This window comes from Electrona antarctica (assembly GCF_951216825.1).
Source record: "Electrona antarctica genome assembly, chromosome: 14".
NCBI lineage: Eukaryota > Metazoa > Chordata > Actinopteri > Myctophiformes > Myctophidae > Electrona > Electrona antarctica.
Genome location: NC_136795.1, coordinates 33212520 through 33283462, shown reverse-complemented (window position 1 = coordinate 33283462; position 70943 = coordinate 33212520). Strand labels below are relative to the sequence as shown.

The 70943-nt window shown below is 43.1% G+C and overlaps 6 protein-coding genes across 7 annotated transcripts in view; 4 read left to right on the top strand and 2 right to left on the bottom strand.

Annotated features, from left to right (window-relative positions):
• aclya (ATP citrate lyase a) overlaps nt 1-9618 on the top strand; it is a 28872-nt gene extending 19254 nt beyond the window's left edge. The window contains exons 14-28 of the mRNA XM_079519404.1: nt 214-355; nt 979-1147; nt 1254-1358; nt 1653-1849; nt 1992-2073; nt 2607-2717; nt 3216-3343; nt 3906-3999; nt 4262-4416; nt 4787-4937; nt 5932-6075; nt 6185-6298; nt 7486-7568; nt 8169-8245; nt 8348-9618. Of these exons, the coding sequence (XP_079375530.1) occupies nt 214-355; nt 979-1147; nt 1254-1358; nt 1653-1849; nt 1992-2073; nt 2607-2717; nt 3216-3343; nt 3906-3999; nt 4262-4416; nt 4787-4937; nt 5932-6075; nt 6185-6298; nt 7486-7568; nt 8169-8245; nt 8348-8442 (1847 nt within the window). The 3' untranslated portion in view covers nt 8443-9618. The remainder of the gene's footprint in view (nt 1-213; nt 356-978; nt 1148-1253; nt 1359-1652; nt 1850-1991; nt 2074-2606; nt 2718-3215; nt 3344-3905; nt 4000-4261; nt 4417-4786; nt 4938-5931; nt 6076-6184; nt 6299-7485; nt 7569-8168; nt 8246-8347) is intronic.
• A 733-nt stretch (nt 9619-10351) lies between these two features.
• Nucleotides 10352-16766, top strand: klhl11 (kelch-like family member 11). Of its 2 annotated transcripts, XR_013791500.1 has the most exons (3): nt 10352-10909; nt 12293-16054; nt 16092-16766. XR_013791500.1 is itself a non-coding variant. In XM_079520024.1 (2 exons), the coding sequence occupies exons 1-2, from the start codon at nt 10452-10454 to the stop codon at nt 13875-13877; spliced, it is 2043 nt and encodes a 680-aa protein (XP_079376150.1). In that variant the 5' UTR covers nt 10352-10451; the 3' UTR covers nt 13878-16766. The 2 variants fall into 2 exon arrangements, 1 of the variants encoding a protein (XP_079376150.1); XM_079520024.1 differs by having other exon boundaries at nt 12293-16766.
• Nucleotides 16767-16921: 155 nt separating this feature from the next.
• LOC306936060 (cytosolic 5'-nucleotidase 3-like) lies at nt 16922-25090 on the top strand. The gene is made up of 9 exons (XM_079519486.1): nt 16922-17110; nt 19371-19469; nt 19935-20004; nt 20137-20183; nt 21698-21783; nt 21887-21976; nt 22851-23013; nt 23104-23304; nt 24154-25090. Exons 1-9 carry the CDS (start codon nt 17108-17110, stop codon nt 24262-24264), a joined length of 870 nt encoding a protein of 289 aa, XP_079375612.1. The 5' UTR covers nt 16922-17107; the 3' UTR covers nt 24265-25090.
• Nucleotides 25091-25852: 762 nt separating this feature from the next.
• LOC306937717 (peptidyl-prolyl cis-trans isomerase FKBP10-like) lies at nt 25853-33026 on the bottom strand. Its single transcript, XM_079521629.1, has 10 exons — nt 32666-33026; nt 32068-32216; nt 31128-31317; nt 30461-30606; nt 30135-30324; nt 29881-30026; nt 29514-29703; nt 28514-28656; nt 27305-27468; nt 25853-26557 (listed from the first exon to the last, which is right to left on the bottom strand). The coding sequence occupies exons 1-10, from the start codon at nt 32860-32862 to the stop codon at nt 26378-26380; spliced, it is 1695 nt and encodes a 564-aa protein (XP_079377755.1). The 5' UTR covers nt 32863-33026; the 3' UTR covers nt 25853-26377.
• A 2311-nt stretch (nt 33027-35337) lies between these two features.
• p3h4 (prolyl 3-hydroxylase family member 4 (inactive)) lies at nt 35338-40809 on the top strand. The gene is made up of 7 exons (XM_079521632.1): nt 35338-36013; nt 37467-37616; nt 37736-37907; nt 38005-38133; nt 38223-38368; nt 39195-39278; nt 40272-40809. The coding sequence occupies exons 1-7, from the start codon at nt 35528-35530 to the stop codon at nt 40416-40418; spliced, it is 1314 nt and encodes a 437-aa protein (XP_079377758.1). The 5' UTR covers nt 35338-35527; the 3' UTR covers nt 40419-40809.
• A 4886-nt stretch (nt 40810-45695) lies between these two features.
• On the bottom strand, nt 45696-67646 carry LOC306937715 (disintegrin and metalloproteinase domain-containing protein 11-like; the record flags this gene model as incomplete). Its single annotated transcript, XM_079521627.1, has 24 exons — nt 45696-45790; nt 46722-46833; nt 47504-47672; nt 48062-48181; nt 48818-48923; nt 49045-49108; nt 49201-49251; nt 49363-49443; nt 49797-49889; nt 50659-50730; nt 52114-52213; nt 52946-52997; nt 53790-53880; nt 54017-54101; nt 54565-54731; nt 54919-54990; nt 55130-55311; nt 55690-55750; nt 56335-56398; nt 56635-56717; nt 62595-62661; nt 63511-63587; nt 66945-67135; nt 67589-67646. The coding sequence occupies 24 exons, from the start codon at nt 67644-67646 to the stop codon at nt 45696-45698; spliced, it is 2313 nt and encodes a 770-aa protein (XP_079377753.1).
• Nucleotides 67647-70943: the final 3297 nt, after the last annotated feature.

Below are 70943 nucleotides of genomic sequence, written 5' to 3'. Positions count from 1 at the left end.
GTGTGTGTGTGTGTGTGTGTGTGTGTGTGTGTGTGTGTGTGTGTGTGTGTGTGTGTGTGTGTGTGTGTGTGTGTGTGTGTGTGTGTGTGTGTGTGTGTGTGTGTGTGTGTGTGTGTGTGTGTGTGTGTGTGTGTGTGTGTGTGTGTGTGTGTCATTCAAATTATGGCCCACACTTTACTCACCATCAGTTACTATGTTTACCTGTCCTCGTAGCCAAGGGAACCAGTCTGTTCAGCAAGCACACCAAGACTATCGTGTGGGGTATGCAGACGAGGGCGGTGCAGGGTATGATGGACTTTGATTATGTCTGCTCCAGAGAACAGCCATCCGTCGCAGCCATGGTCTACCCGTTCACGTGAGTGTTATGTCATCTTTCCTGCTTCTGTGGTGAATGTTGACGTGGTGATGCTGTATGTGCCACTGCTCGTGTATTTAAAATTGAGCAGGATCTCTTATGGCCGTTGGTTCTCAATGTGGGGTCTGGCAGGTCCTTGAGGGGTATCCGGAGAATTCATATTTGATGAATTGAACAAGGTGGACCCTCTTGTAAACGTGTGTAATGCTTTATTGGGTCCTCCACTCACAGATAAGTTAGTCTTTGTATTGAGTTGTGCTTGAAATGTACTGTAATTCTGCAAACTGTTAATTCAATCAATCAAAACTCGCCAGTTTACCAACTCGCTGCGATTTAGGGCATTTTAGTTTGACTTCACCTTCATTTAAATTGAGAGAGAGAGAGAGGATAATTGTTTAGAGTTAACACTAGAGAAAGTAGGAATGCTAAAAGTTTAAACACCAAAGTACCGTTTTTAGACCGCTAGCTGGTGGATGGAAATTAAATAAAACGGAAACGCTGTGCCGACGCTGCAAACACTCGCTTGCAGCCACATGCGAGCGTCATTTCCATCCACCAGCCAACCATCCTATGTCTGTGCAGAGGCTTCACACATGACAGACTCTACTGAATGTGTGTTTCAGTGGAGATCACAAACAGAAGTTCTACTGGGGCCACAAGGAGATCCTGGTACCGGTCTATAAGAACATGGAAGACGCCATGAAGAAGCACCCGGATGTGGATGTGCTCATCAGCTTTGCCTCCTTGAGATCTGCTTTCGATAGCACCATGGAAACCCTGCAGTATCCACAGGTGACAAATGATAACCTCTACGGCGCAGATGTTGACGCCATGCATAGGAGGCGCATGGTGGTGCAACTTTTTAAATTATACATTATAATAATATAACTTCTTTCAGATTCAAACCATTGCCATCATTGCTGAGGGCATCCCTGAAGCTCACACCAGGAAGATCATCAAAGCTGCAGATGAGAAGGGAGTCACCCTCATTGGGCCAGCGACAGTAAGTCCATCTTGGATCTTAACCCATTTTGACCTGAGATCAGATTCTAAAAATGTCTTCTACATCCTGACAGTTTTCTGAAAAAGCTATGTTTCTATGTCAGTCGTTCTTCGATTTTTTTAAAATAGCAGACCTATTTTTCAATAGCTAACATAATGCTAACACCAAAAGGGGTTCCTGCCCAAAATGGGTTAATTTCCACAACGTTGCATGTCACACGTACGTTATGCATAATGGCAACCAAATGACAGATCTGTATATGACCATATAAGTGACGTTTGCGTCGTAATCCAGGTTGGTGGGATCAAGCCAGGCTGTTTTAAGATTGGGAACACGGGGGGCATGCTGGATAACATCCTTGCCTCTAAGCTCTACCGTCCAGGCAGCGTGGCCTACGTGTCCCGTTCTGGAGGGATGTCCAACGAGCTCAACAACATCATCGCCAGAACCACAGATGGTGTTTTTGAGGGTGTGGCCATCGGTGGGGACAGGTATGCAACTGTCTGGCCTCTGCGGTGTGTCTGCATGTTGGTCGCAATCGATGTGTAAAGCTTAATTCATTATTTCGGAAAGCGACGCCATCGTGCAATGGACCGTAAACGAGGCTTTATGCTGTACCCTTTTATTTTTCAGATACCCTGGGTCTGTGTTCACAGACCATGTGCTGCGCTACCAGGACAGTCCAGGAGTGCAGATGATTGTTGTATTAGGAGAGGTTAGTTGATGAACTAACACGGTGGTCCTGAACCCTTTAAAACTGTGGGTTTTAAAAGTGTGGGTTTTGGTTGTGTCGTGCCGTGTGTCATGATTTACTAGTCTAATTGGGCCGTTGATTGGAAATCAGTAATCCAAAAATAGTCTTTTTTTGGGTTTATGTGCTAAAAGAGTGACTTTGAGAGAAGTTACATTGTAAGTCAAGTAGACCATTTTCTATTACTTTCTACGCAACAGAGCAGTATATCTAGCCAGTTGTACTCGTTGCATCATGACAAGGTAACTACACAACCCAAACCTCTACCAAAGTGTGCTTTAATTTCAAGGACCCCCTGTTTGATATCCATTAAGTTACAGACAGACTCCAATTCCATATAAGGGTCCATATAATTAGTCATTTAGTTGTGGACCCTTGGAACCCCCTAGACACATTCAGAACCTGTGATCTAACAGACACACTACTTCTACAAATACCTTTGTGCACAAATTAGTTGACACTATTATTGTCTGTCACCCTCCCCACCCCTGCTGTAGATCGGAGGTACAGAAGAATACAAGATCTGCAAGGCTATGAAGGCAGGCAGGATCACAAAGCCAGTAGTTTGCTGGTGTATTGGTACCTGTGCCACCATGTTCTCCTCTGAGGTGAGAGCATAAAGCATAATCTGGATTAACTGATATTTGGACACTTTTTTGTTTGGCTTTGCACTGTTGACTTTTGTCTTGTTTTTCTTATGATGAGACATAGTAACACTTTATTATGACGCACTGATCGACTGTACTGTGTATATATGTGTTTTTTTGTTTATCCTTGTTTGCCCTGTTTTTTTTTACTTTTATTAGTATTATTATAATTATTATTGTTTCTTGATGCACCTTGCTTTTTCCTTCTGCCTTGTTTCTACTGTATACTACAGTACTTTTTTTAAATCCGTTTTATCCTTACTTGTATGTTGTAACCTTTAACTACTGTGCCGCCTCTGGGCGACTGATTTTTTTCCCCCGTGGGATAATAAAGGTATCTATCTAGAGTGCATATAGTTATCTGTAAAAGCTTGTTCATGTCTTTAAAACAGCTGCATATTGAGCAAGTCTTCAGTTGCAATCAGTAGTTGATCCATTTCGCTCATTGTTGTCCCCCAGGTCCAGTTTGGCCATGCTGGAGCCTGTGCCAACCAGGCCTCTGAGACGGCAGTAGCTAAGAACAAGGCCCTGAAAGAGGCTGGCGCCTTCGTCCCCAAGAGTTTTGATGAGCTGGGCGAGGTCATCAAGTCAGTACTGTCACAAACACACAGACATGCTTCCTATATATGTCAACATCCATATTCTTCAGCACATATACTGTATGACTATGTTCAGACATGTTCAGACCCCCTTGACTCACTGCAGCTCATGGTATACTTGACATACACCAAACATTTTTGAAAGCATACATACCATAGTTTGTTTGCTTTTCAAGGAAGCCACTGGATACCATTCATTTCAGTACATTGTGAAAGTCAACATGCAGAGACTTGACATTTGCTTAATTCAATACAGTGAAACTACACAAACTGGTCCCTAGAAAAAAATGATTTATGAACAAAATTCAACCATGATTTCTTAACTACGGAAATTATGTTTAGCCAACATTGACTCGGTTATTCCAGTAAGTTTGTTCAAGTTTTAATGACTAAAGATTTGGTGTTCATTTACCCTTTTCTCTAGAGTAATACCATTAACAGTAACATGGTATATGTGGCCATTAACAGTAAAATGATCAATGTTTATGTATGACCAAAGCTGTGAATTGACGTCGGCAAAGTTCTTTAGGTTTGCTTTTTCTTTGTGCAGATCGGTGTATGATGACCTTGTTTCCAAGGGAGTCATTGTGCCAGCAGCAGAAGTGCCCCCTCCCACTGTACCAATGGACTACTCCTGGGCACGGGTAGGTATTTCCTAATTTATACTTCATTGTGCAACAGTGTGACCACGCGATGCAATGCATTGTGAGCCTGACATTGACCTGTGGCAGAAATATCAATCAGACTTTAATCACTTCTATGTGAGATCAATATGATGGGTGGGCCTTTTTATCTAAGAGTTCACTATTTCGTTTTACATCAGATCAGGCTACTTGGGAATAGATGGAAAACGAAGGGTGCCTTGAGTGATATTTTCCCTTTTTTGTTTTCCTTCCATTTCTGCAGGAGCTGGGTCTAATCCGTAAGCCAGCCTCGTTCATGAGCAGTATCTGTGACGAGAGGGGTCAGGAGCTGATCTACGCAGGCATGCCCATCACTGAGGTCTTTAAGTCAGAGATGGGAGTGGGGGGAACCTTGGGACTGCTCTGGTTCCAGAGGAGGTCAGCTTCTCAAACCAACAATAGGCTCTATGCACATACGCCATTTTGGAAATAACTTTTCCCACTTCTCGGGGCGGAAGTGGGTTCCACATTTTATCATATAGGAAACTATTGGTGGAGAGATTTGTCTAACTCATGTTATGCTTAGCTGTGATTGGACCATAGCAGTTTGGGGAGGGGCTTAGCTATAGGTCAATTAGTATCATCGGTAACACCCTTGAAGGAAGTCGAAGAGGCCTGGAAGTGGGGAGAGTTGTTTCCAAAATAGTGTGCATATAGAGCCTATTGCCATTGAAAACTCTTGACATAACTCACAACAAAAGACGTATACATGTATTATAGATGAATTGATGTCCAATTCCGTGTGTAGGTTGCCCAAGTACGCCACAACGTTTATTGAGATGTGCCTAATGGTGACTGCAGACCATGGCCCTGCCGTCTCTGGTGCCCACAACACCATCGTTTGTGCCCGTGCTGGCAAAGATCTGATCTCCTGCCTTACCTCTGGACTCCTCACCATTGTAAGACATTGCTCAACCAGAGCCATAATTTATGTGGCAGTATTATTAGCAAATCTCACCCACAAGGTACTTCATGACTTAAGCACTGTTCACACCAAGCACGGTAACTATAACGATAACTAGAAATATTTTGTTTATTTGTCCCCTTACAATGTTTACTAGTTTAAAAAAACATTTTACTTTATAACTGAAGTGGAACGATGAGTCCACACCACAATTATAAGGACCAAATCAGTCCGAAGTAACTCGCCCTCGGAAATGAGGGTGATGACAGAGATGAAGAGAGGATTATGAATAGTTAACACTAGCTGGCACTACCTCAGGTAGGCTACAACAATCTCGCCTCTTATAACCCATTTTGACCTGAGGACGATTCTACAAATGTCTTCTAAATCCTGACAGTTTTCTGAAAACCTCATGTTTCTGTCAGTCCCTCTCAAACATTTTCATGTCAAGAACCCCCAAAAATATGTATTTGGTCGCCAACCCCATCTGAAAATATGTTGTTCCAGGGACCCCCCCAGAAGCAAAGATTTGAGTTAATAACGTTCGCTCTGAAAGAATATATATTCCAAATTTGCGCCACGTTTTCACGATTTTTCAAAAATAGCAGACCTACAAGCTCGTAGCGCGCCACCGAGTGGCGCGCTTGTAGATCTGCTATTTTTCAATAGCTAAATTATAACTTAATGTTTAAAACGCCAAAAGGGGTTCCCGCCCAAAATGTCTTTCAGCACCACAGTGTGAGCTCTGACACAGCTGGACTGTGCAGTGAGCTCTGACACAGCTGGACTGTGAGCTCTGACACAGCTGGACTGTGCAGTGCGGACATTCACATAATCATTGTTATAGTTATCGTGTTTGGTGTGAACAGGATTGGGAGTGGTTATGCAATGTAGATGCGCTTTTTTTCTCCTTTTTACTCAACACAATGTTGACGACAAAAGCTGGGAGAATGTCCTCAGGTCTCTATTTTCCTGCCATGGCTTTTCAGGGTGATCGTTTTGGAGGTGCTCTGGATGCTGCAGCCAAGCAGTTCAGCCATGCATTTGATAGTAGCATGCAGCCCATGGAGTTTGTCAACAAAATGAAGAAGGAAGGCAAGCTGATCATGGGCATCGGTCACAGGGTAAAGTCGGTGAGTGCCAAGCGTCCTTCAGTTTGTGTGCTTCTTCTATACATGTTTTTGTTTTCTCTGCAAATCTCAAGAAGTATGAGTATGTGCTTGTGTGCGACTGTGCGTGCAGATCAACAACCCAGACATGAGAGTGCAGATCCTGAAGGACTTTGTGAAGCAGAATTTCCCAACCACCCAGCTTCTGGACTATGCTTTAGATGTGGAGAAGATCACCACTTCCAAGGTAAGAATGAGTCAGCTTTACTCCCTTCCAATGTTTTAAAAAGTACACGCATCCAAACAATGACTTACATGAAGGTGGCTTTTAGACGAGGATGGTGTTCATAAGAAACGGCAAAATAAAGTATCATTTGCTGGGGTCCTTTTAGACGAGAAGGGTGTTCTCAGGAGGTGAAAACGCATCAAAGTGAAACCACCTCCCAGAGTGGAAATCTTTGAGAACGCCGTTTTATCCCTTCTCCGTGTAAACGGGCAAAACGGTGAATCCGCAAAACTTATGACATCATGGCTCACGTTGGCTCGCAGCGCATATATTATTGATGCATAATTATGATATAATGGAGTTCCTGAACAAGCCTCCCTCCTCGCCTACAAAGCGCTGCTCATCAGCGATGGTGAATGTAAAACCATGATGTAAATAAAATGCCTTACTTGTGATAGGTGGCAGCCGCGGCAGCAGCGTTTATGTAGCCTAATGTATTATAAAATATATATAACCATCCCGTGGCGCGCTCTGCCTGCATGCTCTGGGCTGTCTGTCACCACCATCACCCTCCCTGTGAATGAAAATAAAAATCCAGTCCCCTCCCCAGGTGATTAAACAAAAAGGAATCACCCTCCCCTATTAACCTATTAATTAACATTTACCTCAGTATTATTTATTCCTAACTTTAATCTGGTAGCGTTTTTAATATGTGAGAAAATAAAGTGACCGCAAAAATCGCGAAAAACTGTCCGCTGTGAGGCTTGAACTCACGGCCAATGGGGACAATGGTCTCGTAGTCTAACACCTAACACAGCAAGCTATGTAAGTCATTGAAAAGTGGGGGTTGAAGTGTGTACTTGTAGTGTGTGTTGTAGTGTGATTGACACGGGGAACAATGAAACTGTTGCGTGAAGGGGGAGCTGGCTCTTCTTCTTGTACATAACGTGGGTGACTGGTCTATTTGGCAGCCCGTTACCGCCACCTAGCGATAAAGTGTGCGTTCTCGTGTAAAGGGTCAATAAAAACTGAACGCAACGGGACGTTTTATCTGGAGACCATCGTCGTCTGAAAGGGGCACTAGATTTACACGATTGATTCCACCACAGACCTGTAATGTTATGAGCTTCAAGTCTTCATCAGGTCTGTGGTCACCATGTCAGTGGTACATCCTAAATTATGTTTCTTTCCTTCTGTTGCTTTATTAGAAGCCCAACTTGATCCTGAATGTGGATGGTTTCATTGGTGTGGCCTTTGTGGATTTGCTCAGGACCTGTGACGGATTCACAAGGTAGGATAATAAATTCCATCTGCCTTTAAAGTGCCAGTTACTTATTTTTAAGTAATTTGGGGTACTTCTGATTCCGCTTTGTGGTTTCCTGCCTGATAACTACAAATCAATGACCGCTACCATCCGGATCATAAAACCGAAAAGGTATGCTTCCCAGGCAAATTAGAGCGTATATGTGGTATGAGACATAACCACTAGGCCATTGGTGCCCACAGAGAGCACACTTTTATATTTAACTTTACATGTATAATGGAAGTCAATGGGCTTCTGATCTTGCAGAAACCGTCATACATCATAGATATTGCAGAAACCGTCATACATCATAGATATCGTATTCGTATGTCATTGCTGACAGCACAGGCTAGGCACATGGAAGTCTGCATTCGAGAGATCTGCATTGGAGCAATGCCAGGGAAATTGGTAGTAATCATCGAAAGAGCTTCCATGAGAGCATAATGTACTCTGTTTATTACCCTCAAAGTAAATCATATCCATGGTGATTCATGGTGTTGTGAACCAGTCAACACTGATGTTGACCATGTCATTCTAGATGCAAATTTTGTGCAAGAGTTTCCTTATTTTTTTTATTTTTTTCTACAGGGATGAGGCTGATGAGTTTGTGGAGATTGGTGCTCTGAATGGCATTTTTGTCCTGGGACGCAGCATGGGATTCATTGGTGAGACTTGTTGTTTTGTCCTCAGTTAACACTCATTGTATTGTAACATTTGAGATGCAAGAAACACTCTTGATAATGTATGATGATCTTGTCATTTCTCAGGACACTACCTGGACCAGAAGAGGCTGAAGCAGGGTCTGTACCGTCACCCTTGGGATGACATCTCCTATGTGCTCCCAGAACACATGTCCATGTAAAACAATGAGACCAAACCAGAAAGTGCCAGCACTCACCCCAGCCCCTGTAACTCCCCTTGTACTGTGATCTGTTACCCAAAGTGGTAGCAATATATAGGGAAGATGTTATTAATATACTGTAGCTGTAAATTGCAAATATCAAAAAAGAGGAGTTTTAAGGGTATGGTTTTAGTCTTTATCACTAGCTAAGTAGCTAGTGCTGCAGCCCTGAGAATAATGGCAAAGCCCACAGAACAATGAAGGCCCATCTGAGACAAATGCAGAATATGAACTAGGGAGATTATTTGGAAGTTAAATGGATGGACTCTTGGCCCTTTGTGTTGTAAAGTGTAATTTATACTTTTACAACCATGTCAACTGTGGTTTTCACTGTATATTTTTTTATTTTCTGAGACCAGACATTATGTGGACAGTGGCGATTGAGAGTACAATGTTTACTTATTTTTAGCTACCACAGTGAAGTACTTGGATTTGCCCCAAATATTACAACTATTGTGTGTCAGTGCGGTTTTCTTCGTTGTCTCAGTGCCATATCAGAAACCTAAGGGATGAGACTGACCGTAGTGCAATAATGTCTGGCTAGCTATTGTTTTAGATGGAACATACTGTAGATCAGAGCTTTATTTATGTATAGATAAAACGGTGTTGTAACGGTAAAAAAAACGAAGGTACACGAATGTAACAGTTTTGATTTTATGTTCTGTAAGGTTTTTGTTGCATTGGCTGAGGTGTATTTGAGTCATTCCTAGTACGCAGTGCCATTTGCTGTTCCAAGAAAATGCAACATCAAGTTAGGGCCCGGGGACTTGATTTTTTTTATTAGGTTGGTCTCGTTTTTTTTAAGCCTTTTATTTTCATAAAATATGCAATTCCTCAAAAGGAATCTAGGCTACCATACAGTAGATTCAACTTTGACGTGATTAATTACTAGATAATTATTAAAATGTAAAACGACATAGGCCTACTTGTTGCAGATGTATGAGGTCCAGAAAATCCCCACTCACCAGGAATGACTCACAATTAACATGTTACTGCTATTGTGGCCAACCATTACCTTTTTGTCTTAAACTGTGTTGTCTTGTATTACCTGTTTTAACTTTGGTTATGTGAGCTAAATATATCTCTGTTGTAAAAATTGTGTAAATTAGTCAAATAAAATATATGCAACTTGGTGTATTTCTTTTATATTGTTATCTTATTTATTCCAAGCAGAATAAATGCGAGTGTGTGAGAGAGAGAATTCATGGTATCACGTTGATAAATATGTAGGCCTATTTATAGATGGCAAATTGGCAATCAATCTCTCACACTGTTCACATCCAGCCAACAGGTCACGTGACAGGTCCTACAATTCAAAATAAACTATGAAGTGAACCTCCTATGAAAGACACGTAGACTACACGTAAAAGGCTATTTGCTTAATAAGAAAACAATGATTTTTGCTTCAACTCTGAAGTCTGAAATTAAACTGAGGGCAACGCTTAAGGGGGAACGACTGTTGTCATGCCAACCATAAAGCCCTTAACACACTGCGCATGTCAGTAAATTGTGTTTGTTTACTAACCCTAATGTCAAACGTTATCATGAGAATAAATAAACTATTATGATTTTCAGACACTGTCACTCATTTACTAAATAAGGCAGTTGATGCTTTTTTAATTATTTGATTATTTATTGCTTAGAAATTTGATTCTAAAACGTCCAGACTACATCTCATTGTAGATCCAGCTACTGAATAACATTTTTAGTTGAAATGTTACATGTAATAATAATCAAAGGGCAAAAAAAACGTATGATCCCATAATATTCCCATTCCGTTTGTGGTTTGAGGAAAAGCTGTCATTTCCCCTTTATTTTAAGCGTCACCTAGCGTCACCTACATACACACACGTATGAGTCGAAGACGGAACTGACTTCAGAGTCGTCCTCTGTTTTGAATTCATGCGTATGCGGTCGTCTTTCGTCCGCGAGTTCACCGCAATTCCAATATTTCTGGGTCCACTGGCACAATGGCAGCCGTAGCCCCTAATACAGAGGATTCTTCGCGGAGCAGCAGCGGCACCAGCACGCCCAGCGCCCTCGCCGGAGACGGCGATGCGGAAGAGGCCGAGGACTTCACCTCCTCCTCCCACTGTTCGGAGCTGTCGCGCCGGCAGAACGACCAGAGGAAACAGGGCTTGTTCTGCGACGTGACGCTGGCCTTCAGCAGCGGGGCGGCCGCCGGGAACGTCCAGAGCTGCGAGTTCTCGGCCCACCGCTCCGTGCTGGCCGCGGCCACTGACTATTTCACACCCTTGCTGGGAGGACAGTTCTCCGAATCGCTGTCCGGACGGGTTGAGATGAAAGAATGGAGCTCAGAGCTGGGACCAGATGCGGAGACGGTGGAAAGTGTCATCCAGTATATGTATACTGGAGAAATACGCGTGAGCACCTGCAATGTGCATGAAGTGTTGGAACTAGCTGATAGGTATGTTTAACCTCACGTGTATGTGCTTGTGTGTGTGCGCACCATTAACTGATACAATAAGAAATCTAATCTAATCCCAAATCAAGCTAATCCCACAATGGCTGATCTATTGACATAAGGGCTGTGGTTGATCATCATGACAATGATGGCATATATTTGAATCTAACATACTCACTGGTGTTTTCCTAATCAGTCAAACTTGAAGCATTATTATACAGTATAGTATACACTACAGTTGGTTGACCTCGTCCTCATTGATGCTTCAAGCTTGATTGGCAAAAGTCTTAACTCGTATTAGTCGGGGAGCCACAGGCCCAAAAACTCAAGAAAAAAAGGGTTCTACCTGTGCTGTCATGTCATGCCCTACTTTTTATTTGTATTTTTAAGGGGCGCTAGCCCCTTCTATAAACAGCTTTTGTCCCCACACGTCTCAAGATTTCCCATGGACAATGAACGGACAAAATTCCGCTAAATATGACGTAAATCACACATCAAAACATTAAACGCCATTGACGTTGAAGGGAAGATTTAAGTCATATGTAAACGAGCAAATCAGCTAACCAATCACAGGCAACAGGCATTCTGATTGGCCAGTATGAGATGAAGCATGATGATGATAAGAGCACCCCTCACTTCACACGGGTGTGATTTTTTTTCTTCTATTCATTTGGTTATTAAGGTCCACAGAATGAGAGGCTTGCTCCGCCGAAACATCCCAAAAAAAGGAGTTATGGCCAGGCCCATTATTGTATAATGAAGCCTTTATTAGGTTTCTTTTCTTTGTGTCCTCAGTAGTGAACAACACCAAGTTAAGAAATACACTCACAAAACCTTTCCAAATGATAGCCATTTTCTTTTACAAAATATTCTCCCCTTTTTGGATAATATTTGTGAATGTAAATGTGTTACATAGATACCTACAAGCCTTCATACAGACATGCCACATTTATGCCAATCTCATGCAGTTTTGAGCAAGAACCATGCTGTTTTTTGCATGCAGTACAAATCTGTAATTTCCGCCTATTGTAAACATGTGACCACTTTACTGTATCTATAGCTGTATGAGACCACTGTACTGTATCTATAGCTGTAGCTGCAAGAAAACACTTTGGACCAATTTTGTTCTTGGGATGATCAAAATCTTCGTCAGTCAGTCAGTTGGTCACCCCAGGCATGACCCACACAACCTACTGAGCACTTTAAGAAAATAAACCTAGTTCACATCACATAGTCAAAGAATATGTGTTGTTTCCGGCAGAGCAGGACCTTAATGACCAAATGAATAGAAAAAACACAAAAAGTACAGCATGAGATCACAAGTCCTCTCATATTTTGCGTGACTGTCTCTCTGACTATATGATATTTTATTTCTATTGACCATAGGTTCCTGCTGTTGCAGTTGAAGGACTTCTGTGGTGAGTTCCTGAAGAAGAAGCTGAGCCTTACCAACTGTGTGGCAGTGCACAGTCTAGCCCATATGTACACTCTGGACCAGCTGGCTCTTAGGGCTGCAGATATGATCCGCAGAAACTTCCACAAGGTCATTCAGGATGATGAGTTTTACACTCTGCCCTTTCACTTGGTGCGTGACTGGCTGTCCGATGCTGAGATCACAGTGGATTCCGAGGAGGTGCTATTTGAGGCTGTGGTAAAGTGGGTGCAGAAAAATACAGAGGACCGAGGACGCTATTTTGAGGAGTTGTTCCGTCTCCTCAGGCTGCCCCAGATAAAGCCTACCTATCTGACCAGGGTGGTGAAGAGCGAGCGCCTGGTGGCAGCCAATGAGGCTTGTCTGCGCCTGGTCTCTGAGGCCGTGGAGGGCCATGCTATCCGTTTTGAGAACCTCAAGTCAGCTGACATGGAGTTCTGGTCCTCTTACATGGCCTCATTCCAGCCTCGCTTCGGCCAGAACATGGACGTTATCATGGTGGTGGGTGGCGTGTCGGAGGGAGGGGACTACCTAAGTGAGTGTGTTGGCTATTTCATTTATGAAGACCGCTGGGTTAATCTTCCACACATCCACAACCACCTGGATGGCCACGCCATTGCCACCACAGAGTCTCATGTCTATGTTGCCGGCTCCATGGAGCCTGGCTTTGCTAAGACAGTGGAAAGGTACAACCCCAATCGCAATACCTGGGAGCAGGTGAGCAACTTGACCACACGTAAGCACTCCTTTGGACTCACCTGCATCAAGGATATCCTCTATAGCATTGGTGGCCATGGTAACTTCAGCCCAGGTTTCAAAGATGTGAGTGTGTATGAGCCTGAACAGGACAAATGGCACAACCTGGAATCTGCACCCAAGATCCTGCGGGATGTTAAGGCAGTGAGTGTGGAGGACCGCTATGTGTATGTCACGGCACGCACACCTGTCGACACGGACAATGACGATGGACTGAAGACTGTGACCACCCGCTATGACACGGAAAGCCGCCAGTGGCAGGATGTTGACTCTCTGCCCCTTATCGACAACTACTGCCTCTTCCAAATGGCTGTGGCCTCCACTAACTTCTACCACACAGCCTCCTGCTGCCCCAAGAACTACACGGTGCGAGATGAGGTCGCCAAGCAGAAGATCAATGCGCGTATCTCTGATGAGATCCTGGAGAGCCTGCCACCGGAGGTGACCAGCATCGAGGGCTCCGCCATCTGCCACTTTGACGAGGATGTCTTCATTATTGGTGGCTGGAAGAACAGTGACGATGTAGACAAGCAGTACCGCAAGGAGGCATACCGCTACTGCGCAGAGAGGAAGCGCTGGATGCTGCTGCCACCCATGCCGCAGCCTCGCTGCCGAGCCACCGCCTGCCACGTACGCATTCCCTATCGCTTCCTATATGGCTGCCAGCGCTACCCCATGCCCCAGAACCTGGCTCGCCAGCGGGATCGCATGCAGCAGATGCAGCAGCTCCACCGGCGCACGCTCACTCTGCGCAGGCAGCTACAGTCCCAGATAGAGTGCTGAGTCCTCCCACCTGGTTCCCTGTATCCCATACCTCCTTGTATCCTAATCTTCACAGTACGTTTTAACAGCGGGTGACAGCCAGGCGTTTTTTCCCGGAAGTGCATTATTTGTATATGGGACCCGGCGACTACCTGCGATAGCAGGCGAACGGGCGATGGTCAAAGTGGGCGGAGCAACGTCGCCCGAAAAGATAAAAATAATTCATCTTTTCGGACGATGACAGGCGATTGGGCGATGTGTCGGCTGATGCTCGCTCGCTGTTAAAACGTACTGTTATCCCGTCCCCTGTATCCTAATCCCATCCTCTATATACCATACCTCACTGTCTCTTTTAACCCATACGTTCCTGTCCCCTATGCTCCATACCTCCCTGTCTTCTACATTCTAATCCCACCCCATATATATCCCATACCTACCTGTCCCCTGTTGTATCCTAATTGTATTCCCTGTATTTGCTACAAACATTGTCCTGAGTACTTTCAAGCACTCTACCGTCATCGTTGACCACTCATGATTGTTGCGCTTATATCGGCCACATTCACATGGTGAATGGGCAAAATGGCAGCTGTGTGAATAGGGTCAATGTCATTACTCCCTGCCAGCAGCTTCCTAGCAGTTTTGTGTTAGCTCAGCTGTTGATATGCCGAAGTCTGTGAGATGTGTAGGCAGACAGGTCTGCTGTGAGAGGACATTTCAGAATGTACACATGTGAATAAGAGTGTTGCCATGGCTATGGCGAGAAGAATACCCTAAATATCGTCAGCAGAGATTAAGTTGATCTATTTGTACATACATAGTATATAGCTGTATATGTATATACATTTATATAGATATTTTAACATCCTTTTATTTTGTGCTTGTACAAGGGAAGCTATGTGACATGTATTCACATTCCTGTATTCAAACCAACTAGCTTAAAGAAGTCACATTCCATTAGTGACACTGTGACAATCTCTTCATGCAAATATCACATTGATCTTTTGGTCAGATATAATAATCATAAAGCTTTGCTGTGCTGTTTATTGTAGTTACTATCTTTGAATGGCCCCTCAATAGTTACCTTATTAACATGAGACATTATATTTATACTTTATTGTATGTCAGTGTTGCACACTGATATTCCTAGCATGCAACTGTCATACAGTGGAGTATAAATTAAGCATTAGATTCCTGTTAATACAGTTATACTTTGCTTCTTATTGCTTGCCTAACACTCCAATGATATTCCAAGTTTGTGATGATCTCTGAATGAGACAGATATTACCTCGCCAACAAGTTAAAAAGAAAATCTAGCTTTTGCATTGTTCTTGCTCGGTTCTTAAAATTATATCTACTGTGTATACGGTATGTAACATTCCTTTTGTTGCATTCACACGGGCAGACGCAAAGACGCAGTCTACCATTCATTGTCAATGGAAGCCAGCGACGTGAAGCTATGAAGCAAATCCGACGCTTGTAGCTGCTGAAAAAGCTACAACAGCTACAAATACACTGTGTAGCTTTGCATCTTTTGCATCTGCCTGTGTGAAAGCAGCATTTGTGCTCCAAACTTTGGTAGTGCATGAATCATTCCTGTTCCTGTTCATTCCTTTTTATGCACTTTGACAGACCTTAGTACATGTCTTTAAATTCAAGAAAATTTACTTCCATATCAGCAGAGCATAGAGTGTGTGTGTGTGTGTGTGTGGGGGGGGGGGGGGGGGGGGTACTTTACTCGGAGCGAGAAAGCTTGATTCATGCACTTTTTTCACATCCTGTGTAATGTCTTATATAAACCTAGCTCTGGTCCATAGCCCTAATGCCCTTTTCTGCCGTTGCATTAAGGCTATGGGACCGTTCTCTTCCTGGCTCGTATGAAAGCAGACCAGCCTCTCCTCGTTTCACCTACTCACCAATACAAAGGCGGCTTGTGTTATTAGAAAGTCTACTTTCCTTAGTGGACGCACTCTGAGCCCCCCACCACACTTATAAAATGCACTTTTTGGCCAGAAAGGGATTTTTATTTTCACTGGAAAAAAAATACTTTTAGTTACTCCCCTCTACCGATATTGCCAAGAGAAAATCTCAAGATTTTTCCTTTCGGCGAAAACAAATCCCTTTCTGGCCTAAAAGTGCATTTTATACGTGTGGTGGGGCGCTCAGAGTGCGTCCACTACACCTTTTGTATTGGTGAGTAGGTGAAAACGTTCTTTTTATTTTCGTAAAAGAGGTGAGGCTGGTCTGCGTCTCATGGGGATCTGCGTGTGCACCCCGTCTCGGCCGTCTCATGCGAGCCAGGAAGAGAAGAGTAGCAGAGCCCTAATGAAGGCATTAGAGCTATGGATCAGAGCTAATATAAACCAAGGCAAGGTATAAGTCAGTTGCCATTGTGTTTGACTGTTTTTTTTACTACCCTTCAGACGAGATGATTGTATTTTGGAAATTTGTAGTTTATCCAGCATCCAATCAATGTTGATCTCCTCTGATAAATGTCTTGACGTGTTTTGAAATTTGATTTCTTTACTGCATTCTCAGCTGGATGTTTAGATTCCACCTTTACTTTCACTGTCCAAAGATTATCATAGATGAGGTGGAGGGGGAAAATATGTGGATTTTGATGTCTTGTTTTAAATAAATAAATGGAATTCCATTGTGAATGTGTAGCAATGGTCTTCTAGTATTCCAACAGTAAGGTCTGTCCATACAGCTTTTTTTTTGTTTAATTTTAGGGGAAGTCAGAAATTATATTAATTTCCTCTAGTTTTTTGGCAGGCTTAAACAGCACTGCAGTTTAATATTCAATGGAATAAGCTATATATTTTGCATTGCATGTGACCGTCTGATAATTGTCTTATTGGATGTTCGAAATGCTATTGTCATAATTTGCAGTAAAAATTTGTATGAATAACATTTTGTATGATCTGTTTTTGATTAACCTTAAATGTAAAAGATGAGACAACTTAGAGTGTGTGTGTGCATGAAATTAATAATTATGAATGAAGTCAAAAACACGTTGATCTCTATTATGGGATAGACGGATAGCAGGTATAGGAACCATGTATAGTGGCTTTGTGACAACGGGGAAAGTACAGTGTGTCCGTCCTCTTCAGCACGTCGTCAAGTAATGCAAGCAAGTTAGCAACAGTCTTTGTAGTTAAAAGGTTTAGTCCGTTTGGTCGTCTGCAAACGTAGTCGATTAGAAACGCTGTAATAACATTGCGTTACAACTGAAAGAGTACACAACCCGCAAAATGGTAAGAGTTACATGTGTGTGTTCTTTTTAATGAATGGCAAAACCATGGGTGCAACATGCTAGCTTGTTTAGCTAACGATACGATTGTATAACGTTACCACCCTGCGGCTGCACGCAATCTGGGAATTATTATTATTTTCTCATTTGAATTGCTGGCTGCTGAATCTGTTTTTCTGCACGTTAAGCTGCATTGTATGACTATGTACATCTGTAGTACATTTTGTTCATATTGTGTGTCCCTGAAAGTTTCAGCAGGATTTAAAAAAGACAACTAACTTAAAGGACCACTTACCACTTTTCAACCTGCTTTCATATAATAGGTCTCAATCCTCACCTATGTTCATGATAAAAAACTATTAAAAATGTTTTACTCGGTCTGTGTCTCATAGCATAGGAGGGCTGTGGGCAGTTCAGAAACCGTCCACCAGTGATCCCATCCTCGTCGGTGACTCCCCCCCCCCCCCCCCCCACCACCCACCTTTTCCCCCCACTATGTTTCTTTTCCCTTTTTACCTCCATTATGATGAATTCCTGTTCTGTTCCTTGTCTATATGGAAGTGTCTTATTTGTACGTCTCTAAATGTTTTGATGAATTGAACATGGTGGACCCTCTTGTAAACAAGTGTAATGCTTAATTGGGTCGTCCACTCACAGTTAACAGCCTTTGTATTGAGTTTGTGCTTGAAATGTACTGTTAATAAATATTTCAATCAATCAAAAACATTGATGGTGAATTCAAGCTAATAGAAACTGCAGGCTTACTATTCGTGAAATGTTGCAATGCGATAATTTTAAATCTTGTTTAAAAAAAATATGCCTAATGGTGATGTCACTGGTGGACGGGGTTTCTGATCTGCCCACAGCCCTCCTATGAGACACAGACCGAGTAGAAGAAATGGTGGTATTTTATCATGAACATTAGTGAGGACCAATTATAGGAAGATAAGTTCAAAAGTGGTGAAGTGGTCCTTTAACATTGGAAAGAGTTTCCTAATGCTTTTGCAAACCCCCAAAATCCCACACTAACGTTATAGGCAAATCTTTCCGGTGATAAAATGGCCACCAACGCAATCACAAAAGTCAACCAAAGAACAAGATTCCTACAGGATCTCCTCACTGGTCAACAAAAACACCTTGAAGACCTTAACAGGAGCCCTTGTACAAGGTTTCTTCGACTATGCATGCACCTCTTGGTAGTGGTACAACAGTCACAGCACCGCAAAGGCCCTTAAAACAAGGCTCCATACTTCCCAAAACAAACTGGTCAGGCTACTACTTGGCCTCACTCACCGAACCTACCTCACCCCAGCCCACTTTGACAGACTGGAATGGTTTAGGATTGACGTACAGCATCTTGTAATGGGTCTGGTGACTGGTCCACAAGATTCGCTACACCATGCACCATGATACCCATCATGTACCTGTCTAAATACTTCCTTAATGTCAACGAAGTTCACACCCACAACACCAGAGGGAGTTCAACAAACCATGTGCAACCCAGATTTGGCACAAACAAGGGACTAAATAAATTTCACTCCTATGCCACCAAAATGTGGAACGCCCTACAAACAGCCATTAAGACATGCGAATCCCTTGACTCCTTCAAAACCGCTCTCAAAGGGCACCTACGGACGGCTGCAATTCAAAACTGCCCCCCGTAAAATCTGAATCCCCCCCACCCCCTTTACCCCTTACTGTATATTGTAACGACCCTACGAAAGACCCGGCCGTAACTTGCTCCTCCAAGGGAGCTAGTTCTCTTGGCGCGGCTTGTTGCTTGCCTTGACTACCGAGTTGGAGGCCGGGGTTCGACTCCAGCTCAGGGTTCTAAACATTACAATATGTTTCTTTTGCCTTTTTGTTTTTCATATAGAAGTGTATATTTGTATGTCTAAATGTTCTGATGAATTGAAAATGGTGGACCCTGGGGGTGCATACTTAGTTTAGACTAGTCGTCATTGGTTAGACATGGGTTAAGGTTAGGTAGGTGTGCTGCCCCGTGGGAGGTTAGGGTGAGGGTTTGAGATAGGTTGTAGTTGTAGGACTGGTCTAACCAATGACTAGTCTAAACCAAAAACTGTCTAAACTAAGTACTGCACCCGGACCCTGTTGTAAACAAGTGTAATGCTTTATCAGTGTGTCGTCCACAGTAACAGTCTTTGTATTGAGTTGTGAAATATACCCATTCTGCAAACTGTTAATACATACTTCAATCAATCTCCCCCACGCACGCTCGCGGCACCATGTCTGTGTGTTGTTAGATCGCAGAGTTATCGAACCCATCTGTGTTCATGAGGGACCCTCAGAGGGTAGAGGACATCCTTAAAGCCATGCAGAAAGCGGGTTCCAACACCATACAGGTACATTGTCTAATGCTGCCTGTGATTCTCAACCTTTTACATTTCAAGGTTCAAGCCTAAGGGCCGATTCATACTCCTATTTTACCGCTGTTTCGGCGCTGTAGTGCCGAAATGATTTCGGCTCGTCAGACATTTTCAGTAGCACCGAAGAGCCGACTTTAGGACGGTATCCACCCCCCCCCCCCCGAACCTCAAATGATGTCACATTGTAGGCTTTTATTCGGCTCTAAAATAGAAGTATGAATCGCGCCTAAGGACCCCCTTATTTATAACTCTAATATGTGGGTGAGCAACTCCATACCTCTCTATTATTTATAACCATGAAGGACCCCCAGTTTGATATGCATTGGGCTACAGACCCCCATTGGATACTATTTGTATATCTGGGTTGTTTCCCTTGTTGGCAATACTGTGCCTGCAGTACACTGACAATGTCCTAATTCATGTGATTTATATTTGTCCAAGGTGATCTCAGATTTTGACATGACCCTCACAAGATTTGCATATAATGGCAAGCGGTGTCCCACCTGTCATAGTAAGTTGTAAATGTAGTTTTACGATTAATAGTCTAATTACATCCGAATGTAATCTTTTATAAATATGTATTATTTATTATTATAAATATTGTATTTGTGATTTTGATGTTGCTTGTGTGTTTTACTTTCAGACATTCTGGATAACAGCAAACTTATCAGTGAAGAATGCAAATTAAAGGTACTTTGGTTCTGGAGAACTGCTTGTCTGAACAACTTTACATTTGAAACTGAGTAGATGAGATGTGTAGGACAGACAGACATACATATACATACAGTACAGTATGTAGCAATAGAGATTCCTGGAATTTCTTGAAACCAACCCTGCAGAAGTCTCTAGTCTAGACATGTGCTAGCCTACACCAGGATGTTGAATTTATAGATAGATATTAGTTTGAAGAGTCTGGGTTGGAAGGTCAGTGTAATAATCACAGGTCATAGTCAGTGGTGTAATGGTCACGTGCACGCACATGCCTACATGTACGCATGCGCACAGAACAGCTGTGCTGTGATAGTGTATGATTGCAGTAGTGAAACAAAAAGGTTTGCTTTGGACGAATCTATTCGATGGAGGAGGAGGCTGCATGATGTGTTAGGTTAGACACACCAACAGTCCTACAGTCATGAGTCCGACACCCTACCCCAAACCCTAACCTAACCAGAAACCTAACCGCACACGGAAGCCACGGGTGATTTGTAACCAGCAACACATATCGGAGGCCACGGGTGATTTGTAACTGGCAACGTATGTTGGGAGTCGGGACACACTGCTGGTGTGTCTAACCAACATATGCACCCCGGAGGATTAGGCATTCTTGTTGCGTGCAAACAGAACACCACAGAAGCAGTACTGGAGCCATACTGCTGTATTGTTTTTACTGTGTATGATGACGTTGTGTATGATGACGTTGCTTTGCAAACTCGTCAGTGATTATCAGGCCTGGACTGGCCACTTGACGTTATGTCCAGTGGGTAGTGGGCCGCACCCCCTTGCTTTAATATGTTTTTGGGCCAAATGTTAGCCCTACATTTTTGACCCAGTCCAGCGGAGCCCTGGTTTTCAGACGAGAACTCTGCGGAATTACAGCGGAGAACAGAGTGTTTCAAGCTTACAAGGCAAGTTATGAGCTTGTAGATTGGCCAGCACAGGCAGTGGTATATAATTATGATGATATAGTGTAAAACTCACTCTATACAGTTATAACTACATCTCAATTTGTCTAGTGGACGAATAATTGATTGCGCATTATAGGCACATTATAGACCGACACAAGCCTACAATAGCGACGCAACTCACGCAGGGACTATGTAAGGACTAAATGACGTTGCGTTTTTTGTGTGCTTTTGACTCACCCCTCCGTAAGGCAAAAACTGACTCTGTTGAGGCCTTAAACAGTCTGTTGTTATGCAAAGTAGCCATGTGATTTAGTTTAGGGTACTTGGTGCGTCTTGAATCTAGGGGGCCGCATTCTAGCATGTACGCATGCATGTGCATTTTCTCCGGTACCATGCCATGTTACCCCGTGCAACGAGCACGACACCACTGGCCACAGTGCACAACCCTGCTTATGATAGAATGGTGCCAGGAAACCTCATCCGCAAGATCCTCACTGATGCCAATTGGGGTAAACATTGCCGTGTCTCTTCTAAATGCATAAAAGCCAGTCACATATTGTATTGTCCATTCTCCCTCAGTTGCAGGAGCTGCTCGACACATACTACCCCATAGAGATAGATTCGTCACGGTCGATAGAGGAGAAGCTGCCCCTTATGGTGGAGTGGTGAGTTGGATGGACAGACACCTCTGTGCAAGCCTTTGTATTGCCATTATTGTGTCCTTCAGCTTCCCTTCAACTTGGATGCTGTCTGCTTTGCATCTCACAGGTGGACAAGAGCCCATGAGCTTTTGGTGCAACAGAAGATTAAGAAAGACATGATGGCCACAGCGGTCAGAGAATCTGATGCCATGCTGAGGTAAGTCCACAAGTCATAATGAGTTTTTGTAAAAGCAAAAGATATCCTAAAAGTATATATTACTTTTTTTTTACCAACTTCATCTGTTTTCAAATGTTTTAAGACATGCAAACACCAAATACCTTGGTCCAAAAACGCCAGGACAACGCTCCACACGTCCCAAACTCTTCTCCCTTCTGGCCCCAAAACTGTGGAATACACTTCCCGTTGCAATCAGAACTGCAGCATCACTCCCAATCTTCCGCTGTAGTCTGAAAACCCACCTTTTCAGACTCCATCATGGCCCATAGCACTTACCCTACCCCCTTAGATAGCACTTTTTAGACTTGGATAGCATTTAAAACAGACCTATAGCATGTCATGTAGACAGCACAATAATTGCATTGTATGTAGTCATAGCACTTCATAGTACATAATGTACAGCATAGTATAGTATATATGTATAGTTTATATGTATAGTGTCATTATATAGATATGTTCTAGTTACGTTCTTAGCTTACGCATGTTTCATGATAAATGCATTTTATATATGTGATGTATTCCCATGCTTTTTTGTTCTTGCTTAATGTAAGTCGCTCTGGATTGAGAGCGTCTGCTAAATGCCTAAATTGTAATTGTGACAGCATAGAACAGCTCCAGAATGTGCACATAGGAGGCTGTGGACACCCGACAGTGGTTGTTACATGATGGATCTATGTCCAGGAATCTTTTGGACAATCTTTCTTTAGTCCAGTGTGCCAGATGTAGTATCTTAACATTGTAGGAGCCCATGCATGTTAAGCACAAATGGAAGAAGTGTGTACCCGTTTTAAGATGTACTCCCAGACTCATTATCCTCATTTTTAACTCCAGTGATGATGACTTACTTCCACAGGGAGGGCTACCAGCTCTTCTTTGACCGCCTGAATGAGCACAGCATCCCACTTCTTATCTTCTCTGCCGGAATAGGAGATGTCCTAGAGGAGGTGATTCGGCAGGAAAAGGTCTTCCACCCCAACGTCAAAGTTGTCTCCAACTACATGGACTTTGATGAGACAGTGAGTTTTGAGTGAGATGATGGTACATTGTGTGCTGTATGCGTACGTTAACACATTCCTATCCTAACCTCCATGCATGGACCCCTCCAGGGCGTGTTGAGGGCTTTCAAAGGAGAGCTGATCCACATCTACAACAAGAGGGAAGGTGCTCTGCTCAACACAGACCATTTCCAGGCGCTGCGGGCACGCCACAACGTGCTGCTACTGGGAGACTCTCTAGGGGATCTGACCATGGCTGACGGCGTCCAGGATATGGAGAACATCCTCAAGATCGGCTTCCTCAATGACAAGGTTTACACATCAACTGATTCATCACCAATGGCAGTATGACCACTTCCAACCTGGTATCCCTATTTTGGGCATGTCATTACTGTATATGCGAAGGTTTTACAGTGTTCAAAAATAGTTTATATAGACGATTGTACAAGCACACAATGCGCCACATCACTGTGGTGTGTTGTGAGCTTGCAGATCAGCTATTTGCAACATGCAACAATGCTGTACAGTGAAGTATAAAATAGGGTTTGGTTAGATGAGAGGATGGGTATACCTAGGAGGATGGGTATTAGCCTCGCGTAGTATAGAGGGTATGCGCGTGACATCATCATCATCATACCCGAAAGTTATGCGGGAACACCTACTGACAGCCCAGCCCATACATCTAAACAGAAAGGTCATATCTGATTGCATTAAATTACTTTAAACAAAATTAAATTCACTTTGTCACTCACTTTGCCACTCGATCTGCCATTCACTTTATGCATGCGCATACCCTCTATATTAGTCTCGTCCCTCTCAGTGTTAAATTTTTCCCCATGTCCCGCCCCATATTTGAATACTGGGCTATGGTTGGTTATAGCCTGGTTCCAGACGAATCTGGTTGGCTGTTACCATTTCGGCCGTTAAGTCCTCCCACAACGGGCTCCTTATTAAACTATTACCCTTCACATTACTCTAACTTATTTAGAGGTAACATACTATATACATTTTGATCATGTTTACATTTAACATTAGAAGTAACGTATTACCCATGATCTTTCAGAAAATACCACAATATACTAAAGATGTAACTGACTGTGAATTGTTTGTCTTGTGAAATTGTGACATGGTTTATTTTTCTCCCGTTTGTATTGAACTCAGGTGGAGGAGCGGAAGCAGTCTTATCTGAACTCCTATGACATTGTGTTGGTGAAGGATGAGACCTTGGACGTTGCCAACTCCATAGTGCTCCACCTCACTGGCAGTAAGTGAACTTAGTTAGAATATGGTTCATCTCACTGGCGCACCAGTATTGGACAATCCAGTGCCACATGAGGAAGGTGTCATCCAGTAGGAAGGCCCGGCTCAGTAAGTGTGCCAGTTGACAAGATTTCTCAGTACAAAGAAAGACTGGTTCTTTTTTATATTTGCCAATTTATTAAAGCTACACAGTTGTGTGAATGCACTTGGGTTTTCCGAAAATGTCATTTTACCACTTTTTGAAGCCCAACAGAACATATGGTTCTTCTAGTCATTAGCCATTGGCTGTCCAGTGTCATGTTCATAAATATGTGGGGAGAAGCTAAATGTTACTGATAAGCATGTCTTGCAAATCTACAGAATGTACTGTAACAAATACATGTTGTAGGTATTTGGGTCCATTTTTGCAAAGGAAGATAGATTTTTGACATGCAATGCCCATTGTCTCGTTCTGATTCTTAAACTTGATTTATACTCATCATACATCGCTTACTGAAAGTAACAGATTTTTGGCAAGTGATGCCATAAGTATAAATTACGCTTTATGTGACACGGATAAAGGGAAAAAAAATCACGCAATGGCACAAAAACTTATCTGAAATGTATGTGCTGGTTTAGTTCTAATCTTGAAGGGAAGTTTGTACTTTGCTATGTCATTTCTTCCCTTTTAATGATGCTATATGGATAGTGTTTTATATGGAAAACTCTTTTGTGTATTACTACAGTGCTACCAAGTGGTGAACTAGGCCACCTTATGCTTAACAGAAAAATGCCTGTCCTTTAATTCCTGTTCACCCTGATGTTAACAGAAACACAATTAAAGGGTTTATCAAGGGTCTCCCATTTTTGTGCCGTCTGTTTACTTGCATTTCACCATAATTACCTCATTAATCTCATCCTTGTTTACGTATTTAAGAATTCTGAAAGCTTTATTTAATATCTAAATCTTTTTCATGTTGCTTAACCACTTTGAACCTGGTCGACTAAAAGAGTAAAGCTTTAACCATATGCCCTGTGACTATTGGTAAAGTCGGCACTTGACCTAATATCTACAAACTCACAACATAGCTCATGGATTAAAGTTCTGTCTCCACAACTGATGTCTTTTAGATTATACTGTAGAAGCACAGCTGTATTTTTGCACAGCGAAAATAGCCTAGATCTATAAGCTCTCAATGCTTGTAGATGGATTATTTGAAGTGGTCAAACTAGCAATGTTTAAAAGCATTTTCCATAAAACCCTAATGGTCTTGGATATATCATAAAAGCAAAGGTTAGTCTCAATCCGATTTCACCTGGTTGGCAGTATGTAAAACAATTTTACATGGTCATAGTTTTAGGAAACTAGTGTGGTAGGGCTCCTTTCACAAATCACAGAATTTGGCCTTTTTCAGTCACGATATTTATTTTGATAAGCCATTATCAGTGGTGTATTTGTTACTGTACTTAAGTAGTTTTTTGGATCATACTGTATCAGGACTTTTACTCCTTGCAAATGTACTTTCAGTCCACTACTTGGACAAAATATTCTATCAATATAACCAGAAATGTTAAGTATGCATGTTAACTTGCAAATGTTATTGTAACAGTAAAGAAAGGATATTTATTATAAAACGATTTTTATTATGTTCCACAACACTTGACACCTTTTACAATAAAAAAAAACCACATCTGTCTTGCATAAAATAGCCTCTCTAAAAATATACAACCAATGGACTTTACATAATTTTTTTCAATTTGGTGTATGGGCCTAAGGCACAGTGTGAACTCCAAACACAACTGATCTAGCAGCATTTTCAAATAAACTAGCAGTTTCCTGGAATGATGGGCACAGCCCGAGTGCTTGACAAGCTAGTTCAGTGCAAGCAGTTGAGGACAAGTAATTAAAGAAAAACAACTTCTTTACTGGCCATTACTTCTCTTCACACTTTAAAATATCCGTCACCTATGGAGAACCACAATCCACCTAATCACCTATACCCGTACCTTGTCTTGTCAGTTTTGGTTGAATTCAATTTCAGAAGAAATATTGCATAACCCTTGAATCAACTGCAAAACAATTACAAATGTGACAGTGATAATGCAATCACTGGGGTTCTGTACTTCCATGTATAACACATCCCGTTCACAGCTCCTCATGTTTGGGCTCCTCATCTGCTTTCAGTTTTAACTCGCTTAGTACAATCTTCCCATCTCTATTGCGGTCCTGGTTATCGAACATATCCTTTATAATATTGTTGGCATCCATGCCTGGCCGCAGACGACCTTTCCCTTCTTCAATCTGGGCCATGAGGAAAGCTGTAAACTGGAGAGAAAGAAATGTAAAGGACCTCAGCAACCACACAAGTCAGGGAAAAGTGATTACATATAACAAACTGTAGATTTGGCTAGAAATTGCGAGACTTAAGACTAGGGATGCACCAATATAATAAAGTTGACATTTACAGATGGCAGTGAGTAGCTGATATTTAACTGTTGATAAGCATACATTTTGTGCTGGCTATATTAGAGTATTGGTTATCTGCACAATTCTGCAGCGTACCAAGCTGCAGATTCTGAACAGTTACTTAAGATTTATTTGTTTCACTGGCACAAAAGGGGCAAATGACACCAAAAACGAAATAATCAGTATCGGCTAAATTGTTACTTTAAGAGTGTCAATTTTGTTGACTAAGACTAAAAGACTAAGGTTTTTGATATTTAGTCTACTAAGACTAAACAATTTCAGATGACTAAAACTAAATGGTGTGTTATTCAAAAGACTTATTTGCCATATTTTACCATCTTGAAAAACATTTTTAAATTGTTCAACTAGCCGATCTACAGCGACTCATTGTGAGGTTGTAGGTGGCCATTTGAACCATTTTTAAATGATTAAAAAAAAAAAAAAAAAAAAGGCAAATGCGTTTAAGGGTAAGGGGTGGCGCAAGATATAGCCCTAAGACTAAAATCAGAATTTGCTGTCAAAATCAACACTGCATTTTAAACATCAGTATCGGCCATTTCCATATCAGTGCATCCCTACTTAAGACTGATGGCTTGTTTAACTTACCTCCTCCAGAGGCACCTCTTTGTCACCATTGATGTCCATGGCAGGGAACAAGGGATCTGGGCTTTCTCCCAGCCACACAAACATGTATCCCTCAGGCACACCCTTCTTTAAGTCCAACAATTCCAGCTCAAATAACAACACTGCACTGCTAGGCACACCTTTGGCTACAAAAGAGGAGAGAGAAGAATACATGAGAAAACAAGAAATGACACAGCAAGAAATGACAGCTTGTGGCGAGCTAAAACCCTTGAAAAGTACGGTCACGACTCTTGCATCTTAAAGTTAAATTAAGGTGACCTACACATCTAAAGCCCAAACCACACCAAAGGGTCAGGTTGGGACAAAACCGTTTAAGGTAAAACACACCAATGTAACTCATTGAGTTGCATTGGTGTGGTCTACCTTAAAAACAGTTTTGTCCCAACCCGACCCTTTGGTGTGGCTTGGGCTTAAAGCTCACTAGTGGATTTATTTATGCACTCTTACAGGCACAAACAATCCATCTAACTGTAAACATAAACAATACTTTTCACACTTTCAGAGACGCAGGGAATTTAATCCTTTTTAATCTAAATCTGTATAATGTAATATAAGCCTTACATGAGCACCGATCATTGCGGCTGCAGTTTCGAACAATCTAATAATTCAACTAGGCTATTGTATCAGACAGGCCACTGACAATGTCATCAGATTTGGGCCAGTCATCAAACAAATACAAGTTTAGAATATTGAACCAACTTATGCACATTTCCCTCTTTAAGTTGTGATGCCATAGTCTGGGTGAACGTGTTGCACTGACGGATTCAGTCAGTGACAACGCTCTTACGCCAGTTGCGCTGGGCAAGACCTAAGCTGTAGAGTGTATCATGTTTTGGGGTGGAAGTTGCAGGATTTTGGTGGAAGTACCGCTCAAGGAAATGACGTTGACAATTTACATTCTCCATGAATTAAATAAGTGTTGTCATTGGTGGTTGTGACCAGGCTTTTCTCTTCGCAGATTAGTAAGACTGGGACCGAGGCTATACGCCAGTTCAGTATGGGAAACATTGGACTCCATTGGCTTAGGACAGCCAATGAGGAGAAAGTGGTGAAAAAGTCACTACTAGCGACTGCATATAGACCAGCTTGCGCTTCACTCAAGCTGGTAAAAAGAAAGCAAGTGGGGGTCCATATATAATGTACATTATGAGAGCAGACACGCATACTGACCTCCATCTTCACCATGCCCCAAGTGCGGTGGAACGATTACCCGTCTCCTCTCGCCCTCACACATGCCGCGCAGACCTTCATCTAGACCCTGGATCACTTTGTTGGAGCCAAGTGTTGTGGCGGGAGGTAAGTCATAGTGATCCCTGGGAAGGAACCAGACAATAGTTGTTAAATGGACTCATCTCCAACCACGTCTTAATAGCTTACATTGAAATTAAAATATTAGCACTGATTTATACTTGAAGCTATTGTACATTTTGTTTGGGTTCTCTTGTGTTATGAAGCATACTATGCTATTTTGGAAAGTCTCTTCAAAATAGTAAATAAATAAATAAATCAGAACTATACCATTATGCTGGAACTGCATAGCCTCGAATTGCACCTTTCTAAACTTTTTTTTTTTTAAATGTTGCTGTATATATGGAACATAAGCTTTACCTAACTTTGCTACTACAGGGAAAACATGCACATTTTTACTCATTTGCTCTTTTTTGCACTCTTTATTCTATCCCTTTGTTTGCTGTGCTGATGTTATCTATGCTGCTGCATTGTCTGACTGAAGGAAGCGAAACAAAAAGAAGTTTTACTCTTATGTACCTGTAAACTGTACAGGTACATACGAGTAAAACTTAGTGTACACAAGATGTAACAATAAAGTACAACCTTGAACCTTGAGAAGCAAGGAAGTGGATATTGTATTGTATAAAGCTTACAACCAGAACTTTAACAGATGGTGTTTCTCAAGGGGGAAAAACATGTTACACGTTAACATGGTTGTAGGCTCAAGACATTGGGTTGGACCTCATCATTTTTTCAAACTTAATGCAAGTGTGCATAAGTTGAATTATTTCAAAAACACAGGTCATGCAGGTGTGTGACATGTGCTGCTGTTAGATGTATTCCTACTGTTGTCACTTGGCCAAGGAGCAGAAAATGACTATATGCATTGTATGGACCAAGAGGATGCAGTGTAGCAGTGTGAGAGGCAGAGGGCACTCACGAGGAGTAGAGGAGGGTGCCATCCATCGTGGAGCAATTGTAACGGTACTCAATCAAATCATCAACATCACTAGTAATGTCGCATTCCTTAGGCTTGTGAAGGATCTCAATCGCAATAGCATCTTTGGGGTTGTGGAAATCGATTACATGGATGTCAAACACCAGCACTGCAGAGCCAGGAATGAGCTCTCCTACAACAAGGGATAAAAAAAAGAAGATTAATGAGTCATTTCCATACATACTAAGAATGTATTTTAAAAACAAATCCCCACACATTTTCATTGTCAGTCTATATACGTTCAATTAATGCATCCTTTGTGCAAAAACACACCAAATCACCCCAAAATATCTGTGGTTCAGAGACTCACCAACGCCTTGTTCTCCATAAGCCATGTGAGGTGGCACAGTGACTTTTCTCTTCTCTCCAATACATAGCCCCTGCAGGGCTTTGTCTACCCCCGAAATCACATAGCCCTTGCCAATGTAGGTGTTGTAGGTACTGTTACGCTGGTAACTGCCAGAGGAGAAGTGGGAAGACGTAATACATAAGACCTCAAGCTGTGCAAACGATATGGAATTATGCTTCTATATTACACTTCAGAAACGGATAACTTTTCTCTACCTAGAGTCAAAGGCAGAGCCATCCAGGAAGGTGCCATTGTAGTGGTACCGGATGTAGTCTCCAACCACTGTCTTGCGGGTACAGTTCTTCGGCACCTCCTTCACCTCCACTGTAAGCTTGTCTTTAGTATTGAAGATGTCCACCATCAGCACTTCAAACACCAGCGTGGCTTGCGGAGGGATATTCGGACCTGTTGAGATAGCAATCCTGCTCAGCAGCACGTGACCACATCTACTTTATGTGTATAACTTTATGTGTACCAACTACTAGTGACACAAATCCACTTTGCATTAAAGATGTGGTTTGAATATTGGTTTGTAGCCTACCAGATCCCTTCTCCCCATAGGCCAGGAAGGGTGGAACAATGATGACCCGTCTCTCTCCCACACACATGCCGAGCAGACCCTCATCCATGCCTTGGATGAGGTGGCCCTCTCCCACATAGGTATCATAGGTTGAATTCCTAGAGTAACTAAATTAAGCAAAATAAACACACACACACATTAAAAGGAAGCATAATATTAGTATCTAGTCAAGTAGTGACTGGTTCCAGTCACTACTCGCTACTGGATTGGAAGATCCAGTCGCTACTGGATTGGAAGATCCAGTAGCGACTGGTCAGCTGAGAAGTTCAGCCATATAAGGGCTACCACCAGCCCATTGAGGGATTTAAAAGCAAATACAAGCTTAAAACCAATGGAGTGATAAACTGGTGTGATTTGATCACATTTTTTGGTACCCATGAGAAGGCAGGCAGCTGCATTCTGGACTCGCTGCAGAGTGCAAACGCCTGGATGAGGATTGGTATGCCAGACTATAATCAAGCTTTGAGGTATGGATCACTATTTTCAATTGTATAAATGGGAGGTGTAGCTTGACAAGTAACCTTAGTTTTTTTTTAATGAGACATAAGTATACAGTACTGTACAGTATAGAGATGGGGGACATGCAGCAGCTGAATCACATGGTGTTGTAACTGAGAAGGTATCTCACCTGGTGTCAAAGACTGATCCATTCAACAGAGTACCATTATAGTGGTAACGGATGTAGTCTGTTGCAGCAGCAGTGCGTTTACAGCTCTCCGATTTACTGATGGTGCGGATCTCGACCTTGTCCTCTGCATTCCAGATGTCCAGCAGGATAACGTCAAACACCAGCACCGCATCAGGAGGGATAATGCCACCTATCAGACACAAATAAACACCCTGTTCACGTATCTGTGTGGTGATGCCTTCATCATATCTGACCTATATTCTATGCAAAGTAAATATTCACACATCCAGTTGAATACTTTGTTCAGTTGCAGGTGCGTTGGTCAGTGAACCAATCATGAAAAAAGGGGTGCCGGCCCCTCCTATGCCCATCTTTGAGGGTTTGTGTGAACACAAACATTGGCTGATCACCCCATAGCGATGATTTGATTGGCTGAGCAAAGTACATATTGAGGATAAAAGTGAGGGCAGAAAAAGACGCCAAAAGTGATTGGCCGGAATGACACTTGTGATGATTTGATTGGCTGAGCACAGAATGTGATGTATGATGATAAGAGCGCACCTCACTTCACACGAGTGTGATTTTTTTCCCAAATTGTCAATTTGAATAATAATATCACACAAGTTCAATGCAGCTATGCCCATGGAGTGTGTAGTCTAACCAATATGGCATCACAAAAACAAATCTCCATCGAAGCTCCATATGGGCATGCCATATGGGCATATACAGATCAGATGATATCATGGATCTACATATTGGCATAAAAGACACATGAACTGACAAGATACAGATATCTCCCTATATGGGCATAAAAGGGACAAGGAAAAGACTGCAGCCTATCAGTGCTGTGATGCAGGTCTCTAGATGTGAGAGCCACATAGCGGCCTGATCTCTAGTCATATCATTTCTTAAAGATGTACATGTTGAGTCTCTCCAGTACCTCCTGTTCCTATGGTTCCATAGGCAAGGTGTGGTGGCACGGTAATCTTCCTGCGCTCATTAACACACATGCCCTGAAGCCCCCGGTCCATTCCTGTGATGAGTCTGCCCAACCCCACCTGGCTGATGAAGGCAGTACCACGGTCATGGCTGCAGGGGAACAAAGGTGAAAAGTTTTAAAAATAGAACTTAAGACAAGAACGATAAAAAGTCTACTATAAAGTATAGTCATGTGTTCGATGCTGTGTTAAATGCAAAATAAATCATGCATTGGCGAGTCGACAATAACGCTTACTAGTAGCAACATTTAAAGAAAAATGTTTGCGCCATGGCCAGGCCTACGCGCATCAGTGTGGCCTTCATTGCCCGTTATAGTTACATATGACACGTCTGCAACAGTCACGGTAGCGCCGTAGCGGACAAGTTTAACTCAGCAGGGTTCATTCAAGGTTAGCGGTCCTTTATTTGAGCAGGAATGCAAAACCTTTTGGTTCCCATTTCAACAATCTAAATTATTTGTTAGCAGCTTAAAACAACAATGGTTTTCTTTCAGTGTGGTTGCAATCAGCCCAGTATGAATTCATCACGACATAACGTACCTGGAATCAAACTGTTTCCCATCTGAATGGAAAGTACCGTTAAAGTGATACCGGACAAAATCCTCGTTTTGCACCTCTCTGGGACAAGCTCTTGGGATACTATACCGATCGATAACGACATCCACCAACGCACCGGGGTCGCACTTCACATCAACTACAGTAGTGTAGAGCAAAATCAGACACAATGCGAGTGCCATTGTAGTATACCGTCGTGTTAAGCCGATGTAGTTGCGTGCAGAAAATTGAGAAAAAGCACTCCTCTGCAAAGTACGTAGTAGCTCAGCTGTAACTCGAGGAAGAAACGCTGATTTCCCGTGGCCGCGGGACGTGTCTTTTCAAGCAGAGGGGGAGGAGTACCCCCTCATGACCCCTCCTTTTAAATGGAATTCTGTAAACGTGTAATGCCAGGTCCCATGAAGGAGGACATTTTCATCATGCGGAATGCCTGAATCCATTCATCCTGATTTTGATTTGTTGATTCATTTACTGATTAATTGGAAGGACTTCATGTAGATTTTCTTGACCCAGCGGGGACATGATGTTCCAGGCAATACGTGCACATCTGTCTGCCTCAGTGCCTCCCCAAACAAACTCACTTCGTGTAGTTTCAGGGTCCTAAAATAGCCTATCAAAGATCTTAAAACAGCGACCTCCCCATAACAGTTAAATATTGAGAGATGCCTTTTTAGTGTGATACCAAAAATGTTGTCTTAATTGTTGTCTTCCTGAAAATCCCTGGTATATCTCATCAAATTGTTGCGCGTTCCGTCCGTGTCTCAGCATGCCAGTTTTGTTTGGAATGTATGTAGGCCTCCTACTATACTAGCCTTGGAAACATCAGGCGTTTTGTTTAGCCTACTGCTGCTGCATAAGGACTGAAAATACCAAGGTCTGACCTGGATGACCTGTGAGTCTGTGACAAACCATGTGTAAAAAGTTGAGTCCAGTCAGTTATATTTCTAATCTAGTCTTAAAGGGATATTTCACTTTCAAAAAAACTTTTGGTCATTTTATCGTCTACTCAGGCTTATGTGAACACCCCAGACAGTTTTTAAGTTAAAGGACCACTTCACCACTTTTCAACTTCTCTTCCTATAATTGGTCCTAACTAATGTTCATGATAAAATACCACAATTTTTTTCTACTCAGTCTGTGTCTCATAGGAAGGCAGTTCAGAAACCCGTCCACCAGTGACATCATCGATGGTGAATCCAAGCTAATAGAAACGGCAGGCTTTCTTTTCCTGAAAAGTTGCAATGCAAAAGTTGAAGCCATCGTTCTCACGATAATAAAAATCTAAATATATTTTAAAACAAATCTTGTTTTAAAAAAAATCTGCCTAATGATGATGTCACTGGTGGACGGGTGTCCGAACTGCCCAAAGCCCTCCTATGAGACACAGACTGAGTAGGAAAGAATGGTGGTGTTTTATCATGAACATTAGTGAGGACCAATTATATGAAGAGATGTTGAAAAGTGGTGAAGTGGTCCTTTAATTGCTTGATTCAATATTTAGATATTTGATATTAATTTTAGCTGCCCCACCCCCTTCCTATACACTGACACCACGCTAGACAGGAACGCCCAAAAACGTCACATCCGGGTAAGAATTTACCCCGGAATTTTCTATGGCTGCCAATGCAACTTGGTCCAATCCTTAATCACATACGGACAAACATCTATGCCGATGCTATCTAACTTGCGGAGGTAGCGTGCCTTGTCCACGGGCAACAGATCTTTCAACGTATGGCATTGCAAATACGTTTGATAATCGCTACTCTGCTCAATATTGTTTTGAAAATGCCGCAAATTGCATTGCAGTGAACGAGCGGAAATCACAACTTCCCCCGTTTGTGGGCGGAGTCACAGTTTGAGGCGCTGTTTACGCACCATGGTATTCCCAGTGTATACAAACCCATTATAACGTCCATTTTAACCATGATAGATTCATCGAAAACACCCAACCTTTTTTCTTTTGACTGATATTGTCCTTCCAATACGTGAGGGGGCTGTGGATTTTCATTTACTGTTTTCAGTTATTTTTAATAATTATTTTGGAAAAGAACCTCCTCCAGCACGGCTCACAAAATCAAAAATAATTATTAAAAATAAATGAAAACAGTAAATGAAAATCCACGGCCTCTCACGTATTAGAAGGACATTATCAGTCAACAGAAAAAAGGTTGGGTGTTTTCGATGAATCTATCATGGTTAAAATGGAGTTTGAAGTTATAATTCCCTTTTATAGGAAGGGGGTGGGGCAGCTAAAATGAATATCAAATATCTAAATACTGAATGGAGCAACTTAAAAACTGTCTGTGGTGTTCACATAAGCTAAAGATAAAATGACCAAAAGTTTTTTTTAAAGTGAAATATCCCTTTAACTACATTACAGTAGGCTATGTAATGTATGCACTAATATGCATGTTGGTTGTTTGTTTATTTGCATAGCATGTTTGAACAGATGCTATTTGGTGTTTACGGTATCCTGTTACTTTGTAGCATTTAATTGTTTCTTAGTTTACACTCTATATTTACATGACCGATGCCCTGTTGCTTAGGTGATCCAATTAAGGCCTGCTACTCTCTGAATAAGAATCAGATCGCCTATATATTTGCTTAAATATTAAATAAATAATCCAGATCGGTTGGGCATTATGACCCAGGGAAAATCTAGGCCTGGTGGAACTCGTTTCCTCCTGTAGATTCTCTCTGCTGAAGACCCGAAAATCCCAGCCTGCTCTATCCCCACACCGGCCCAGTGGTTTAGTAGCACAGGCTACGTGCAGTCTGACATGCCCAATCACTTCTAAAAGACGATTGAAATCCAACCTGTGTGGATACTTCATCTGCGAGGGAATCATGTTCCTGAGAAGTAGAGAGACTTGGCCTTTTAATTTTATTTGTGTAGCCTTTGTGATCATCCCAGTTCTGGTCGAAGCTCAGTATGAAAAGTATAGTTTTACAAGTTTCCCAAAGAACGACATAATGCCACTAGATGCTGCCTATGGACATGCGCTGGAGCAGTACGCGTTGCAGAACTGGAAGGAAACCATCAAGTACTTGGAGTTGAGTTTGCGACTTAATCGGCTGCTGAAGGATAGCGAGGCGTTCTGCAGTCACAACTGCAGCTCTGTGGGCAGCAGGGACTGGGACAAAGTGGATAATGGCTATCTATTCAACGATACCAGCCTCCGCATCATGCGACACTTCTTGCTGCGGGCATCTTGTCTTAAGAAATGCAAAGCAAACTTGCCCGTATTTAAAATAACATACCCACGGAGGGATGTACTGGAAGCTTTCGACGACAGAACGCCATATCGGTACATACAATATGCTCATTATCAGGTGAGGAGGGCACAATCTGTTGTCAGGGGGTTTGATCATGATCAAAGGGGTTGGGGACTGCCCCGTTAAGAAAGTTACGCATGTCCCATTGGCTGTGTGTGTGTGTGTGTGTGTGTTGTGTTGAAAGACCTTTACAGCCTTGAGCTCAGACAACCACCCACAGACACAGCAGTCTTGTAGGTGTATATAAAAACTATATTATGTTTATGGTCTAAATCTCAATTCCTCATATTCCTAAAGAACGGCGGCTCGATGCTGATTTGTGCATCTTAGTAATTGCTTTACTAGGCCTAACTATCGGCTAATCACTAAACAATTAAGTAACTAAGCAGCTAGCTATATTAATAACTGAATTAGTATAGGCCGCCCACAGTATGTTCGTGGGTCAGATTTACTGGGGTTGACTCGAGACGAACGTGACATGAATGAGATGAATAGCCTAGCTACGGTAGGCTATTTTCACTAGTCTACTCTCCCGTGAGTCCCTCCTGTCGACAAACCTGCAACTGAGCAGTTGAGAATGTGCCACGTCCCTCCAAAGGCACCCCGTTAAACAATCCCCATGCAGCTGGTACAATCACCTTATTCTTCTCAGCCAGAAACAGGAGTGATGTAGGCTACTACCTGCTTTCAGCTTTCTCATAGCTTATAATAAAGTCAAAGTTCTGCTTAGGCCTACTGGTCTGATCACCTAACCTAAACATTTATTGTCATTTAGAACAGTGGGACAATCTTGTCATATTACTGCTATTTGTTGTTATGTTCATTCAATTACTAACAAAATACACATGATCTGGTCTCTCAACAGTGTTTTGCATCTGTGAATCATTGATGGAGCTGGGGGGGGATAATAAGGTCACATATCATCATCATAGTAGGGGTGCACTGTAGATGTGAAAAGCCATTTAGTCCGGCAGCCGACAGGCTTCTTTTGTTTAAAGTGGGAAATTTGGTATATAGTCTTTTTTATTGGACTACAATATTGTCTATACATTCATGAATCCACTTGCTGACCGTCTGTCACTATTGGGCAATTCTTTATAGGGGTTTCTTATGACCCTACCATTAACATCCTATGGCAGGCAAAAATGTCAAACTTTCCTTTTGCTTTAAGTAGCATGTGACATGTCAAACTAGGGGGTTTTCATGATTCTGAATCCATTCCCGAGCATTAGTTTTGCACAAAATACAATACTTGGGCTAAATGCAGCCATAGCCACTTGCCCTTAATGTGCCCAAAATGTGCTGACGTCATCACATTTGTCATGACGTCTATGGCCGTTTTTAGCCCAAGACAATATTTGCTGCCGGACTAATTTGCTTCCCTGATTGATTCCCTGTTTTCAGTGACATCAAATCAAGCCAAGTATATTATCACTACAATCTCAGACCAAGACTAGAGTGTTGTCATTAGTAGTGACAATGATGTAATTTATTTTTATTTCTACTTCAGCTTAACAACCTAGAAAAAGCTGTTTCAGCAGCCCACACTTTCCTGCAGAAGAACCCAGATGATCCCTACTTAACCAAGAACATGAACTACTACAAGACCCTGTTGGACGTGGACAAATACCTCATTGACATTGAAGAACGCCCCTATGAGGTTTGTGCTTTCATTATTATTGTCCTCCAAAATACCTTTTGGAAGCTGGACTGCTTTAAAAATGTAACCAATGGTGGCGTTGCACCCAATCCAACACACATACCCGGTCTGTTATTCAGAGTGTGTTCCTGAAGGCTGTGAAGCTGTACAACAATGGGGACTTCAGCAGCAGTGCTCGAAACATGGAGCAGGCAACCGTAGAGTTCTTAAAAGCATACGATGTCTGCTTAGCAAGCTGTGAGGGCTCATACGAGATTGTAGAGTTCAAAGACTTTTACCCAACACTGGCAGGTAAGAACATAAGAAGAATGAAACAAGAGCAGTTTGAATACAAAAAATAAATATTTTTAAAATGTCTTTCTTATTGTCTCCTCCTTGCTCCCTTCAGATCTGTACACTGACGTGCTAAAATGCAAGGTGAAATGTGAGGCGGACCTCACTCCCAATGTTGGTGGATTCTTTGTGGAGAAGTTTGTTGCCACCATGTACCACTACCTCCAATTCGCCTATTACAAATGTAGGGGCCAGTGAAAATGACTATAAACCCCAGAATGGGATATTGTTGCATTACCCAACGTAACAAGCCTCTTTTCTATTGCTCTGCAGTGAACGAGGTAAAGAGCGCTGCTCCCTGTGCAGCCAGTTACATGCTGTTTGACCCTAGTGACAAGGTGATGCAGCAGAATATAGCATACTACCACTTCTACAAAGAGCAGTGGGGACTGGAAGACAGCCACTTCCTGCCACGGCCGGTGAGCAAAAAAAAAATTCCTTGCTATTTGTTCGGAAACATATACCTACACATTATGTAGGCATATATCCCCAGGGATCTCCATACACTGTATGAGCATGATGTGACTCTGGACTTGACATCACACAACAGAAGTCAGAAACCATTGCATATCAATGCCAATTTGGGTGCATAATCGGACCACTTGCAGCATGTTCATATTTGGCCATAATATTGTCACCTGCCTGCCACAACTTGAACTTTATAGTAGATCACTATTAATGGAGGGAGGGGGGTTACAGTGGTCAGCAGAAAGCAAAGCTCTCACCCAGCAGGGTGACACACCAAACCAATGCAGGGAAATCTATTGCATAAACTGGTATGCCTACTGAAAAGAAAAAACTACTTTCTGTCCTTGACGGCCCATATATCTAAACAGAAAAGTCCATCTGATTGCAATAAATGACTGCCACTCGATTTGCCACTCACTCACTTTGTGCATGCTCTATTGGCGTGGACGTTAACACCATTTAAGGGTGGCAATTAGAGGCCTGTATAAAGGTCCTATAAAGATGTTTTCATCCTTTGGTCGTGCTGTGTTTGTAGCATGCCAACTTTGCATGTAATTGAGTAAAGCCACAAGGCTCAGTCCTTTGCCCTCTGAAACGGGAAGTCAGTTTTGCAGAAAATACTTAGTTTGCAGGCGCCTAACTGAAAGGCAAAAAAAAGGAAACAGTAAAACAAACACAAACAGCGCACAAACACATTGTTTTGCAGGATGTCATGAAACGGCAGCTTTCTTCTTCTGCTGTTTGGGTCAGCTGAAGGTTGTCACATTTGTTTTTCAGGAGGCTTTGAGGTACTTTAACCAGACAAACAAACAGAGGACGATGTTAGAGTTTGCACAAAACTACCTACAAACAGATGACGAGGTAAGTTCAGTATGGTAAGCCAAAGGGATCCCTTTGGCTTAGTGGTTAAGATGTTGGCTTTCCATGCAGGAGACCCGGGTTCGATTCCCGGGTTTGATTCCCGGGTGTTAAATTGGTGCCCTGATAGGATTAGGAGGTTAAAAGGAGGGTGATTGTAGCAGAGTGGCTCTCAGCCTGATGGCCTCAAAAGTCTAATATCTCCCCGGAGTCATAGGGATATGCCTTTGGCTTAGTGGTTAAGATGTTGAACTTTCATGTGGGTGACCTGAGTTTGATTCCCGTGCGTTGTGTGTGTGCACGCACGCACGCACACATTTTTTTATGTCATACCTGAGATTTTCACATGGATCTCCTGTGTGGGAAGTACTAATTAGCTGTCTTACCCAACACCAAGGTCTAAATTTCTTCTTCATGGGAAAGAAGTCACTTTAAAAAGGATTTGAAGAAAATGTTAGTCAACTTCATGAAACAGTTCTGTGGTTACATTCCTTGACTATGGAGGGAACTTCTGTGTCCTGAGTAGGGACTACTGATGATGACGTGACTACTATAGTGTGTGTAAAGGCCAGCACAAGGAAAACGTTGAGTAGAGAAAAGTATATGAAGATGGGGGAGGGAAGGTACTGTGTTTTCCTCCAGTTGAGTGTGGTATGTGGCTGGGAAGTGTTGGCCACTAGGCTGGGCCACATGCATTTAACTTGGGTTAGCCCCTCCCAGTTCACTGCACTGACTAGACGTGAGAGTGGGGAGGAGGCACATAACAAAATGGTGTGAATTACAGGGTGCTGAAGTGAACATGGAAGATTTGACAAAGAATCTCCAGATGTATCCAAAGGAGGAAAGGAATGTTTGCCTGGCCATATCTCAATTGTGACACTTTTTGTTGTGTTTTTAGCTCTAAAAGCCGTTCTTTTTTGGCAAGAATATATTGGTCTTTAGGTATGCACCAGACAGATGTGAGAGACCAATGACTGATAGTTTTTTGTCCATCAGGATGAAGTAAGACCAGAGGAGGTCAGCACCAGTCCTTCAGAACCACCTGATGCTGAGTTTGAGGGGATAGGAGACTACGAGGAGTCCTTCACTGCCGACTGGTGGCAGGAACCAAAAACCAAGTGGGACATTGGAGGGTCTGACTGATGTCTACCGCTCTCATCCAGCTGTCTCCTGACTCATGTGAAAACATAACAAATCATGTGTCCAAGCTACAGAAACAGACTGTGCATTCACAATAACAGTAGAGCAAAAAACGCATTTGTGCACTATTGGCACAAATCAAATGCATGTGTTGATCAACACAAACCTTTGGGACTGTCAACTAGGTAAAACCATTATTTAAACCGTAGTTGGATATACCTCTTTGTGCATAGTTCGGTGACATTTTATTTAATTAAAGATAAATGCCTTGGTGCCTTGATACTAGGAAGACGAGGAATGTTGAATGATATTGTGCACTAAGTTGTGTGGAGAAATCAATTGACCAAATGTTTCAACTTCAGCTGATGAATAAAGTTATTTTAGTACAAGCTTGCCCTTGACTCTTAAAATGGTCAACAAGGTAGCGAGGAAATGTGCACAACCTCAATACCCATACAGCTGCACAGTTCAAGGGCACAATACACATTTTATATCCTCAACCATCATTCCTGTAAAATATGCGTTTTGTCAAGACAAATACAATAAAAGTTAATGTTCCAAACTAGGAGTTTGAATCCACCTAGGCTAGACATTTGGCCTTGTTTGCGGTAGGGAAGCTGGATGGACAGGGCTATCATTTTCATCATTTTCGCTGCATCAGTGACTACTACAGGTTGTTCAGGGTGCCTGGCTGCCAGCAGGGGTGGTAACCTATTAGGAATGTGTATGTGTATCAGAGGAGGCATCTAGTTTACCATTACCTCCTACCCCCTAGGACCAGCCACTAGGGGTCATCAGTGGCAAGGTTATAAGTTTGTGTGGAAATCAGGGAGATTACATTGGGAGAATAAAAAACACTTTCATGACAAACACAATGAGGTATTAACATGTGAACATAGAAATTATGGTTTCGCTTTTTTTAATTTCATTTCCCCTTCATCTCAGTTCATTCTATAGAGTTCATCTGTAATTTTATTTTTTTCTCAATTCAAAAGTGTCTAAAATACAGGGTATGATGGATCATTTTTTTCTTTTCCCTTTCCAGATTGTATTCGATACCAACTCTGTACAAATTGTAATAGTAGTGCATCTACCATAGTGCAAAACTCAACCAAACAAAACTGACCGCATACAGGCATATCAGACAGGCTTTCTCCTCAACCCTAACCTATATCTCTTTAATCTCATTTACATTGGGGACAACTGGGGTTCATTACAAAGTCTCTGAGCTGAAGTGTCCACCCAGGGCCCGAGGGCTATCAACAAATGTACAAAAGTCCATAACATTTCTGTGATAACTGGAATGATTAAAGAGATGGCTGGCTTTGCCATTACGCCATGTTGATGATGAATGAATGGATATGGAGAGATTTACAAATGCAGTTCATGTCACAAAAACGGATATGTTTTTCTGAAACCAATAAAACAAATTATTTTAACAGTTTTAAAATGAATGTTCATACAGTGTATTTAACATTCATTATACTTTTCAAATTATTTACAAACAAGTGTGCATACAGTTAGTGCTCATTTTACGTAAAGACAAAAACTGTTAAATCCTTTATTGACGTGCTGCCTTTGTGGTACGGTGACAGAGCACAACAGGTCATAGAAAGAGATGATATTCTAGATCTAGACGTAAAAACCTAACCTACCTGTGAGGTGTATATGAACACCACTGCCCCTATAATGCCTGATTTATACTTGGTTGTGCATTGTGTCGCTCAGTGAAAATAGCTGATCTACAAACAAATATGTGGCATCACGAGGCATCGTGAGTTTGTAGATTATTTTTGATGCATGACACTGGCGCACAACTAAGTATAACTCAGGTTTAAATAACGCTACAGTGTAAACACTCATACTCATTCTTTCATTCATTAAAAAGCTTGTACCCTCATACATTCATCCATGTACAGTACAAACATAGAAATTATACCTTCTTAACATACAAACTTTTGGCCCCAAGAAGGTGATAAGCACACAGATATTTGTTTTCATTAAAAACTAATGGTGGAATGTATGTCGATCAGTCTGTGGTTGAGAACACAAAGTTACAGTCTCTTAAATTACGACCCATAATCATAACGCCTAAGCTTCCTTTTTTTGTACCTGAAAACTTGAAAAAGTGGGTGGCAAATAGGATGCCTTTAGTGAAAATTACAACAAACAACAGACACAAACCCATTCATTCGTCTGTGCTCTAACGCTTTTACAGGTCCGTTTTCAAGTCATATACTGTATGTAAATATTCATTAGTTGTTCCAAAATCTCTCTTTGGAAAATAATTGCCACTTAGTGTCAAGTGTCAAATGCAGTAGTTGATTTCAGTTCAATCTACACTGTTAAAACGTACTGCTAGGTATAAACTTAAGGACAAGTTGTCCGTTCTGAGATGCAACTGTACAAGGCCTAGCCTTGGAGGGACAGTAGAACAGTACCTCAGGTCTGTCCTCTTTAAGACGAAAACAACTAGTCAGCGCCTACCGGTATATCATTTCGATAGTCTGTTATACACAGCCAGTCTGTGCTAGTCCAGCATTTAATAGTGGACTTGTTGTAAGTGGCCACTTACTTTGTAAACAAGCAGGCAAGCATTGGCAAGACATGTCTTCATATTGAATTGGTCCACCGTTGATATGTTCTTCATCAGACTGTCTAAGACGTAAGGAGAGGAGGTACACGGACACCAAAGAACGCTGTTAAAGCCACTGCGAAGGGTGAAGACACCTGAGGTCTCCCCCATGGACAGCCACCTGACGCAATCCTCAGTGGCCTACTGGCAGGAACCACAGGAATATGATTGGCAGTTATGGTATGAGGAATCCCTAAGTGGGCGGAGCCAAGCAGGAGGACAGACAAGGAGCAGACAGGAGAGGGGAGGAAACGATTTCGGAAGGTTTGGAGAGATCTAGGACAGGAGTGGAAGACTTTGCTTTCTCCTCTTCTCTGATGTGGAAACGACACAGTGCGAGGAAGACAAACATGAAGACAGAAAGACAGACAGGTGCCTTATCCTCCACCAGATCTGAAATAGAAATAAAGCACAGTATAAGAGATCATTTCAGGTAGAAATAAAAGCTGGTGGGGAACGCAAACAGAACTGAATGAGTGAATAGAAAATGCCTGGAAGATGTTAACCATTTAACTCTATATACTTTGTTGTATGTTTAAACAGCAAAAAGAGCGTTAAGAGCTTGTAGATCTGCAATTGTTGCCCATTTATGTTATATTGTGTGCTTATTTTTGCCAAATGTTCACTTATTATGACCTAGCTGGAATAGAGACACTAGGGTTCATGTGGTTAAGTGCAATATATTAGAAGAGGAAGAGGACCATTACTAGGGGCAGCAGGGGTTAAAGTGCTTTTGGGGTGAGGAAGCATTTAACTGGGATTATTGCAACACTGAGCACTGAGGTAAGGTGGAGTGGAGAGACTAATGCTACAGTGGAAGGCAGGGCTGACACAGATGGTGTTACATGTAGCTGAGCCACGGGATGGGCTCTGAATAGAGGATGATGAAGCTAGCACCCATGCTGCGAGGAGCAGTGATGTAGGATGTTGTGAGCTACTGGGAGGTGTTAAGCCAAATCTAGCGCCCAGGATTACAGTTTAGGGCCTTAGGCAATTGACACTGGGTGAAAAAATGGGTTACAAAATCGTGGGATAGAAATTTTGAGAAAAGCTGCATTTATAAAACAACATGATGCAGGCGAGGTTTTTTTTTGCTTGAAAATCTTTCTTTTTCTTACTATGAGCGACATGGTTGTGCAACAAAGTATGGGTTAAGGTTTATGGGTGCCACTCTGACATGACAATTGGCTTGTGGAATTATCTGGGTTACCTTCCTCTTCGGATGTTCCTGTATCCAGGAAGAAACAGGAGCACATTGGGAGAAGAAACACAAGGTCAGGAGAGATATCAATAACATTACAGAGGACAAAAAAGGCAAGCTAGTAATTACTGACTGAGTCAGGAGCGTGTTATAAAGCCCATTAATGGTAAATGTGAATTAGAATGAATGTGTTGTACATTTCAAAATGACATAAAAAAGGTTAAAAAAAATCAGAGATAGCAATGTTGTGCAAAAGGTTCATGTTATTTTGTGGTCACAATTCTTACTATCACAATTAATATAACAGCATTGGCTTTACACAATACCATGAAATCAAGTCATTAAATAACTATTATCCATTTGGCTTGATCCCATTGTGCTGAAAGGTGACCACGGCAGTGTTGAATTTCGGACAGGAAATATGAATCAAGCATTGAGCCAGTCCAAAACCCTTCTTCCCAAGTAACAGTGATGGCACCACATGCAGCAGGGCTACAAACAAAGTCAACCATCTCCAATAAGGTTTGATTCTGATGGGCCACCACATCAGGCCTGCCACGCCCATCGTCCTGCCTGGGCTCTGATTACCAAGTTCTGCCACCTGCACATAGCTCATGCACGCATGCACGGGGACAACACATGGAACTTCTGGCCCTAAAAGGATTGTTGATGCTTCATGTTCATAGTTTCGTTTTAAAAAGAAAAAAAGGGTTCTGCTTTTCAAGTAAGCACTATTCAACTTGAAAGATTGGGTTCAAACTGTAGTCCTTTTAGGCGCAGAGTATAAGCAGTGAACATAAGCACGCATGCAAAGATGGAGCCGTGCAGAGGAAGCATGCACTGCCTGTCAGTACTTTAAAGAAAGCAAATGCAGTGAAAAAGTAAAGTGCTACATGTAGAGCACTCCGTTAATGGGTGCATAAGTTAATTCACTGCAACGATTACAATATTCCAAGACTACTGTACGTGGGGAATGAGGGGGGAGGAGAGATGGGTTGGGAACGAGGAGAGCTTCTGGATGTGGCACCAGTGATTAGTTGCATAATGTTAAGCAGCTATAGGGTTCTGAACCGTGGGCCCCTGATGGGCACTGACAAGAGTGCTGTAAATGTTCCTGGCAGAAGAACACCTTTGATCCTGGCCTATCACTATCTGACAGAGATGAGAGATAATGGGATTGCAGAGGAGGCAGGACAGGAGAGGTGCGGGATGGAGCTCAGGGTCGATCTTGTTCATTTGATCGCTATCCAAAAGGAACAAAAACAACAAAAAAAGAGCGATGCTTGCTAGTGCATAATGCCAAAACGATCCAAGCATGAACACGCTCCCTGCCCCACCCCCCAAGTTGAGCCAATGCATTGTTTCTGAGTGCTGTGAGTGGGGGTGCGGGGGGGGGGGGGCCTTAGGTAGAAGCAGACAGGTACACAAAGGCATGCCAGAACTCTTACTTAAATCCCCATCCTGTTCCCCCTAGGACTATAGCTGCCAGGAGAATAGCACCTGCGATGGACCCTATTATGATATTGGTGCCACTGGGACCTGCGCAGAGGAAGGAGGGGGGTGCGAGGAGGAGGAGGAGGAATAGAAACAAAACAACACCACTAAAAACACACATCAGAGGACGGCATCGACAGCAACATCCACCAAAGAGATAGAGAAAACAGAGAGAGAGAGAGAGAGAGAGAGAGGGAGAGAGAGAGAGAGAGAGAGAGAGGGAGAGAGAGAGAGAGAGGGAGAGAGAGAGAGGGATTGTATACCTGTGGACCAAGGAAAAAAGAGATGAGGAGAAAGAGAAGGAGAGAAGGTCCAGCATGTAGGGCGGAGGTGAATAAAACAGACGGGTGGAGCGAGGGAGGTCAGGGAGACAGCAATACAAAAATGAATAGGGGGATCGTTTTGTCTTTCATTTAATTTTAATCTATACTAGACAACTTCATGCGCAGGGGAGCTTTTATAAAAAAAAGTGTTGGTCATTTGCAGAGAAAGTAAGAAAGACACTTGCCTGCAAGACACACACACATACATATGTACACATACTGTACACACGAGCACTCACACCAACATATGACATGCACATATGCTCTACCAAACTATTTTGTTCCAACTTACTCCCACACACACATACCCACATAAACAAAACAGCAATGACTACAAAATGTAAGTAAGTAGTTGAACTATCCTCTCATTAGGACACATAATATTTACACACACCACAACATTCAGTACACTGGGAGCCTGATTTAAGTCTGATTTATACCTAGTTGCGTGCCAGTGTCACACGAGCTCACATCGATCTACAAGCTCATAGCTGATCTACAAACGCATAGCCAATCTACAAGCTCACAACAGTTGTGAGGCTATTTTCTGTGACACGATGCACATCCAAGTATAAATCAGGCCTTACAGTGACGACAGCAAGAGATTAAGGTAGGGAATGAGCAGACAGACAGGTGGAGTGAGTGCTACGGACCTTTCTTCTCTGGGCCGGTGGGAACGGTGGGGTCAGGGATGGGGTCAAAGACACTGCAGTCCTTCCCTGTGTAGTCCCTGTCACATATACACTTCACCTCATTACTGCAAATCTAAGAAACAGACAGAGAGATACACAGACAGACAGACAGACAGACAGACAGACAGGCAGGCAGGCAGGCAGGCAGGCAGGCAGGCAGGCAGGCAGGCAGGCAGGCAGGCAGGCAGGCAGGCAGGCAGGCAGGCAGGCAGGCAGGCAGGCAGGCAGGCAGGCAGGCAGGCAGGCAGGCAGGCAGGCAGGCAGGCAGGCAGGCAGGCAGGCAGGCAGGCAGGCAGGCAGGCAGGCAGGCAGGCAGGCAGGCAGGCAGGCAGGCAGGCAGGCAGGCAGGCAGGCAGGCAGGCAGGCAGGCAGGCAGGCAGGCAGGCAGGCAGGCAGGCAGGCAGGCAGGCAGGCAGGCAGGCAGGCAGGCAGGCAGGCAGGCAGGCAGGCAGGCAGGCAGGCAGGCAGGCAGGCAGGCAGGCAGGCAGGCAGGCAGGCAGGCAGGCAGGCAGGCAGGCAGGCAGGCAGGCAGGCAGGCAGGCAGGCAGGCAGGCAGGCAGGCAGGCAGGCAGGCAGGCAGGCAGGCAGGCAGGCAGGCAGGCAGGCAGGCAGGCAGGCAGGCAGGCAGGCAGGCAGACAGAGAAGAGAGAGAGAGAGTAAAACAAAGTGATGCAGACAGGAAACTGTCTCGTAAACTCTGTCTTGACTCTTATAAACAACACGTTGAACGGAACAGGACCTACCCCGTGGTCAAAGCAGGTGTGCCCGAAGTTAGACCCGGCACAGGTGCTGAGGTTGAAGGCCGCCATAGGGAGGCAGCGTTGGTCCAGACACATCATGTTGGGACCACACGGTGTGCCCTCCGCCACATAGCCCAGGTCTGAGCCATCTTCTAGCAGAGCATGGCCACCTCTGAGCGCGCACGCACGCACGCACGCACGCACGCACGCACGCACGCACGCACGCACGCACAGGTCAAGGGGAAGAGATATAGTGATTGAGAAATATTTCCCAATTTGAAGATGTTAACCAATAGCCACATGAGGACTTATATCTTGCATAATGTTTCTAATTGATTGATTCATTGATTAATTGATTGGTCCATTGTTCTAAATTCATCAGTAATATATATTTATCCATACTTTATATGTTTTCATGCTACAAAAGTTCGGCCTGGGTAATGAGGTCAGTCACCCCAGGTTAAAACTAGGTGAAGTGGTCACAGACAGACACACAAATGCCCACACATAAAGCCTCCGATTCCCCCTGGGATGTCATATGTAGTACAATGGTCCACTCACTTGCAGTCCAGGTACCTGCCCTGGTGGTAGATGGTTAGGCTGGTCACCTCCCCCTGCAGGTCTCCAAACTTTGGCTTCACTGTCATATTGGCACAGAACAGGAAGCCACACAGCACATCCCTGAAATGACACCAAAAAGAAGAGGGTGCACCCCAAAGAAGAGCATGGTTCGAATACCATCAATGCATTGAAATTGAAAGTAGACACGTCTACTGACCTACCAGACCTCAGTAGGCTGCATTCTGTGCAGTTGATCATGGCTACCAGCGACGACCCGCGTTGTCAACTGACTACAGTATGTGGCCGGTTAAAACTGAGGTTACGGGACTAACATGGCTGGTTAAAACTGATATGAGGTTAGGGGACTTACGTTGCCAGTTAAGACTGAGGGTTAGGGTTAGAGTTAGAGTTAGAGTTAGGGTTAGATTTAGTGTTAGTGTTAGCTTCGCCACTGTCATGATCAACGCAGAATGCAGCCTACTGACTTTCTTCGAAACGTCACAATATAACGTTTTGTGCTGGAGACGGTTGCGGTAGGTCAGTAGACTGGAGCATTCAATGCTCTGATTACATGTGATTTTGTCCCTTTCAGTACAATGATGGCATTCGAATCCACTAGTAGAGACCATGTATAGATCACACTTATACATTTCCAAGGGCTTTGAGTGATGTGAATGAAGCCTAATTTATACGTTGTCAAACAATTCAAACGTGACAAATCATGAATTAAGCTTAAGACTAATATGAGCGACTTACGGCTTGTTGCACTGCAGCCAGCCCACACCCTCCGGACCAGGCCCACAGTTGCCTTTCTCTGTTCCCTCAGCGTTAAGCTTCTCATAACAGAACCGGTCTGCTGAGTCTGAAAGAGCGGACAAACAAAACGGATTAATTTGGCTGACAGCCATTTCTTGTCAGGAGTGTAAGACTGCAACCCAAGGTACAGGTGTAAGGACATCAGAGGAATTAGCTGATCATCTTACTATAGCCCCAGAGTCCCTTGCACTGTCCATCACGAGTCCTACATCGACCTCCATAACAGCGACCCTGCAAACAAAGGGGTAACAGGAAAGGCTCAGAGGTGGGCAGCATGAGAAAGCATGAGAAAATATGTTTATAATGTAGGCAGCATCACTTACTTGGCTGCTGTCACACAGGTATCCATCCAGTTTGTTGACATTATGGGGGCACTAAAAGGGAAATGTATAATTATTATTGTGGTGTGTGTGTGTGCGTGCGTGTGTGTGTGTAAAATAGCTAATTCTCATCATGTTTTGTTATGCTAAAGTCTACTACACTACCTGGCTGGAGTCCCCAGTGCAAGTCTCTGAGATGTCACAGTCGTTCACAGCCTCTCGACACACCACTCCTCTCAGCTCATACTGAAAGGCAGCAACAAGAGGCCTTCAATTATCAAGTCTAATGACTTGTCGTACAATAATCGGCAATACAGAGTATTATATAACCTAACAATAACATTGTGGTATGGTAATCACTTCATTCACACGTTGTTTTGGAATCTGGTGCTGTGACACTCCAACAAAAACAACATTAAATACATACAGACAATGTACACATTAGCGGCAGTAATGGATGTGTGCTCTGCTCATGTACAGTAGAGCACGTTAGAGAACGTTTTTGGCTGGAGACCCCCAAAAATGCTTTGGCCATGTCTCACGACCGCCCGAGGGGTCGCGACCCCCAGGTTGAGAACCCCTGCAGTAGGGGGACTCACCCTGCAGTTGCTGCAGCAAAGGCCATTACTACACATGGCATCATGGGTCAGAGTGCACTTTTTGCAGCAGGCTCCTCCATTGCGGGCACACTCCTACAATCACACGCACGCACGCACGCACGCACACGCACACACACACACACACACACACACACACACACACACACACACACACACACACACACACACACACACACACACACACACACACACACACACACACACTTTAACAATTTATTTATGTCCACACAAAGGAAATTGCATACAGGGACATAAATAGTTCAGGTGCAGCAAAGTTACATCCACAAAATCAAGACATATGTCCTCAGTCATGATACAACAAGCATGTCATGTCACCCAGCATTCCATGGTTACAAGGAGTATGCACGCACACACACACGCACGCACGCACGCACACACGCACACACGCACGCACACACGCACACACACACACACACACACACACACACACACACACACACACACACACACACACACACACACACACACACATGCCCATACATGCCCATACAAGAAAACAACCCTTCCTTTATGTTCATAAACACAGCACACCCACTTGTACTGTCTACGAAATAATTGTCATATAACAACACATTTAACAATTGAATTCTCGGAAGAGTCCATTTGATTTAATACACTTGTACACTCTTTGGAGCTAAACCAGAACTGGCAGTGAACTTTGTGACATCACCGTATGCATCTTGGACCACTGGGATATTGATATATAGGGTCAAAAAAACCTCTAAATTGCCCTACTACCAAATTTATGAACTAAATGCCTACGTTGTGAAAAATGCAGAACGGCAGCAGATGAATGGAATTGTTATTAATCCACACTCACCACCTGTGATCCACAGTCACACTCCTCTCCTGGTTCCACGAAGCCATTCCCACAATCTGGGGGATCTAGTAGCTGAGAGAGAGAGAGAGAGAGAGAGAGAGAGAGAGAGAGAGAGAGAGAGAGAGAGAAAGAAGTTGGACAGAGAGATACAAAATGTCAGGAATACAGGAGGTAGAAGATACATGGTGATGTCAATGGCTACTGTTCTGTAAAAACTGTATATGTGCGTTCTTCTGGGAGAAATTAGGCCATAGGGATAATTAATTTCTCTATAAATAACAGGGTCTCGGAGGCATAGTTTCACTCCACTCACTCCCCACTAGGACAAGCAGACTGATGCCCTTGCTACACGAGGACGTCGCGGGCTGTTCCCCGCCTAAATTTGTGAACGATATAAAACTTTACTGCGTCTACATTGCGGTTATGTTAATTATGTACGATGTCTACACGAGACCGGTAAACTGCTTAGTTTTCAATAGAAAGTTGTAGTACACATGGCCGGCCTGTAGATGGCCACCCAAAAAGTCTGTCTCACTCACACTCTACAACAGACATCCTCAGCCACGCTCCAAAAGTGCAAAAGTGGCAGCACCTGTCACTCATTAGTAGGCTAATCACTCTGTGAAGAGTGCATATGTTTCTCCACAACGGACGTTTTCGCTTCTAAACCCTTGCTTTTCCCTGTGTGTCACTCAGCAATAAGGTGAAACTAGAACACAAAGATGAGTAGCCTATTTATTTTTTAACACGCAGCACCCCTCTCTCTCTCTCTCTCTCTCCCTCTCTCTCTCTCTCTCTCTCTCTCTCTCCCCCTCTCTCGTGCGCACTGCTGCTGTGACTGTGAGACTGACACAGACGCGGTCAATAACATATAGCATAAATAATAGGCCAAATATAACACTTTCCCTCTATCTGTGATCAGCTCCTCACACACATAACTCCTCTCTCGTGCATGCACGCCTGCTCAATCTCAGCAACTGTTTGCGTAAATATGTATACATTTTTCCCGATCGGGGGGTGTTGTTTCTGTTCTCCAAAAATAGCTCCTCTACAAGCTCATGCATGCGGGCTGCAGATCGGCTATTTTTGGATAAGAGATTTATAGACATTATGTGCAAATATAAAATAGCTGTGATACTTATATGTAAGTGGTTATGGTGAAATAAACCATTAACACTGGTTAGTTTGGAGGGGGCGAGGGGACTATGACATCACCGTTTCAGCAAATTAGGCGGCATTTGCTATACACACGGAGACGTGAAAGTCGCGTCTCCAAACTTTCCCACTCTGGAAGGTAGTTTCAAAATTAGCCGTTTAAGTCCCCCAAAACGCTGTCTCCGTGTGACAAAAAGGGCAGATCGGCTAATTACTTAGCACCGAAACACCGAAATCGTCCTCATCTGGATGGCCCCTGAGCCTCAGTATCACCCCCCCCCCCCCCCCCCCTCCACTCACCTTGTTGGGCTTGTTGAAGAGGCAGCTGCCGCCCCCCTGCCGTAGGAACTGGGTGTACTCATCAACACTGCAGCGGGAGAATTTTCTGGGAAGGTAGTATCTACAGGTGTTTACATGCACACACGCACGCACACAAACACGTGCGCACACGCACGCACACACACACACACACACACACACACACACACACACACACACACACACACACACACACACACACACACACACACACACACACACACACACACACACACACACACACACTCAATAAATGTGTGTTCAGTGAAACCTACACCAGTGTAGGTTGTTAAGTTACGACAGAATATGACAGAAATATAAGGATCAATACAATATGTAGAGTAATATTTCATCTAGTGCATACAGTACATTTAACCACTTGTAACGGACCCCGGAACGGAAAAGCTTTTATTTTGAAAGGCCTTCCGGGAACACCGGAAGCACACTAGCCCACTGGGACCAAATGACTATGAAAGCCAGCCCAACGTGAGTTGGAAATGTTTGTTTGTCAAGTGTATAATTGAGTGAAATGAAGAGCACAATGGAAATTAACATCTAGATAAGGGACACATTTTGATATTAACATACTAGTCCATAGCTAAACAACAATATCACTTTCTATTTTCATATAATTATATGGAAATTACTTAAAATTGGATGTTTTGAAAAGGTGACCCTGATCGTAGCAGAATGGAACTAGAAAAGTGCACTTCTTGGAGCCAAAGTTCGTTTTTTTCACATTATTGGAATGGGCAGCATTGAAATGTATCTGTAATTTTTCACTTCAATATGTGGTGTTGATGTGGATCTTTACCCGGTGTCTTCCATGATGCAGCCCAACCAAGCATCTGGGCACCTGCAGTCTCCTGGGAATGAGGGGCGAAAGAACAAGAAGAGAGTGAGGGAGGAACAAGCAGGCAAAAGGAAATATAATACAATAATATACATAAAATAGCTGGTGATCATAATTTAGAACTGGAGCCACAATTCATCATAAGAAGAGATGATAAGCATAGGGTGGGGGAGAGGAGTAGGGACTAAACTACTTAAAGGCCTTTTATATGGTATGGATTGCTGCCTCAACATGGCAGGGAGGGACATGCAAAGGGTTTGTATTACGTACAGCCGTGCTCTCTTCCTGACACTGGAAGATGGAGTGAACATCTCTTTACCATTAGTCACCCTGCCATTGTTCGGTGAGTGATACTCCAATCTCTCTCTCCTTGGTCTCTGGCGACTAATCACCAAATGGAGAAACTCTAATTATAGATGGGCCCAGAGTGCTGCTCTGCCAGTCAACTGGCAGTCCTACATCCCCTTCCTTATCCATGCTTATCTTATATCTTATATCTTATATCTTATATCTTTCACTGCCGTGGCACCAAAGGGGTCAGCCATCAAGGGTGTGTCTGTCTGTCTGTATGTATGTTTGATTACGGAAGGGGAGTTGTCTAGGTAGTAGAGGCATGTTACTTATCTAATCCCACTTAACAGTGTGAGGGAGATGTGAGGATCTATTGCAATCTTTTTAGTTATTTCCTTCCACAGAACATGACAGATGAATTGAACTGCTTGATGCTGACTCCCATTGACACGTCCATGTAAAACATGCATCTTGCATCTCCACCAACCATCATTATGTTAATTTACTTCATTACCTGCTGAGCTGCGTGCGTTGTTCCATCTCATCCCGATGTTCTGGCCCAAGCTCTGGCACAGGGTGATGGCCATAGAACCCACATTCCCAAACTGGAACAGAGGAGTGTAGAAGCCAAACACACACAGAAACATCCATCATTAAATGGGAAGACTGTAACATGGGTCCATCACACACAGAAAACAGGGACGAGCCTAATATGGGCGGATACGTGTGTCGGTCCCTCACCTCGTTGATTCCCCCTCCCCTTGTGAGAGAGCACACCCCTCCTGTGTAGGCGGTACCACTGCGGCCACTCTGGAATGTACGCCCTCTGGGGAATACAAAAAAAAGGACAAATAGAGGGTCAACTAAAATCCATTTCAAAGCATACTTAAATATCCGCACATCGACAATGGGTGCTGGCTGGGCCAGAAAGCCTACACTCCAACTCCATGGTAAAGAGCAACTTTATTTTAATAGGCTGGACAACGTTTCGACCCGTGATGGATCTTCTTCAGGTCAATTTCAACTAAAATCCATAACATAAAATCTGAAGAACATGGTCATAATATCCATAACACAAACTTGCGTCTATAATGGACATCAACCCTATTCAGACGGCAGTCATTTTGTCCATAGGTCAATGTAAGGGCATAACGGAGTATGGCATAAGCAAAATGGCTACTGTGAGAATAGCATTTGATTTTGATCAATATGTTTTGATTATTTATTTCAATCAATATGGTTTGATTTCAATCAATGTGGTTTGTTTTCTCAAGTTGCGGGTCTCTTACGAGAAAAGGTGGACAGCGTCACTCTGGTCCTTGATGCTGTCCTTTCTGTATTTCATGAAGTTCTGCAGTGTTGCCAGAGGGTCCACCACCACTGGCATCAGGTTGTCTGACGACCACGTCTCCATGGCCACCAGCACGATCCTTGTGTTCAGCTGCTCTTTATAGATCTGCGTTCCAAAAATACCCAACAGTTGGCTTTTTTTTTTGCAATGATGGCTCTGAGCTCCTCACTGTAATCAATGCATTCCCTTATGGACATGAGACACACTGACAATGCATGATGTGCTATCTACAGATATATAAACTCTGCATTTCAATGAACTGTGGAAATGTGGGATAATAATAATCTCTTACCGCGTCTGCCATGTTGACCACCGCTTTGGCAAAGTTCTTGGTCTGGCTGCTGGAGCGACGCAGCTGCACAAACTTGAGGAAAAGCACACAGAGAAGGAACACACTCACATGCCTGAAAGAACCTACTGCACTGCAAGTTCAGTGTGTGACACACAAACACATGCATACAAAACCAAGCTGTCGTGATACACAAAAAGGAGGTTTAAATCACCATGTCATAGTCATTGACCACCATCAGCTCAATGTATTTGGTCTCGGTTTGGACTGAGGGCCTCTTGGATCTCTTGGATCGCCTCAGCGCGCCCGAGGCCTGATGCTCCATCATTTGGTCTGGTCTGTCATCATCACCATCACCTGCTCTGTAACTATCCCACTCGCCATCCTCCGTACAGTCTGGACACACAAGAATACAGAGATTAAATCATATTATGGATAGTCTGCAGTACATGATGGCCGGGCTACACCAGGCTTTTCAAAGCACGTGTGCGCGTGGCGTACACAAGCCCCGCATACGCACAGTCGCACACACACTTAATATGAATATAATATGAAATATAAAAATATAAAACCTGCTTATGCAGGGCTCGCGTATCTGCGGGCCTGGTCTATCATTGATATCAATTGGATCTTTCCAAACGCACTGTACGTGCGGAACATACGCACGCTTTGAAAAGCCTGGTGTAGCCCGGCCGTCATTATAAAAATAAAAGGTCTTAGTAGAGAGTTATAATTTGGAATGACACTGTTAATGTTGTAGTTTCACAAATGTACCAGGGCAGCTGGGGGACAATCTAACGTCAGGCATCCGGCGGATCAAGTGAGCACCATCATCCTAAGGCAGAGCACAAATAACAAGATAAGACGACACCATCATCCTAGGGCAGAGCACAAATAACAAGATAAGACGACACCATCATCCTAGGGCAGAGCACAAATAACAAGATAAGACGACACCATCATCCTAGGGCAGAGCACAAATAACGAAGATAAGACCACACCATCATCCTAGGGCAGAGCACAAATAACAAGATAAGACGACACCATCAACAGTCTATATCGTCGCTGTCGGGCAGAAACCTATCCCCAAGTTTCAAATATTTAAGTTAAAAAATATTTTGTATGTTTTCTTTCGAAAATTAGTGCCCTTTGCAGTACTTCATCATATAAGAGTGTCACACAAAAGCTGTGAAAATATCAAATCTACAAGCTCACAAGTTCACAACGCCTCACGATGCAAGGCATTGTGAGCTTGTAGATCTGCTATGTTCACAATGTTTTTGGACATTCTACCCAACAGCAGCGATATGCGTTAGCCTGTCCATTACCCTAATTATTAGAACCAAAGTATTACTCAACTACTGCCATTGTCTGCCAATAACCTCTGCCCTACAGTACCTTTCAGAGACAGACACTCACCTGATTACTCCTATTGAGTATAGGCTCAATCCCATAGGAGAAGAAGCCGTCAGAGAACATACCACTGAGGACAGACAACAATAGAAAGCAATAGAAAGACAGTGAGAGAAGGGTTAAGGGTTAATAAAAATAAATAAAGGCAGGTTAACAATGACAGCAGAGTGGTGTGAGCTGCAGTACAGAAAACTGTTGACACAATGTACTATTTGTGACGGTGACACTGCAAACCCCAACAAATTTTGGCATAAACAGTACAACATTGTACAGTATACAGTGTGTAATAATGATAGAGGGACTCACCATAGGCCATGGCAGGTGGATAGAGCTGCCCAGGAGTCTGGTATGTCTCTCAACCTCCCCTGGTAGTAGCAGTGTTCCCCTCCCTGCAGATGAAAAGCACAGTGCACCAATGTTAGCCAGTCACACAGGTTTCTACTGTACGTGATTGGGTTTAGAGTAGAGATGTCCCGATACTGTATCGGTATCGGAAAAGTATCGGATCGGCCCTAATTTGGTCATATTGGGTCATATCGGTATCTGCGAATATGCCAGTCTAACCAACGATCCGACACTATGGCAGGTAAATAAAATGTTGGGGCATGTGGAGTTTGCTTTGGAGTTGCCCAAACTGCAAGTGCACATTTGAGTGAGGAGTCTGCTATAAACACAACACGAGATATATAGCTAGATAGCTATAAACACTATTCCTGGTTGGTGGACTTCAAAATAAGATATATTTTCTTTTTTTATTATTATATATATTATTCTCTGGTATCGGTATTCGGTATCGGTATCAGCTAACACAGAAATTGTGGTATCGGGATCGGATCGGAAAAGAAAAAAGTGGGGACATCCCTAGTTTAAAGGTGGGCTCTTGCAGGTCAGTTGGCATCCTGATGTTTCAGCGATGCTGAGAAAAATACTATCACTGCTTCTGCACACACATCAAACCTTCCTCATCCCACTATGGTGCTTATGGCGTAGTTTGTGACCTACTTGTGGTGCACGGAACTACAACCTACATCTGCTCCACTGGCAATAGAGGTGTATCCCGCCAAGAGCTCTTTAATAAATCAACACTTGAGGTGCCCCTGCAGTCAGAGTAATTTGCGATGAGAGTGAAACATGGTGGTGTAACAGAGTGAGTAAAAGAAGGCTTGAAATAGCCCTTTCTCTGTGAAATACAATGTGGAACAAACATTAGAGCACAGAGGCAAAGTACATTTGAGTAGATAACGTAAGGAGCACTGATATGTTGTCGGGAGTTTTTTCTTTTTCAGTGCGGTGGGCCCTCGTTTGGTCTTCTCCTACACACCTGTCAACCTTTGTAGGTGTGCAAGAGACTTGCTTTTTAGTAACGCATTACTTCAGATTGCTTAGTTAAAACATGACATACTGACATTATTTTCATGAGTAACAAAGTAATACATACAACTACATATATGAAGCACAGCGTTAGTTTATACAGGGACACATGAGTCTGCATGCCTAAGCTGTAATCAGCTGTCAGTCAGCTGATTGTATCAATCAGCCTAGCTCATTCACATCTCAGCTGATCATTACGTCACACGTTCATACTCCAATCAGAGCTCACGCTCTTAACAGAGCGTTCCTTTAAATACGGCTCTCTGTTACACGACAGCTGCTTAGTCGCTCACAGACACTGCTGCTGCTGCTGCCAAAGCTTGCCTCCACCACCCCAGCCTCCACCTTTTGATCACAAGTCTGGCATAGGCTCAAGAGTCGGGCATACGCTCAAATACTTGGGAACTATGTCTGCTGATTCAAGATAAATATTAATTAATTGCTTATGTATTGCTCAAACGTGTAAACTGAATGTTGAACTGAAATTTCCGTGTGCATCACCATGGCTCTAAGTAAACTAGATTCAATGTTGATATAGCTCTAATCTGATTCATGGCTTTAACATCAAAATGCATTCAAGTTGTATGTTTCAAGTTAATCTCATAACTGTCTTGATACTGTATGTGCTTGTTCTTGTATACCCATGGGGGGTTTCGCTAATGTGATTTTGCTTACCATGCTGCTTCGACAGAATTCAGAGAATATCTCCCAGAGCGCGGAGCCTTTAACGCCAAGTTTAACTGTATACCATTTGTTGCAATAAATGGTCAATCTACTTTGATGTGAGTGTTTCCTGTCTAAAAACGTATTACTTCTACAAATTGGAGGAGTGGTAAAGTTGGGCGTCATCACGCTTAGCAGTGGATAGGATACGGAGGTCATGGTGACAGTGGATTTGTCAAAAAGGTAGGATGTACAGGATGAGACGACGACCGAGCGCTGAACCCTGGGATTTGCAGTTGATTATGGCGATGTAAATTATTACTTTTAATTGAAAGTAACAGGTTATATGAAATCATACAATAAATGCACAAGATCTCTGTCCATGTGTCTATCCGTCTGTAGTCTGTTCACGTATCTCAAGAACTGCCCATCCGACTGACTTCAAACTCGGCCTGATGGAGTGCCGTGCCTGGTCTCGAGGCGTTCACATAGGCAGTGTCCAGAATCTGACCTCTGCTCATATATGGGCATGCTGTGTATGATATCATATGAGCAATGTGATGTGGCCTAGATCTGGCCTAGATATTTGGCCGTGCCTGACACTGAAGTCCAAATATGGGTATAAAAGGGACATTTCTAACTTGCATCGTTCATGACAATGCATCGTAGTGTGTGTATTAAAATTGTGAAAGTAACTTCCTCAGCACTTATTCAGTTGGATTTTGTAAGGCATCTGAACACCGCCACAGCAACACAGCTAAGCATATAGCCCTTTGAAAGAGCACAAAACTCTGTGTCGTCAGACAATTTGACAGTGACATAAGTGGTGAGTTGAATGTGGCAGAGCTTCAAGGGATGCCAGGTCCCAGCTGAGTGACAATCTGATCTGAGTACAGGCCTCCACTCCTCCCTACTGCTTTTTGGAACAAACCATCTGTCTACAAACAGTAAACACAAAAGCACGCACATGCATACATGCACGTAAAATGACTCATTCTGATGCCAAAGCCCATCCTGCCTTTGTATCAATTGGCATTTAGTCCCGCTTTCTCTCCTCCCTTATTCCATCTTCTCCTCCTCTTCCCCCCCTCACACTCTTCTTTCATTCTTTTCTCTGCCAAGAACTTAATGACGCCACTGAGCGGACACGTTGCTATGGAAACAGCCTCGTGATTGGTCGGGGTTGCTGAGGGAGAGTTGGGAACCAGAGTGGGCATGACATACCAAGGGGGGGTTTGATAGTATCACATTTGTACATTTGTACATTGAAATAAATGAAAGAGCACCACTCTGGGCAAGCAGAATGCAGTGACATTCCTCTGGTCTAACCTCACTTCCTCCTGTCTACATCACACAATGTCATGGCCTTCATCCATTATTATTCTCTCTCAGCTCCAGACAGCTCTATGCTCACACTTTACACTGCAGACCTTCACTGTCTCATGTCATACCCATCTGAGAAAGGCAACTGAAAAGACAGAGAACTACTATCCTATCAATAAAGCCAAAACAAGAAATCTTAAACAAGAAATGATAACATGATATTTGTCAGGTGAAAGAAGCGCTGGTTTCTTTATTTAGTAACGAACGCTCCTCTCAACCGGCCGGTCTCAATCATAGATATATATGTCTATGGTCTCAATCATAACATTACATTACATAACATTGGGTGTCTCTAAAGACTTCTGTTACCTGCTTCCTGTTACCTGGCCTATCTCACAGCATTTCCCCGCCCCCTTTTTACGCCCCCCATTTTTTTCCTGGTCCATAGCCTTCCATGTTAAAAGAGGTATTTTCACAAGCCACAAACTACCGTTTTGTAAAGGTAAGGTTTATTCTACTTATTTGAGTTGTTATACCATTGTGTTTTCTTCATATTATTATCGGTCTTTGACATTTTAACATTAGGAAATGTACTTAGATTCTCCAGAGAAAAAAAGTGTAAATGCCTAATGTTAAATGACACTACTATCTACCGGAAGTGGGCGTGGAAAGCGGGCTGTGAGATAGGCCTTGACAGCAGCGTGTGTGGCAGCCAATCAGGACTAGGTCCTCAGTATGACTCATAGACATATAAACGTAGACGTCTCTTCCGGCTCTGGGGCGTCTGTATCTCAACGGAAGGGGACGTTCGGTAGGCTAATCAGAGGCACGACTCCCTCTTTCCCAGCAGCATTTGCCTTCAGGATTCCGCTTGACTTCCTCCTCCGGTTGGAGGAGGGCGTAGGAGGGCACCGAGTGCCGTCCTACGTGCTTGTAGATCTGCTAAGGTCGCATCTATATTTTTTCATATTTATGGTATGACTCATGTATGACTAGGTACATTTCATGAGCTTTCACTAGTCAGGTTTCACCTGACAAAAAAGGAAAGACAGACAAGAACAAGACTTTTTGTACCTACTAGTGTCTAGTAGTACTAATACTGCTAGCAACATCACACACTGCACTTTTCACATAAAGAGCACAAAGCACTTGAACCCAAGCATCCCTATTCTGGGATTCACCGAAAATTGGTTTGGTGTAGAGGGAAAAAGAGCAATCCAAGTACAGAGCCAAAGGTAAAGTTTACTACTGACGGTTTAAGTGGTTAAATAGACTATCCTTTTCTTCTTTTCCTTTCGGCATTTCCCTTCAGGGGTCGCCACAGCGAATCATCTGCCTCCATCTCACCCTGTCCTCTGCTTCCTCTTCTCTCACACCAACTAAGAACTAACTTTATGTCCTCTTTCACTACATCCATAAATCTTCTCTTTGGTCTGCAGTTCCAACCTCAACATCCTTCTACTGATATACTCACTCCCTCCTCTGTACGTGTCCAAACCATCTCAGTCTGGCCTCTCTGGCTTTATCTCTAAAACATCTGACATGCGCTGTCCCTCTGATGTGCTCGTTCCTGATCCTATCCATCCTTGTTACTCCCAGAGAGAACCTCAACATTTTAGTCTCTGCTACCTCCAGCTCTGCTTCCTCTCTTTTGAGTGTGAATGTCTCTAACCATACAACATAGCTGGTCTCACCACCGTCTTGTACACCTTTCCTTTCATTCTTGCTGATACTTTCCTATCACACATCACACCTGACACTTTTCTCCACCCATTCCAACCAGCTTGCACTCGTTTCTTCACCTCTTTTCCACACTCTCATTGCTCTGAAATGTTGACCCTAAGTACTTAAAGTCCTCCACCTTCTTCGCGTCTACTCCCTGTAACCTCACTGTTCCATTTGTGTTCCTCTCATTCACACACATGTATTCTGTCTTGCTGCGGCTAACCTGCATTCCTCTCCTTTCCAGGGTATATCTCTATATTTTCCTCTACCTGCTCACTGCTCTCACTACAGATCACAATGTCATGTGCCCAGACCCACTTCTACGTTAAATAGGCTATAAAACTGTAAAATATGATAGACTAATAGCAATGATAAAAGATCAGAATTAAATTGTTGATTTGGAGATTCTGTAAAATGTCTACATTTGAGGACCTTAAGAAGGCTTGACCTATCATACCTACCTACCTATACGACACTTCTTCTACTGTAAACTAGAAGAAATGTTAAAAAAAAAAAGAAAAGAAAGTGTAACAGAGAAACAGAGCCTGTAGAATCATGTTACGATCATAGGTGCGCGTCGCTGTTTGATGACATTGCGTAGTGGTCCTAAAAATAGGTGGCTGAAATGTGCCTGAATAATGCATTTTATATTAACTGTACAATATGTGAAGACATTGGGGGGCGGGATAATACGCCTAGACCCAATTCAGAATAGTCTGGGGCAAGTTGGGAGGCAAGTGGAGTGCTGGTAAGCTTGATCTAGCAAACAGACACCACGTCAACCCTATTCTGATTCTGGTAGTGGGATTGGGAAGAACTGCTTTCATTATGATAACTATTGATAGGGTGATTAGATATGGCTAAGCAATCAATTGTCAATTGTTGACAAAAAAGGGTCCTTCTATTTATTTAACAGGCTTCATAATATGAGTAGAGAAGTCTCATCACACTCATGATTATGCAGATACAGAAATCAGATTACTTTTAGTGTAACATCGGTTCATATTAACAACTCCATGAGTCTAATTGTGCCAAGCACATACAGTAGGTGTATACATTGCTGATGTAAATCCAGAATTTAGTACATTGAGTACAGAATGTAGAACAGAAGAAGAATATTCTTTAAAATCACACTAACAACCATTTGAGTCTGCACACTTCCACACCTACACATATATTCTTACCATAGACTGTGAGGGTTTCCTATCTTCATTAAAGTGCCGTTCCACATATTCTGAGGACAGGAGATGGCTGAAAAGAGAGGCATTCCATTTTTTCATTAACATTAAATACTCAAGAGAATGGGATATAACAGTGAAATTTCTCTCCCTCCCCCTCCATCTCTCCCTCTCTCACTTCAAATATAAAAAACAGGAATTAATCACTGTACATTATATAAATTACCTTCATGTACAGTATGATAGCTGATATGGTTTACCTGCATGAATGTGTGGTGTGGTCGTGTTTCAGCAATGGTAATACTAACATCAACATTTAGTTTAGTTTATTTCGATCATCAACATTTACATTCCAAACTACTTACATTGTTCGTTATGAACGAACCCTCAACAATATTCAATATTTACATTCAAGACTTCATTCTAATACAACCAAGCACACACAATGTCATTCATATATATATATTCTTCAACCATGTCTATACTTCTCCAAAAGAATCATCTTAAATTGTACTATATTTTATATTTTTGGACATCCTCCGGTAAACCATTCCACAACTTCACTCCACTGACAGATATGCACATCATTTCTGTATATTTCTAGGTAGTAGTAAGTAGTTTATTCCTTGCATTGAAAAACATTTAAGCCATGGAATCTCCTGAATAATAAAGGTTCAATAATCCAAGCCTTCTCCTCTGGGTAAGAGTTTACACTAACAACCTCTTTACCAGTCCGTGCTGTGTATGTGCAAGCGTGTGCGTGTGTGACTCACATTGGTATTCCCCTACACATCCTGTCATGTAACATAACAGAGGTGCTAAAAAATTCATTTACTAATGAAGGCAGTTGAGGAGATGCTAATGCTGACATGACTGAATGATTGCAAATACATACTGTTATAAAAGTATATTATATACTCACTGGTTTAGCTCCAGATCCAACATGAAGGTGTGCCCAAACCCTTCTACCTGGAAGGAGGCCTGGGCTAGGTGAACTGGCTGAAACACACAGACGAGACACACGAGAAGCACGGACAGGTTTCAGTTTAACCACTTTTATACTTTCAAACATTTTCAGAAATACCCCAAATTGCCAATATAGAAGCTTAGCTGACAACATGTCGCACTATTACTGCTATTGAAATAATCATTTTCAATGCCCAAAATAGGAATACCATGTTGAAAGTGGAAAATCCCTATAACAGCCCCACAGCAGGTGTGACCATTCTGTCACCGCAAAAATAAATAATCCAATTCAGAAAAACTCCCATGAATAATTCAACACAGGATCAATATAGCGCATGACGCATGTGGTCTAAAAGCATTTCGGCGGCCAAAATATATTATGATTGATAAAGTCTATATTGATCTACATTGGCCGCCCACATTGCAGCAGGCAAAGTACAGTTGCCTTTTGAGAGTTTCACAATAAAGATGGATGGAGAAGCGGCTGACAGAAGGCATGCAGGAGGAACACTAAGCTTTATGGATCCATCTACATTAGCTGGTGGTGTGGCAGGCTGGCAGCACCCCGATGGACACCTGCCAAAGAGCTGAGGAGGCCAGAGAGATTTACTGCAGACTAAACAGCATGTCTCTTCAGCAACACTCAGTGCCACGCGTTGCTTCGATGGCAGCAAGCAGCCACAGATAATTCACTGTGCAGGACATATATGCTCCAGTGAATCACTGGCTTTTCTTTTACAGAAAAACACATCACCATCACAAGCTGAGACAACTATACTTTATTCTGGCCTGGGAACAAAAGAGTCCACAAGTTTGCTGCTTTCCAGAAATTATCATAACCAAGTATAAAGAAATCAGTAGCAATGAGAATTTCAATCTGGTCCCCCAAATAGCTTACTTATAGCCATTCCCTGCTTGGAGTGCATATAGAGGCTATGTACGTGACCTCATCATACCTGGATGTTATGTGGGAACGCCTACTGAAAAAACAGCTTTCTGGCTTTGACAGCCCGTACATCCAGAAAAGTCAACAACGTTAAACTCACTTTGCCACTCGATTTGCCACTCACTTTATCCATGCGCATACCCTCTATATGGAAGGTGGAAAATGAACAGTTTTATAGACATACATTTTGTAACTGCACAACGCCAGCAAAATGTGGAATCCAGTCGGTATTAGCAAATAGTGGGAGGGTTCGCATGGGGAGTGTGTGCCATCTCCGTTACACATGGAGACACCAGACACTTCTTTACACCTGACATAGCAAGAAGTTTCACTGGGAGAGCATAACAGAGTGCCAACAGTGGGAAAGTAGCCTTGCCGAGCCATGAGACCCATAGGGCAGGAGCCTATCTCCTGTTTCTGTAGCGTGAGGCAGCTTGATGTACAAGTACACCCCCTGGACATGACGCTAGTATGTCGCAGGGACTTACACCCAATCCAACCCTTTATGCTGAGTGTCAAGCAGGGAGGCACTGGGTCCCATTTTTTAGAGTCTTTGGTATGACCCGGCCGGGGATTGAACCCTGACCTCCCAGTCTCAGGGCGGACACTCTAACCACAAGGCCACTGAGGGTGGCCTTGGGAGGGTTGGCATTATTAAACCTCTGGGGACATTATGCTATTGTAGCATACAATCACTGATGATTTAATTTGCTGCAGAAACAACCTCCACCTACTGTGTATACCAACTCCATTCTGATCATCTGCATCAGGTTTGTATTATTATCTGTAAAAAGAAGGAAAATATATAATATCTTTCTTGAGTGTGTCCTGTCCATCTCCCTGATAAGGAGAAGCACAAGTGTGCAATATCAGCTGTAAAATGTGCTGAGATATGATAAGCTTTTGACTCATTCCTTCCATATATTATAGGCATCTCTTCTGTCCTGTATGGTCATGAGTTGAATGTTATTATAATGATGTGGATATTTGCATGTTATTAGGGATGCACCGAATATTCTGCCACCGAAACTATTCGACCAAATAGCTGAATGTTCGGTATTCGGTTCAGTTGATTTTAGAGCCGAAACCGAATAGTCAAAGAACCGGGGTTACCTTTCGTAACCTACTGTTTTTGTTGTGATGACGTGATCAAAATGTAATCATGTCTTTTGCCATTATCATGTAGCTCTACAACAAAGGTACGGCCATGACAGCAATGGTACAAAAACTGGAAGAAAAAAATATATATATAATATTAATCATATTCGGTTTTCGGTCAACCGTTTCTTATATTCAGCATTCGGTTTCGGCCAAGAATTTCCCATTCGGTGCATCCATACATGTTATTGCACATTTACCGGTATTTGTTAATGTGTATTGTATCTTCTGCTATGGCATCTCATCTATCATGGAGAGAGAGAGAGAGAGAGAGAGAGAGAGAGAGAGAGAGAGAGAGAGAGAGAGAGAGAGAGAGAGAGTGTGTGTGTGTGTGTGTGTGTGTGTGTGTGTGTGTGTGTGTGTGTGTGTGTGTGTGTGTGTGTGTGTGTGTGTGTGTGTGTGTGTGTGTGTGTGTGTGTGTGTGTGACAGAGAGAGTAAAAGGCAAGCAGAGCAAGTGCCCCAGAGTCTTCTTGAGCCATGCAGCACTTTTCAGACCTGTTTAATAATGGATGGGTATACAGTACGGTACTGTATAATGGAGGACTCCCACACAGCAGCTGGATAATCACACTAGATATATCTTAATATTTCAAGAATGAAGGCATGTGCTTCATCAAAGTGGAAAAGGAGAGAAAACATTGTCTCTCCCTGTAACTCTGCATGACCAGAGTTGACTCTGTGTAAACAAAGCACACTGCTTATATAGTATCCATTTCTTGGCTTAGACATAGTTGTGTTCATCTGTCGGCCCTGCCGGGATCTTCAAAGAATAAATGGGTCAGTAACATCTATGAGAAAAGATTGCAGCAAGCCACCTCCCTGCACTAGTCTGTCATAATTGTCTAGCTCCGACAGTGTGAGGCAGAGACTATAGAGAATTGAATTGACTAGAGAGCTGCACTGCTTCACAGAAGGTATCGGTTCCCATCAGCTGAGTCAGTTTGAAGTCACAGACCCACCCACAGCACAGTGGCCTGCACTGACCCAGAGCTACAGAGAGTGTTTGTACAAGTCTGTTCTAGAGAAAACAAATCACTGTGCGTTGTCATTTCACAACAGTTGGCCAACATGAATGGTAAACAAGGTGGGGTGGGGGGCATATGGGATAGGCTACTTTGACTAACAACTTTGATTGATTGATTGAAAAATGTATTAACAGTTTGCAGAATTACAGTACATTTCAAGCACAAACTCAATACAAAGGCTGTTAACTGTGAGTGGACGACCCAATTAAGCATTACACTTGTTTCCAATAGGGTCCACAATGTTCAAGTATAACAACTACCTTTGTGTCTGTTGTCCTATTCTTCACCCTGGTATCCAGGTAGTCATGAGCCATTTCTTCCTCCGACTCGATCTGCTGCACAAGTTTCTTTGGATAGGTGACCTCGGCCGCAGGGTCTCTGCTGTCAGTCCACCCCACCGAGGCGAACCAGTCCCATACACTGGCATCTTGCACCGAGGTCCTATCCTCGCCTGTACACAGGATAGTGGGTATAGGCTACACACAATCAATATACGACCAAACTTAACATAAAATGAAACATTAATCAGCTTACATGAAGCATCAGTAAAATATTAAACCATTGTCTTGTCTTGTTTTGTCGTTTTCAATTGAAATTTTAACTGACATCACATAGGCTATAAGCTTTACGCGAGGCAGCTAGGAGGATATGCAATTGGGGAGCTATGGTGGAAATATGTTGATGCAGCGAATGTACCGCATCGGTTGCGCTGACGGGGAAAAGGTTCCGGGCCAGTAGCCACGGAGCTTGGCACCGAAATACGATTCAATTAAAAAGGGGCACGCTGCAGAAGGAAAGAAGTGTTTGAGTGTGCATAAATGTTGTAAAGGATAAGAGTGCTCTGTCCTGTCACTCCATCCGCGCCTACCCATCATCATCTCTCCAGACTCTCCCTCCCTCTTACCTGAAACGGCGAGCCTCTCGCCCACTGCAGCAAAGACCAAGCACAGCACCGCCAGCATGATATTCACATAGTCCCCCGGATTAACATCGAGAGCGTCCAAATGTCACAAACCCACTTGATGAGGAAAAACGACGCGCGGGGTCTAGTTATGGCGACTCATCCAAGTGAACTGCACGACGAACGCCTTCTCATTTCCCTCGCAGTCAGCTCCAGTCGTGCAACAACACGACACTACGGAGATTTGCATATGAGGATGAAAGATAAAACATACGCTGGAGCAGTGGAGCTGACCAACGTAACGTAGCCTATAGGCCTAGAAATTGATCACGATGGATGGGGAGGGTGGGGGCTTGGATAAAACGGGAAGTTCCGTGCGCACGGACGCATGTTAGTTTCCTGAGCGGAGGTGTGTTACGGGTGGATGGGGTTGTGTATGCGAATCTGGCTGCGGTATGCGGACACTCACGGAGGATAGAAAATGAAGAGAATTGCGTTGGGTATCTGCTGTGATGAGGACACGTGGGACCAGACTACCCTCCCTCATCTCTGGCCAAGCATCCTCCCGTTGCCATGCAGTTATAGTTGTCTGCGCACCGCAGGAAGGATGCGACAGTCTGGGTGAGGCGGGATGAGAACCATATGCAGGCAAAGCAAAGGCCCGGAGGGATCAAAATGAAGAATTAATATTTTACTGTGCATTTAAACACAGGAATTCTCAAATGCTCTACTGACACAAATATTAGACCTGCAATTCATGAAGGCTTCTCAGTTCCCTCATGATCTCAGATTTCACCTGAAGTGCATCAGTTCACATGAATGTTGTCTGAGCCTTCCCTAAGAATGGGGTTTATTTATGAGGATGCTAGGTTTATTGTTTACGTGGTGGTGGTATCCAAGTTTCATAAAGGAACCACTTTTTACTTACTCTTCTTATTCCGATTTCACACTTGTAAGTCAAAAAGTCACTCTGGATAAGTGTCTGCTATGCTAAATTGTAGGTAGAACTGGATGCATTATCTCTCAGCATCGTCCTCAGACGAGCCCTCCGTCGTCGCTTCCAGTCATCCCGGTTCTCCATACATCTGGCCTGGTCTTTCTTGAGTACATCCACATATGGTAAAATGGGACGTCCTCTTGATCGATGTCCAGCATGTGTTGGTTCCCACAGCACTACTTTGCTAGCTGGCAGTTCTTGATGTCTTTGGCAGTGTCCTGCTACTAGTCTCATTCTCCTGGCTGGTCCAGCATTCGCTGCCATAGGAGAACAGATTTGAACGTTGCATAAGAAGCCGAGTTTGATTTGTCGGGGGAGATTGGAGTTCCATACACTGGTCATGCCATTCAGGGCCCTCCAAACATTGAGCTCAGCTGGCATTTCATTATAATGAGGAAAAAAACGTTGATGTGGCATACAAATATAATACTGGACAACCCTAAACAGACCAGGGTTTTGGGGCTCACAGGGCCACCTGACCCGGGGCATGGGGAACCCCCATGAGCCAGTTAGGGCAACCATGCACAGGCACACAAAAGCAAACAGTGGTTTATCCTGGCACACTGCGACAGGGGTCACCACATGGAGGGCACCATAAAGTAAGTAAGTAAGCCCTGCCGAGACATGAAGCCCATAGGGCAGGAGCCAATCTCCTGTTTCTGTGAGGCAGCTTGATGTAGCCTACAAGTACACACCCTGGACATAGGACTTACCCCCAATCCAACCCTTGTTGCTGAGTGCCAAGCAGGGAGGCACTGGGTCCCATTTTTCACAGTCTTTGGTATGTCCCTTCCCGGGGATTGAACACCAACCTCCCAGTCAGGGCGGACACTCTAACCACAAGGCCACTGAACTGAACCGGAGGGCATCATGCCCAGCCTTAGTCCCCAACTCTGGTCCTAACCAAGGAAACAAATGATTGAGACAAGACAAAACAGGTCACTTAATATTGGACTGGCCTGGTCCGTCCCCTGACCAAGCTGATACTAAATTGAATCCAAAGAAACAAATGTACTGAAGGCCACATGCTGGTTGCTGGATTAGTAGATAGTCCATCCAGCCAACATTAATTTAACTTCCAGTCAAACAGCACTCTTAATGGATGACCAGCAGTTTCAACCCAGACAAAGCAGCAGTGTTCAGTCACTGGTACACTCCCCACTGCGGTAGGTCACTGCCATACATGCATATATCTAGTTAACCCACACATAAACCCAGATCAGTCCATGTAGGCCATTGACATTGCACCCAGGTTGTAGCACCTGGAGGCTGCACTGGTTAAAGACAAATAAGCTCAAGCCTAACAGGCGAGCTGACAGAAGCCATGAAGACGAGTCAGTAGAGATGCTTGGTCTTCTTCGCCTTTATACAGCTGTCTGAATTACTCACTCAGGTGTCAGCTGTCCTTATAATAGAGTGGGCAGAGACTATGAGCAGAGGTGGCAGAAAGAGAGAGAGAGAGAGACCATGTCCACCCTGCTACACTAGCATCTTGTCATATGAGGCACAGGAGTGGGTTGAAGGGGTCATTAACGGTAACAGATTTTTACCGCTCCATAATCTCCAGTATTTATTTGCATGTAATTTAAGTTTCACCCTCTCAACTGCAATTTTGCTAATTGACCTGCTGACCATCTTGTGGGAACCATTAATGGAAATCAATTCAACAGTGAAACTTGAGACGTTTTAGGCTGTTTTTGCCGCTCCGTCGTTTCAGACCATGAACCAAGCATACAGTATGGTTCTACATACATAGTATCTATGTTAATAGTATAGAATATTCCCAAACTCACTTATTCGAGCTTTAATCTTTACGCTGTCAGAGTTATAAATAGACACAATATTTGGCTGCGTATAGGGTTGGGTTTTTCTTGATGCAGTTAAGTTTTTCAGCTGCATTGTTTCTCTAATGGATCTCACTAATGGATGCACATTGTGTATTCTGAGAGCCCCCTCTGAATATTTCATTTTGCTCCTCTGTGACTAACAGAGAGTAGACAGTGAGAAAAACAATCGCATGGGAGAGTGCCACATCAAGGGGCCAATTTATTATCTATCAGACAGCTGTGGTTCGGGGGCCGGGCTTAATCCATCCTGGGCTCCTCCTGACTCCATGTCTATGGCTGACACGATTATGACATTTTACATGACAATAAATTGTTACACAAATAATTGGAATTAATGATTTAATTGTGTTTTTGTCGTTGAACACTGCATATGAATAAAAATTGCATTTCTGTTTGCCTTTTCTTTAATAACGCACAGGGCAGGTGTAAATAGTCTAATATATACAAATATACAAAGAAATGACTGACATAGTCACATAGCCCATCTAATAACTTTATCCATCCATCCATCTTC

Coding starts and splice junctions, on each gene's coding strand:
- LOC306937717 (XM_079521629.1), bottom strand. CDS start 32,862: ATGGCACTCGCATTGTGTCTGATTTTGCTCTACACTACTGTAGTTGAT. Junction 30,325..30,460: donor CTATGGGGAGAAGGGATCTG/GTAGGCTACAAA, acceptor CTATCTCAACAG/GTCCGAATATCCCTCCGCAA. Junction 28,657..29,513: donor GGCACCCTCCTCTACTCCTC/GTGAGTGCCCTC, acceptor GTTCCTTCCCAG/GGATCACTATGACTTACCTC.
- p3h4 (XM_079521632.1), top strand. CDS start 35,528: ATGTTCCTGAGAAGTAGAGAGACTTGGCCTTTTAATTTTATTTGTGTA. Junction 36,014..37,466: donor TACAATATGCTCATTATCAG/GTGAGGAGGGCA, acceptor TTTCTACTTCAG/CTTAACAACCTAGAAAAAGC. Junction 38,369..39,194: donor GCCACTTCCTGCCACGGCCG/GTGAGCAAAAAA, acceptor TTTGTTTTTCAG/GAGGCTTTGAGGTACTTTAA.
- LOC306936060 (XM_079519486.1), top strand. Junction 19,470..19,934: donor CGGGTTCCAACACCATACAG/GTACATTGTCTA, acceptor TATTTGTCCAAG/GTGATCTCAGATTTTGACAT. Junction 20,184..21,697: donor GTGAAGAATGCAAATTAAAG/GTACTTTGGTTC, acceptor ATTCTCCCTCAG/TTGCAGGAGCTGCTCGACAC.
- klhl11 (XM_079520024.1), top strand. CDS start 10,452: ATGGCAGCCGTAGCCCCTAATACAGAGGATTCTTCGCGGAGCAGCAGC. Junction 10,910..12,292: donor GTGTTGGAACTAGCTGATAG/GTATGTTTAACC, acceptor TATTGACCATAG/GTTCCTGCTGTTGCAGTTGA.